Source organism: Esox lucius, chromosome 13 (genome assembly GCF_011004845.1).
Source record: "Esox lucius isolate fEsoLuc1 chromosome 13, fEsoLuc1.pri, whole genome shotgun sequence".
Classification (NCBI taxonomy): Eukaryota; Metazoa; Chordata; class Actinopteri; order Esociformes; family Esocidae; genus Esox; species Esox lucius.
In genome coordinates, this window is record NC_047581.1 from 26,759,163 (window position 1) to 26,817,031 (window position 57,869).

The 57,869-nt window shown below is 43.5% G+C and overlaps 5 protein-coding genes across 6 annotated transcripts; 3 read left to right on the forward strand and 2 right to left on the reverse strand.

Moving 5' to 3' along the window:
• The first annotated feature begins 1,469 nt into the window (after window positions 1-1,469).
• On the forward strand, window positions 1,470-17,718 carry myo1ha (myosin IHa). The gene is made up of 33 exons (XM_029124564.2): window positions 1,470-1,495; window positions 1,696-1,856; window positions 5,240-5,401; window positions 6,047-6,162; window positions 6,479-6,677; window positions 6,867-6,947; window positions 7,173-7,352; window positions 7,459-7,557; window positions 7,712-7,825; window positions 8,069-8,140; window positions 8,340-8,459; window positions 8,558-8,625; window positions 8,735-8,840; window positions 9,282-9,362; window positions 11,072-11,163; window positions 11,436-11,530; window positions 11,622-11,668; window positions 11,875-11,955; window positions 12,982-13,087; window positions 13,224-13,341; window positions 13,531-13,644; window positions 13,721-13,797; window positions 13,877-13,945; window positions 14,311-14,395; window positions 14,520-14,682; window positions 14,782-14,865; window positions 15,001-15,094; window positions 15,178-15,233; window positions 15,708-15,843; window positions 16,058-16,128; window positions 16,313-16,410; window positions 16,670-16,769; window positions 17,078-17,718. Exons 2-33 carry the CDS (start codon window positions 1,851-1,853, stop codon window positions 17,102-17,104), a joined length of 3,117 nt encoding a protein of 1,038 aa, XP_028980397.2. The 5' UTR covers window positions 1,470-1,495; window positions 1,696-1,850; the 3' UTR covers window positions 17,105-17,718.
• Window positions 17,719-17,729: 11 nt separating this feature from the next.
• On the reverse strand, window positions 17,730-22,592 carry kctd10 (potassium channel tetramerization domain containing 10). The gene is made up of 7 exons (XM_010876749.5): window positions 22,389-22,592; window positions 21,043-21,256; window positions 20,631-20,800; window positions 20,239-20,325; window positions 19,856-19,908; window positions 19,520-19,715; window positions 17,730-19,290 (listed from the first exon to the last, which is right to left on the reverse strand). Exons 1-7 carry the CDS (start codon window positions 22,389-22,391, stop codon window positions 19,078-19,080), a joined length of 936 nt encoding a protein of 311 aa, XP_010875051.1. The 5' UTR covers window positions 22,392-22,592; the 3' UTR covers window positions 17,730-19,077.
• Window positions 22,593-22,851: 259 nt separating this feature from the next.
• Window positions 22,852-34,047, forward strand: ube3b (ubiquitin protein ligase E3B). Its single transcript, XM_010876750.5, has 28 exons — window positions 22,852-23,117; window positions 23,597-23,748; window positions 23,958-24,127; window positions 24,236-24,347; window positions 24,547-24,606; window positions 24,690-24,794; window positions 24,895-24,991; window positions 25,900-25,985; window positions 26,123-26,205; window positions 26,420-26,525; window positions 27,319-27,439; window positions 27,650-27,827; window positions 28,034-28,203; window positions 28,569-28,736; window positions 28,888-29,059; window positions 29,255-29,373; window positions 29,522-29,636; window positions 29,933-30,032; window positions 30,150-30,269; window positions 30,425-30,601; window positions 30,801-30,911; window positions 31,109-31,246; window positions 31,514-31,579; window positions 31,777-31,835; window positions 32,089-32,271; window positions 32,481-32,592; window positions 32,777-32,869; window positions 33,821-34,047. Exons 3-28 carry the CDS (start codon window positions 23,967-23,969, stop codon window positions 34,010-34,012), a joined length of 3,204 nt encoding a protein of 1,067 aa, XP_010875052.1. The 5' UTR covers window positions 22,852-23,117; window positions 23,597-23,748; window positions 23,958-23,966; the 3' UTR covers window positions 34,013-34,047.
• Window positions 34,048-38,163: 4,116 nt separating this feature from the next.
• On the reverse strand, window positions 38,164-40,428 carry mmab (metabolism of cobalamin associated B). Of its 2 annotated transcripts, none has more exon segments than NM_001304040.1 (9): window positions 38,164-38,600; window positions 38,698-38,757; window positions 38,854-38,918; window positions 39,309-39,406; window positions 39,512-39,584; window positions 39,666-39,723; window positions 39,798-39,891; window positions 39,975-40,039; window positions 40,264-40,428. In NM_001304040.1, coding segments are annotated over 9 exon segments (702 nt in total). In that variant the 5' UTR covers window positions 40,368-40,428; the 3' UTR covers window positions 38,164-38,515.
• Window positions 40,429-40,541: 113 nt separating this feature from the next.
• Window positions 40,542-55,243, forward strand: mvk (mevalonate kinase). The gene is made up of 10 exons (XM_010876753.4): window positions 40,542-40,918; window positions 41,220-41,367; window positions 41,582-41,729; window positions 43,209-43,364; window positions 44,055-44,158; window positions 44,981-45,026; window positions 47,286-47,376; window positions 51,497-51,616; window positions 51,787-51,940; window positions 54,343-55,243. Exons 1-10 carry the CDS (start codon window positions 40,841-40,843, stop codon window positions 54,492-54,494), a joined length of 1,197 nt encoding a protein of 398 aa, XP_010875055.1. The 5' UTR covers window positions 40,542-40,840; the 3' UTR covers window positions 54,495-55,243.
• Window positions 55,244-57,869: the final 2,626 nt, after the last annotated feature.

The following is a 57,869-nucleotide window of genomic DNA, read 5'->3' on the forward strand; positions in this document are numbered from 1 at the left end:
TGAACAAATCCTAATATAAACCAGAACCGTTTTATTTTAGGCTTCCTATTACGTAGCTACATAAAGTAGTAGCCAGCGAAGTTTTTTCTGTCCTGAACCTCAGGCATATGGCAAGACGTTTTAATATTTATTCGCTATATACTTGACTATCCGGAATTAACATGACAGATATCAACACCGTAATTCTGACTGGTCACAATGTAATTAGGACTAGATTGATTCAAGATATCTGTTATTCAAAGATATCAGCAATGACCTCGCTCAAAATGACACTCGACACGTTACACATCCCAAATGGAAATCGAAGATATCTGTAATTTAGTTTTGACTAGTCAAAATAATAGTTGCAGATATCTCAAACTTCATTATGACTATTTCGAATTGTTTTGCATGACGTTTCTCATGCGAGTCATGAGATCATATTGGCCCAGCAACGCATTTCGGTGTTAGCAGGAATGTTGGTTTCAGTTGTGGATAGAATAGTTTAAAAATGTCATAAATAAAACAAACTTATCATCTGGGATTATAGTTTTTTGTATTTCTTTTATAATCGACATTTTAAAGAAAGTACATTTTCTGTATTACTTGCTAAAAGTGCCTGTCATTCACTCCCTGCAGCCTTAAAAATTCTGTCAAAAACTAGAACTGACATGGCGGCTAATGCTTGGAAGAGTAATAACGTGTTTAAATACAAGCAAGCCATCACTCCCGCCCCTGACTCATGCACTCCAACTACAGATATCCGCAACGTAATTTGCTTAACAAAAACCAAGATATATGTAATTACATTTTGACTAGGCAGAATGAAAGTTAAAGATATCTCCAATTTGAGATCTCCAATCAAAATTCTAAGTTCAGAAGTAGCTCCAAAACCCGCTACCTGCGACCAATAATTTCTCACCCGCGACACTTGGAAAAGTAGCCCAATTTTGGTGAAAACCGCAGATATGGCAACCCTGCTGTTGCACTGAAGGCATTATTCTGGTGAGCACCTGCTAAGCGATCCCAAGCAATGAATTTGACTGGGTTTACGTGTTTTGAGACGTTACTGAAAAAAAGTTCTTCCCATCCCTTTGCTACAGAAATCCTATAGGTATTCCCCCGGACTAACGACAATCCAGGTCTGGTTTAATAGGCTGCCTAAAATTAGTTTAAGGTTTCTGTTGCGGTACACTGTTGAACGGATACGACCTGACTTGGTCATGTGAGAAGTGCATTAAGTACCACCGTTTTTGCTGCAGCAGACATACCCCTGTGAGACAGGTGGCAGTGTAGAACTATAAGTAGTTTATATGAGTAGTTTATAATTAGCCTGAAATGCATCTGCATAATCAAAGATCAGTTACGGGACTTATGCTATGGCAGTGAAATTCAGAGTGGTAGTGGTGATGCTGTTGCGATGACACACACACACTAGATGACAGAGACTTTGAGGAGGGTTGGATTGTGTTTCTGAATCTTTGTGTTACAACCCTTCTAGCTGGTAGACACTCAAGTAAGTACTGAATAAGATCTCTCTGTTCCTCTACCACCACCCCACCACATTAAAGATACATTAGGCAGCAAAGGCCGCAGTGCCCCGAGCCGGCCAGGACAATCCAGTGGTGGAAGAGTGGAGCACACAGGTAGGCAGGACACCTCCACTCAGCAGACACCAATAACCCCGGTGCTACATCATCTCTGATGTTTCTATAGTGGCTACAGAGGACTTCACTGTCAGTGATCCACAGTGACGACCTGGGGGTGGGAGTATAGGAGAGGCTGCACACTAGTGACATAGCCCTGGTCCAGCAAGAGGGAAGGAAGTTGGCTACTGGAGTTTGACTAACTGACCAATACAGATTTTGAGAATGCAGGTATGGTTCCAATTTACTGAAACTTACCATTTTGTCTTTTCAGAGCAAGTATGGCAGTCTTTTATCTTTTTGTATATGACAGACAGCTGTTAATATATGATTTTCTTCTTTTGACCCCAAAAGAGAGTTACCCAACCTTAACAGTAGAAAGTGTGTACTTCTATTCCTGCAAAAACATTAATTGACCAATATAGTCACTTTTGGGGCTCACTGTTTTACTGTGTTTTGTCAGTAGCGTGCCCTGGGTGGAGGCTCGCCTTGTGTTAATGGGGTGTAACAGGATCGTACCGGTCAGGTGAAGAGATTGTCCGCCACGCCGCTGCGTCAGAATAGAAGAAGGGATGCAGACTCATTCCATCCTTAGGAGACAGATAGGTTTTCCTGGTTCATTAGAGCATGCATAGGAAAACTCTTTAACACATGCTGCTACCGACAACAGGCATGTACATTTTTCACACGCAGTGTTGGGGAACGTTACTTTTAAAAGTAGCTAGTTACATTTCCCATAAAATAACTAGTTTTGTTACTTTGTTACTTGCTGTAGTACGTAAGGCATTAAGTTACTTAATGACTTTAAGATTGCTATATTCACGTGTTGGTCACTTATGCCCAGAAGCACACATTTAATAATTACGTAGTCAGGTATTGTGCAGTCAGTGTCAGACACCAGCATACGACATTATCAGTCATTAATCATTATACAGCAAGGGTGACCAATCCTATCATCTCAAGTATTCATATACCACACTGAGAAACAATATTTGCATCTAGTTCTTTAATTAAAAATCTCTTAAATCGACACATTATTTTGTTGTGCAAGTGCCACCACATTTTCAGGACAGGCTTATTCCACAGCCTATATGTACAGACTTCAATACTAGATAGGTCAATTGCAGTGAGCAATGAAGAACAAACAAAAAAACGCTGTGGCCTTGTACACTGATTAACATACATTCTCCAAAAAGAAAACCTTCGGCACATTGCTGTTTGAAAAGGTAGGTGTATCACGGACTTCAGCAGGAAGTGCTGGTGCTGCCATCTTTGCATCCTTTTGTTGCCACTTGCTACTGGAGAAAATAAACGCTACGTAAAGCTACGTTGGTTGCGCTGAGGGAAATTGAGTACCGTGTAATTTATTAGAAAAATTAACTAGTAAGGTATTACTTAAATTAAATAAAACATTATGTTACTCGTTACGGTTTAAGAAGTAATCTGACTACTGTGTTACTTTGCACGCATTACAGCCAACACTGCTCACTTGACATTTCTCACTTAAGTTCAGTAAAGAAAATCTAACTGGTACCTAGATTGGGTCTTGCCAGTCAGTTTGGCTCTTTCATCCATCCAGGCAGCATTGGTTGACACTCTAGACTGAGATGAAAGGGCATCTCTTAATTAAAAGACAATTGGTCATCTGATCTGACAATGAATGGCTGATTAGTTTGCTGACGTAATCCATTTTTCCCCTATTATTTATGGGCTTTGTATCCCTTGACACAATGTTTGAGTCGTGTTTATCTTCTGTTGAATATAGCCCAGATGGAAAAACATTGTTCATTAGAAACACGAGCCTGTCTCCAGTCCACCCAGCTGCATTCCAATTACCTCAGAGATTCAGTGTCTCCTACATAATACAAAAACAGTGAATTAAACAGCAACAGGTAGTTGTAAACTTTTCTGTTAGCGACTTTGTACTATAGCATACATAGGCTCTGTTACGGCGCTGTACTGTAGACTCACATGTCCCCCCTGTCCATGAGTGCACATAGTCTGCCTGCCGCTGCGTTGAGAGATGTTTGTTCCCATGAAAGTAGGGATGTCACAAAAACGCCACAGTACCAACACTACTACCATCACATTGCCAGATTGAATTTGACATCTCAAATGGGGTGCCTTCAATGATATTGTTCACCTGTCTTATTGGCTTAGAGTGGGGCGATACTGCGTTGGTGAGGGTTATTGAGGGGGACACGGGGTGAGGGGTGTTGTTAGGGAGAGAGGTTGAGATGGGGGTTCTGGTTGGGAGGGGGGGGGGCCCTGACAGGTGGAAAGAAATCCTCTCCTCCAACCAGCCCCCACCCCTCATCCATCCAAGGGGCCCGTGTGAGGAGAGTAATGAAGTCCAAATTACAGCACAGGATTGCTTGGAACAAGCCCCTATTGTTCGCCCCCGGGGCACACTAAATGAGTGTCACAGCAAGCAGCGGGACTCAGACCGTTACTGCACTGTTTAGTCTGCCGCGTTGTCTCAAGGCGGCCCCCGTTTCAGAGGGTTCTCAGATCAGACAAATACTGCCCCCGTCACCTCCCTCCCCTGCCCTCATCCTTCCTCTGTCCAACCGCCCCCCCCCCCCCCCCAGTCCCCACTGCCCCCCTCCACCCTTCCTCACCTCAAAATAGGGCAAATCTCCTCCATTGTGTTGCGACTGGCCAGTGTGAAATTGACTATGACGTTAAATGTTTTCTAATGAATAATTACTGAATGGATATGCAGAGGGAATATATGTAATGGATTGTAGACTGCATTTTAAAAACCTTTTTTGTCTCTGCTCCGTGGTATTTACAGGACAAAAACACTTGGCCTTTCTCAGAAGTAACAAGGTCTATGGAATGGGAGGGGGAGTGTGTTGGGGGTGGGGTGGGGAACTAAGGCCTTTGTGTCAATTAGATCCAATGGATTATCTTTTTTAAATGTTTTTAGAGAGTTGAGAATCAAAGGATTTCTGCCTTCCAAAGAAGGAGAAAAAATACGAAACCAACAAAAGCTCTGAAAAAACCTTTGGTCCAAGTGTTGATGTTGAGAATGCAAAACAGATTAATGGAATTTTTCCCAGTCTGCTTACTCAAATGTGCTGCTGTTTTTCGGGTTTCCCGGGTTCCATTTGCACAGGATGAGGAGAGTGTGTTTGGTTGGTGTGTGACCTGTGGTGGCCCATTGGCTACTGGCCAACACCTTCATATATGCTTAGTATCTGTCATTAGCTTCTGTCTGTTGACTATATCTGAGGACAATCCGAGGGCTTTTCTTCAAAGCCCCTGAGACTAACAGATCCCTCATCGCCTCAGAGCTTACATGGTTTGTGGTTTTCTCCTGCTTCCAAGTTGAAGTGACTTGACTCAAAAACCTGTTTACGTCAGATGTTATCTTGAATGTTGGCTGTGAGGTTGATATACAGTTAATATGATGTCATATAAATCATATTTATTCCATTGCATTAATACTTACATGATCCTAGGAGCCAAGGTTATGTATCTTGGAGATCTCTCATGCATCCATCCCTTTTGTTAAGATAAATGTCTGTAAATGATGAAAACACTAGTCTTCTTCTTCAAGTCCTTGTGTAAGGATCCTGTAAATGTTATTTCTGTGTTCTTGGCTGTAGGGACGTAAGGCTCGCGGGGGGAGGGGTTTGCTGGACATGGAGGGGGCTCTGACTGCCCGGGACCGTGTGGGAATCCAAGACTTTGTCCTGCTGGACACCCACACCAGCGAGAATGCCTTCCTAGACAACCTGAAGAAACGCTTCAACGAGGACCTTATCTATGTGAGTTCATAAGTGGCCAACTTAGAACTACCATTTTTCATGGTAGATAGCACAATGTGTCTAGTGAAGTTTTTAAAGACCCTTTTTGTTATTATAGTTAAACGAAAAACGTGCATGCGGTGGACAAAATAACGTAAACAGCTAACAACGTTCCAATCATTGGGCTAATAAGTAATAGGCCTTTCGTTTGCCTTCAGAACAGCTCTAATCGTTCTTCGAATGCGATCTTACAAGTCTGGAACTGTGGTGATATTGCATTCCCTACACAAAGGTGGAAATCTACTTCACACTAAAAAGTTCAATCATAATGTAAACAAGCCTGGATGTATGAAATAGTGAAAGATGATTCATCAGACCATATTACTATTTTCCATTGTACTTTTGAGACTTTGAGCAACAATCCGGTTAATCGCCAGCTTCAACTTGCGACAAAGTCCTCTTGCCGATGCAATATGTCCAGGTTCAGCATATCCTGTCATATTTTTAGAGACTGTGATATGTGTCACCTCAGAGAAAATAGTCCTTTACCACGTGGTGTTTCTGTTATTTTGTCCACCCCCAAATCTGGCAACACTAGAAAACATTTGGCATGTTCTGAAAAGCTATCACCTTAATGAAATAGAAACAACTAATCTCTGAACGCAGACATACATAGGCACCCTGCTAGTGTCAGTCAACCCCTACAAACAGCTGGATATCTACAGTAAAAAACAGATGGACATCTACATGGGCGTCAACTTCTTTGAGCTTCCGCCACACATGTGAGTGTGTCTTTTAGCTGGCCAATGTGTGTGTTTGTGCGGGTCTATATGCAGGTTGTAGTGTTTTTGGGGAAAGAGAGTGTGACAATTCATGGGGTAAGCTCACAAATTCTACATTGATCATTAAGTGTTGACTCTTCTGTCTGACCTCTGTCTGGGGTTCATGAATACCCGGAGTAACGTTCTGTACCATGCAGCATGTACTTCCTTTCTTTCAAACTGTAATGATTTTTTGGGCCTGGCATCGTTGAAGACATAATTAACTGCAGAATGTGAACCCGCACATCACCTTTATACACCCTTTGCATTCCTGTAGTTATGCCCTGGCGGACAACGCCTATCACACCATGTTGGCTGAGGCCAATAACCACTTCATCCTCATCTCTGGTGAGAGTGGTGCCGGCAAGACCGAGGCTTCCAAGAAGATCCTGCAGTACTACGCTGTGAGCTGCCCCAGTGTCTCCCCAATGGACCGTGTCAGGGACCGAATGCTGCTGTCCAACCCCGTGCTCGAGGTCTGATCCGGTTGTTCCCATCACTCTCTGTTGTCACATAACCTGGTCAAGGCTGAACCATTATGCTGGGCCGTGGTCACTGTTCTCATAACTATTAGGTCCCAACAAATCCGGGAACAGGCTGTCTCACATGCTGGATCTCATAGTGGTAAATCACTCAGAGATCCACACCTCTGTGTTTCCCAACAGGCTTTCGGCAACGCCAAAACACTGAAAAATGATAACTCTAGCCGCTTTGGAAAGTACATGGATATCCAGTTTGATATCCAGGTAAGGATGGTTTGAATCTATTTGAATCTATTATAGTAAACAGTCGGCTTGCATATTGTTTATTCTTTTTTTATACTTTTGCTCCACTAGGATTTCTTTTCAGTTGACCAATTCAACTGGGGGCCATATAAAGCTGCTATAGGAATCAGTTTTGTGAATATGGGTCCAGGTCTGGCCTTAGTTCATTTAGACTGATTGATTGTTGGTGACATGCCTGCTCTCCAGGGGGAGGCCGTGGGAGGACACATTCTAAGCTACCTGCTGGAGAAGTCCCGAGTGGTCCACCAGAACCAAGGCGAAAGGAACTTCCACATCTTTTACCAGCTGGTGGAAGGAGGGGAGGAGGATCTGTTGCGTCAGCTGGGCCTTGAGAGCAACAGCCAGCACTACAGCTACCTGGTGAAAGTATGGGCAACCACTGTGTCCACTGATTGGCTAGCTAGAGCTAAGCCAATGGCTGGCTGCCCTGCATCTGCACCTCAGTACAATGTTGACTCACTCTCTCCATCAGGGCCAGTGTGCCAACATGACCTCAGTCAATGACCAGAATGACTGGAGGACGGTGAGAAACGCCCTGTCTTCAATCGAGTTTGACAATGGTGATATACAAGTAAGTTGCTGTCGTATCTTATTACACTAGGCTTTACATTATACTTTTAGTGAGTGAGTGTGTGTGAGTTTGTGTGGGTATGTGTATGTGTCTCTCCAGGCAACTGCTTACAGATACGTGGGTTCCACTTTAACTCTAACTCCATTCCCTTCAGGACCTGTTTGGGGTCATAGCAAGCGTCCTCCACTTAGGGAACGTTCAGTTTGAGAGTGACAACAAAGGCAACGCCAAGCTGAACAACAGCGCAGAGCTACGCTGGGTGTCAACTGTAAGCTCTGTTAGTCCTTAGTCTCCCATCACGTTGTCCTTATTCTCCCTTCATGTTGTCCTTCGTCTCCTTTCATGTTGTCCTTAGTCTCCCTTCATGTTGTCCTCCGTCTCCCTTCATGTTGTCCTCCGTCTCCCTTCATGTTGTCCTCCGTCTCCCTTCATGTTGTCCTCTGTCTCCCTTCATGTTGTCTTCCGTCTCCCTTCATGTTGTTGACTTTGTTTTCTGTGTGATCATCTGTAGTTGTTGGGTGTCAGTGTTCAAGTACTGCAGGAGGGGCTGACATACAGGAAGATAGAAGCCAACACAGATGAGGTGAGAAGGAGTAATGATAGGCTCACTGACTGACTGGATGACTAGCTGATTGGCTGGCTGACTGCTTAACAGTTCATTAATGTGAAGATAAATAATTTATATAACTTATAATGATAAGCCCAGAAACTGTTTTCATTAATGATTTTCAATCTTTCAAGCATGTTCCTATGTTTTGTTGTCTAATATTTTCACCATCCAGGTACTCAGCCCATTCACAGTGGACTATGCCACTTATGCTAGAGATGCCTTGGCTAAAGCTATCTATGGACGCGCCTTTACATGGCTGGTCAATAAAATCAATGAGTCCATGGAGAACAAGGTTAGCAGACACAGTAAGTGAACAACACCTGTCAAGATGAAACAGGAGCACTGGGGGACTGTGTGGCTCACTACTGTTCCCTGGAATCTTTTTGACAGGACTTGTCAAGGAAGACAGTTATTGGGCTTCTGGACATATACGGCTTTGAGGTTTTCTATGTAAACAGGTGGGTGGAACTAAGTTGTGGTGGAACTACGGTAAGTTTTGCAGTAGAAGATAACTAGGCTAGAGTTTAATGAGCACCTTGATTGACATCTTTTGAATGTGTATTGTAGTTTTGAGCAGTTCTGCATTAACTACTGCAATGAGAAACTGCAGCAGCTTTTTATCCAGCTGACGTTGAAGTCGGAGCAGGAAGAATACGAGGCAGAAGGCATTGGGGTACACTGAACCTTTCCTAATATTTTGTTGTTTTCTATTGGATATGTTCTGTCTGGTTCTGTTGTCTTCTATTTGGTCACATGTGTAACTTGGTCATGGTATCAATTTGGTGTTATTGATGTTGTTGCATTCTGCTTACCTGACTACCCAAACTCCTTGCTCCAGCCACACTTCGCCATGCCCACAGCCACACTTCTCCACAAGGAGAACAGGCGCTCAGGTAGAAAAATGGCTGACCTGACTGATCCCAGAAAACTGATGGTTTCTATCTGAAAAAAAGTTGAAATCTTAATTGCTGCTAAAGACAAAGCGCAGACAGACAGATATCTAGTGAGCGATGATGAAGCTGAAGAGTTCAGAGTCGTCAGGTAAGTGTGTGTTCCTGCTGAGAACCCCTCACTCACACAGACCTTCCCATTACTCACTTCCTGTCATCTTCAGTGGGAGCCTGTCCAGTTCTTCAACAACAAGATTATCTGTGACCTAGTGGAGGAGAAACACAGAGGCATCATTTCACTACTGGTGAGGAAAACAAAGGGTACCTCATTCCTATATGGAGTATTATCTAGAGACCATAGAGCTCTGGTCAGTAGTGGTGTATCATGGCTCTGGTCAGTAGTGGTGTATCAGGGCTCTGGTCAGTAGTAGTGTATCAGGGCTCTGGTCAGTAGTGGTGTATCAGGGCTCTGGTCAGTAGTGCTGTATCAGGGCTCTGGTCAGTAGTGGTGTATCAGGGCTCTGGTCAGTAGTGGTGTATCAGGGCTCTGGTCAGTAGTGGTGTATCAGGGCTCTGGTCAGTAGTGGTGTAACAGAGCTCTGGTCAGCAGTAGTGTATCAGGGCTCTGGTCAGTAGTGGTGTATCAGGGGTCTGGTCAGTAGTGGTGTATCAGGGCTCTGGTCAGTAGTGGTGTATCAGGGCTCTGGTCAGTAGTGGTGTAACAGAGCTCTGGTCAGCAGTAGTGTATCAGGGCTCTGGTCAGTAGTGGTGTATCAGGGGTCTGGTCAGTAGTGGTGTATCAGGGCTATGGTCAGTAGTGGTGTAACAGGGCTCTGGTCAGTAGTGGTGTATCAGGGCTCTGGTCAGTAGTGGTGTATCAGGGGTCTGGTCAGTAGTGGTGTATCAGGGCTCTGGTCAGTAGTGGTGTAACAGGGCTCTGGTCAGTAGTGGTGTATCAGGGGTCTGGTCAGTAGTGGTGTATCAGGGCTCTGGTCAGTAGTGGTGTATCAGGGCTCTGGTCAGTAGTGCTGTAATCAGGGCTCTGGTCAGTAGTGGTGTATCAGGGCTCTGGTCAGTAGTGGTGTATCAGGGGTCTGGTCAGTAGTGGTGTATCAGGGCTCTGGTCAGTAGTGCTGTAACAGGGCTCTGGTCAGTAGTGGTGTATCAGGGTTCTGGTCAGTAGTGGTGTATCAGGGCTCTGGTCAGTAGTGGTGTATCAGGGCTCTGTTCAGTAGTGGTGTATCAGGTCTCTGGTCAGCAGTAGTGTATCAGGGCTCTGGTCAGTAGTGGTGTATCAGGGCTCTGGTCAGTAGTGGTGTATCAGGGCTCTGGTCAGCAGTAATGTATCAGGGCTCTGGTCAGTAGTGCTGTAATCAGGGCTCTGGTCAGTAGTGCTGTAATCAGGGCTCTGGTCAGTAGTGGTGTATCAGGGGTCTGGTCAGTAGTGGTGTATCAGGGCTCTGGTCAGTAGTAGTGTATCAGGGCTCTGGTCAGCAGTAGTGTATCAGGGCTCTGGTCAGTAGTGCTGTAATCAGGGCTCTGGTCAGTAGTGGTGTATCAGGGGTCTGGTCAGTAGTGGTGTATCAGGGCTCTGGTCAGTAGTGGTGTATCAGGGCTCTGGTCAGTAGTGCTGTAATCAGGGCTCTGGTCAGCAGTAGTGTATCAGGGCTCTGGTCAGTAGTGGTGTATCAGGGCTCTGGTCAGCAGTAGTGTATCAGGTCTCTGGTCAGCAGTAGTGTATCAGGTCTCTGGTCAGCAGTAGTGTATCAGGGCTCTGGTCAGCAGTAGTATATCAGGTCTCTGGTCAGCAGTAGTGTATCAGGTCTCTGGTCAGCAGTAGTGTATCAGGGCTCTGGTCAGCAGTAGTGTATCAGGGCTCTGGTCAGCAGTAGTATATCAGGTCTCTGGTCAGCAGTAGTGTATCAGGGCTCACCCATACAGTAATAACATAACACGTCCCATAGCTCTGAACCACATGACATGACAACCTTTTATGACCTTGTCACATTTTCAGGATGAAGAGTGTCTGAGGCCAGGAGAGGCCACTGACCTCACATTTCTGGAGAGACTTGAGGAGAAAATGGGGAGTCACCCTCATTTCGTCACGTGAGTGCCACTTGGCCCCCTCCTTTGGCCACAGGCCCCCTCAGCCCCCCCAGCGCTGCGTAGGTGCATGTTAACCACACACAAGCCTTCTCAAGGTCAGATAACAGGGGAACCTCAAACCCCCTTCACTTCAGTCCACTTAACATTCTGCTGACAGGCCTTTTGTCGTCGACCCGCCCTCTGAGTTGACACAATAAGAAGGCCAAGGCTCCGTCTTTAATTGCCTCTCACTCGTCATCTTGCTCTCCCTCTCTCCATCCCATTTACTGCAGGCACAAGCTTGCCGACAAGACGACACGAAAGACACTGGAAAGGGGCGACTTCCGCCTTCTGCATTACGCTGGGGAGGTCACCTACTGCGTTGTGGGTAGGAGCACTCCCAGTGTCCGGTGGCGTGTCACCTGGCTGTCGGCCATCCACCCCTGTTCACAGCTCTCTTCCTGTTTCTGTCTACCCAGGGTTCCTGGACAAAAACAATGACCTGTTATACCGAAACATCAAAGATGTGAGTTCTAGGGGAAGGAAGCAAGGCGGCAGGGAGGAGGAGGGACTCTTTCAACCGGTTTCTTAATTATTTACAATCCTGCAGGCTTTTTTTGTGAATAAAACAGGAGGAGGGGAACACCGTGAATCTAGCCAATGAGGATTAAGTCTCCACTTTGATGGGTGACGTGTGGGTGTGTGTTTAACCCCCTCTCTCCCCCCCCACAGGTAATGCGGGAGTCTAAGAATGCCATAGTCAGAGAGTGCTTTGCCTCTATGGAGTCGGATAACAGGCGGCGACCAGAGACAGTGAGAGCCCATCTAGTTTCCCCCCCCACCTTCTTTATCGTCTGACACTGTTTGTTTTCGTTGTAGACTGCTTCAGGTATGAGGCATTGTGTCGCTGTGTATGGACATGCAGTTTTCAGAGTGACTGAACACTGAGAGAAGCAATTGATGTGTTTACAGTTTATAGAACTTGGATGTAATTTACCTCTGTTACTTGTCATTAACTCTGCCACATGTCATTTACCTCTGCCACATGTCATTTACCTCTGCCACATGTCATTTACCTCTGTCACATGTCATTTACCTCTGTCACGTGTCATTTACCTCTGTCACGTGTCATTTACCTCTGCCACGTGTCATTTACCTCTGCCACGTGTCATTTACCTCTGTCACGTGTCATTTACCTCTGTCACATGTCATTTACCTCTGACACATGTCATTTACCTCTGTCACATGTCATTTACCTCTGCCACATGTCATTTACCTCTGTCACATGTCATTTACCTCTGTCACATGTCATTTACCTCTGTCACATGTCATTTACCTCTGACACATGTCATTTACCTCTGTCACATGTCATTTACCTCTGTCACATGTCATTTACCTCTGCCACATGTCATTTACCTCTGCCACATGTCATTTACCTCTGCCACATGTCATTTACCTCTGTCACATGTAATTTACCCCTGTCACATGTCATTTAGCCCTGCCACATGTCATTTACCTCTGCCACATGTCATTTACCTCTGCCACATGTCATTTACCTCTGCCACATGTCATTTACCTCTGCCACATGTCATTTACCTCTGTCACATGTAATTTACCCCTGTCACATGTCATTTAGCCCTGCCACATGTCATTTACCTCTGCCACATGTCATTTACCTCTGCCACATGTCATTTACCTCTGTCACATGACATTTACCCTTTGTCACATGACATTTACCCTTTGTCACATGACATTTACCTCTGTCACTAGCAGGCTATTACGGTCCGGCAGCCATGTGAATTGGACAGCTGAACTGATCCCAGGCCTGTTTCTCTGTAGGTTGCCAGCCAGTTTAAGAGCAGTCTGGTGGGACTGACAGACATCCTGATGTCCAAGGAGCCCTGGTATGTGCGCTGCCTCAAGTCTAACGAGTCGAAACAGCCAGGTGAGAGGCCCTCCAAACACTGCCGTGGCACCAGCTGGTGGCGCCTTGCGCTTCTCAGCCCGTCGACCGTCGACCGCCATCTTTAATAACCTGCGTGTCCTTCTCCCGGCTTGCTTTATGTGCACACACACTCCAGGACGTTTTGACGACTCGCTGGTTCTGCACCAGGTTAAGTACCTGGGGCTGACGGAGCACCTGAGGGTGAGACGGGCAGGTTTCGCGTATCGGCGCCGCTATGAGGTGTTTCTCCAGAGGTACTCATTTGAATGGAACTTGTTGTCCGGGGGAAGATTTTGCCTTTAACTGAGCTCCTGACATTCATTCAAAGTCTTTTTTAGGGATGGTTTTCTTGCGTTGTAACATGAAACAAACGGGCAACACAATGTAGCGCCTTTCGACGCTGTACGTGTAGGACAGTAAGGTGATGTGTGGTCCACCTCCAGGTACAAGCCCCTATGCCCGGCCACCTGGCCCCACTGGAAAGGACTGCCTGCAGATGGAGTGGAGGTTCTGGTGCGCCATCTGGGATATCAGCCGGACGAGTACAAAATGGGCAGGTCAGTGCAGTTCACACGCTTGGGCAACGGACATTCAATCGGTTTAAACCAGAGTCACCTTTCCATTTCACTGTAGAACCAAGATATTCATCCGCCACCCAAGGACGCTTTTTGCAACAGAGGATGCCTTTGAGATCTGCAAAAACGATCTAGGTAAGGACCGGCCAGCGGAGAGAGGTACAGTTTTTATTCATTTCTGGATATATATCAATGTTATCAATTGATTTTACAGCATCGAGGATTCAGGCCCAGTATAAGGGATACAGACAAAAAGGAGAATTCAGAAAACAAAAAGAAGCCGGTAAGTGACTGGGTGGCCCTGTGTCGTTCACAGGGTAGAATAAGGCATTTTCAACTCCATGATATTGGGTTTGACTCCCAGGACCACCTAAACATAAACAATGTTAGTGTACTTGATTTACAGTGTCTGCTAAATGTCTTATACTGTATGTATTACTGCATTTACAGTATAATGAGGTGTGTATAAACATGACTTAGGATGAATGCTGTGATTTTTTGGAGGGGAAAGATATTGTTGGCAAGCTATATTAATTTGGCCACGCAAAACAAGATTGTAGTCATTTGTACTGTATATCTACAGACATTCAATACATTCGCCTTTTTCTTCCTCTCCTTTGAATACCTGGTGTGTAACGTGTTCGTTAGCCACCAAGATTGAGACATGCTGGAGAGGAGTACAGGCCAGGAAGGAGAAGGAGAGGAGACAGTGGGCCGTCAAGGTCATCAAGAAGTAAGAGGGAGGACCAGATCACCTCAGGAAAATATTTTACTTTAGGCGCTTTTGTAGAATGAATATTGTCAGAGGACAGAGAGCAGTAGTTCTTTTAACGGAAGACCAATTTTTCTCCTCCCAGGTTTATTAAAGGATACATGACCAGAGGGGAGGCAAAGACCACTGATAATTCTGAATACCTGGTTTTCGTCCGACAGAGCTACCTAAACAGGCTGAAAAACAATCTTCCTAAGACTGTTCTCGATAAAACCACGTGGCTGAGCCCTCCACCAGTACTGACAGAGGTTTGCATTAACACTGTCCTTCAACAGCATGACACTGACTGCAGTTATTTTGGATGTTTTGAAGGGAGGTCTCGGTGACATCGTGTTTTACTCCAACAGACATCTGCGATCCTGCGTCAGATCCACATGCGTCTCCTGGTTAGGAAGTATGTCAGAGGGATCACTGCTCAGCAGAAAGCACAGGTATCACCGCCTACCTTTCGGGACCTGTCTTTTAGGTCCTACCATGCCTATGCAGTTATTTGTCACCGCAGAGGTCCTTTAAATCAGAGTGGTACATGTCATTCCGTATTCATTTATCATGCAACCCTCCCTCAGCTTCAACTCAAGCAGATCACCAGTGCAATATTCAAGGGCAAGAAGGACAACTATCCCCAGAGCATCCCCCAGCCCTTTGTGGAAACCAGGATTAGTAAGTACAAGTGATGGTTGATAGTGTCTGTTTGTTTCATGTCTTTTTGGGTTCAATGCTTTTTCACTCTTTTATATTTCCAGGTGAAGAGGACATAAATATAAAGGTCCTGCAGATGATTCGCCATGAACGGATCAAGGTAATCCAAATGTTTTCTCAACCTTAAAAACAACCTTTTACAACCTATTGAAACTAGTGATGGCCATTCGAGGCTTCATTAGTGATATTTTAGCAGCAGGATATTATGCTGGCAGCACTCAGATTTTCTTTATCACAATAAAAGCCATCATTGAAATGTATAAGGAAATATAGTTAACAATCTAGTCTGTGAAAAAGAACAGACAAGCATAACATTGGAACGGACATTAAACATAAAATCTACAGACTAGATTGTTAACAATATTACCTTATATATTTCAATGATGGCTTTTATTTTGAAAAAGAAAATCTGAGTTAACACTGCTAGCATAATATCCTGCTGCTAGAAGAACGGTTATGAAGCCTTGAATGGCCGTCACAAATTGAAACAGTATCAACTGTATATTCTCACTCTTTCTATCACTCCCCTCTCTCTAATTAGCTACTTCACCATGTGTTCTCTTTCTTCCTGCAGTACAGTGTTCCAATAGTCAAATATGACAGGAATGGATTCAAACCCCGACCTCGTCAGCTTGTCCTCACGCAAACCGCTGCCTACATGGTGGATGATGCCAAGATCAAGCAGAGAGTGATTTACACTACCCTGAAAAGTGAGCCTCCAGCATGCTATGTATGGAATGGAGGAGTTTGAGCGTGTTTGTTCACTCTGGCCAAATATATTCAATCTTGTGAATTCGAACTTCCATTTAAGTCAAATGTAGTCAGAAAATGCCCCACTGATACTACTGTTATTAAATACTGCTTATAGAATCTAGTGGTTTCAAAGTGAGCTGACCCACGTGAGTGCGGCTTGCTTGATTGCAGGTGTGTCCGTCAGTCCTTTGAGCGACGGTATAATCATCTTCCACGTTGCAAATGAAGACGTTAAGCAAAAGGTAGGATGTCATCGTCTCCTCATCAGGGTAGCGTGACTATTATTCAAATGACTCTAACCCAGGTACGTTCACAGTGTAAATGTAGATGTAGCGTGGCCGGCCTGGTCCACATAGCGTAGTCTGTGGGAATGTGTCGTCACACGCCCCCCTTGTGCAACTCAATGTGTCCTGACCTCTCCGTCAGGGCGACCTGATAATGCAATGTGATCACCTGTTTGAACTGCTGACCAAACTCAGCGTGGTCGCCAACAAGCAGAACGCCATCAAAGTGGTCCAGGGCAGGTGAGGGATGTGGCTGAGAACAGCATGGATTCTGGGAGTTCTAGTCTGATGTATCAAGTGACCAGATGAGCTAGCTATCAATTTCCAGTAGTTGACATTTTAGTCCGTAGCAAATGTGGTTCTTCAAGAGTAAGAAATCAGGGGGTTCACTTTAAAATGTCATTTCATTCATTTTACCGAAACAACGTTAACATTAAGCGACTGTATTTAGTGTGGTTGTCCTGGATGATGATTAATATTACATGTTGTTGTTTAACAGCATCACGTTTCAGATCCAGGCAGGTAAGGAGGGCGTTGTGGACTTCAGCAGTGGCTCTGAGTCCATGGTGTACAAGGACAGGAACGGCCACCTGATGGTGGTGAGTCATGCTACTGTTGCCAGGTAGCTTGGTCCAAGACTTGGTTGTACCTCGCCAACCTCTATGACCACGTCCTTTACCTGAGACAGACACTGCCTTGTCTGATGGAGGTAGTGTCAGAACTCTGTTAATCAGGCATCAAACTACATGTTTTGGACTGAAACAGAGCGAGCACCTGAGTGTCCATTACGAATTTCCCATTTCATCGCTACTGGGTTTTAAATGTTTTCTGTAATCAGTCCCTGATTAACATGCAGCAGGTATTAGGCATGTGGAGACTGAATAAATGACGTTGGTTCTCTCTCCAGGTATCCACACGGACCAGGGTCCGATGACAAGCAGAGGACCCAGTTGAAAAGCACAGAGTTCTAGACCAGACACATTAGAACCTGTGGACTTTGGCATGAGACCTAGAATTTGATCTTATACAGCCTGATTCCAGATCTTTTTTTTTTGCACATATCACAAACAAATCTACGGTCAAGACAACTTTACGAGACGAACCCTAAAACAAACCTAGAACTTTTACTTTCCTGAAACAGCATTGGTTACAAAAACCCACTGACGCAACATCAATATAATTATTGTAATTTTCTAAGCAGAGCTTTTAAGAAACCCTTCTAATGCACGTATCCTGTCTTGAGTGAACTATGACAAGAATTTAGGAGATCCAGAACACTGAAATCAGGTAAATGGATTTCAGGCACACTTGGATTTTTTATGAATACAAGGTTATAAAGACAAACTTATAGTTTAGTATTTCAGTTATAAACAATAGGTTTTCTTGAATGACAGCAGAAAGCGATCCTTTATTAAATAGTAAATTATATATTTTTGTACTATCAAAGCTTCAGGGTAGGAATTGCATAAGAATCATTAATTTTGCAACTATAAGGCCTTATGTACATCATTTTATACTTTGACTAATACAAATTAAATAAGAAACTCAACAATTCTGAATTGTTTTGCTCATCTCTTTTATTTGTGATACAGTATGTATAAATATATGTAAAACATTTAATGTGGTACATCTGTACAGTTGGACCTCAACCTGTATTGTTTGGGGACAAATCTCATGTGGACATATGGTTACATTCCTTAATGAATGCCCTAACGAGGGACAGGTCTAATTTCTGTCTGTTAAAAGCTTGTAGAAGACAGAGCCCTCCTTCTTGGGGGTAGCTCTCCAGTTTCAGCCATTCAATCACCCTGAGTAACACTTAAAACCTCACTCCACAGCTCAAGTTCTCTTTTAAACCATAACTTAAAATGTCATCCAGGGACATTATTGGGTATTAAAGGTAAATTAAAACAAGGTTGGGGGAGAGTGGAGTTTGTCCATTGGTTTAAATCTAGATTCAACCAAATACTGACTCGTACAAACAAAAGGGTGAAAAGATTACTGTTTCACTGGAAATTGATAGAAAACCAAAGGAGGCAAAGAATGATGCAGTCTTGATTAAATACTGCCCTCTGGTGGACTGTTTTTGTAGAACGCCTGATAGATTGCAATCAGTTTCTTCAAATACTTCACAATTACACAACACACACTTTGCTTTGAATGAATATTTATAACATCCAGAAACTCAGCAACCAGTGTCACATGATTATTGTTCTTCCGGCTGTAACATAGCAAGGAAGGAAAAGCATGATGCTGACAATGCAATTCCCTCCAGTTAACCTTCACAATGTTTCCAGGCCACACAATTCCCATTTATAATCCCATTCACATTGTCCTGATAGAGAAACAAAGCACACGTACACACTCGTGTCCATCGGTTTCCGTAGTGGTTGCCAGGTGATTGTTGTGATGGAAAAAAAGAGCGAGAGAGAGGCGTTGGGTGTTGAAATTAAGGCACTGACATGGTTCTCTGAAAGTCCAGGATCAGACACCCAGGGCTGACCATTGGATGGTGACGGTGGGAGGGGGGCGCTCAGTCAGGGCTGACCGTTGGATGGTGACGGTGGGAGGGGGGCGCTCAGTCAGGGCTGACCATTGGATGGTGACGGTGGGAGGGGGGCGGTCAATCAGGGCTGACCGTTGGATGGTGACGGGTGGAGGGGGGGCGGTCAATCAGGGCTGACCGTTGGATGGTGACGGTGGGAGGGGGGCGGTCAATCAGGGCTGACCATTGGATGGTGACGGGTGGAGGGGGGGGCGGTCAATCAGGGCTGACCGTTGGATGGTGACGGTGGGAGGGGGGCACTCAGTCAGGGCTGACCGTTGGATGGTGACGGTGGGAGGGGGGCGGTCAATCAGGGCTGACCGTTGGGTGGTGGCGGGTGGAGGGGGGCGCTCAGTCAGGGGTTACTGGTGGTGATGCGTGCGGTCATCAGGACGCTTGACGTGGATCCGGCGGACCCTGTCGATGCGCTCTTCGTCTTCGTCCAGGTGGTGCGAGCGGCCAGCCGCGCCCCCAGTGGCTTCCAGCAGAGCGTTGTCGGGACCCCTCCCGTCCTGGGACTCGTACAGGAGGATGTTGAGTGTCTCCTCGTAGATTCGTGCCTCTGGGAACTCCACCTGTGGGGGGACGGGGTCATCTCGGCCAGGTCATTTTAGTAACTGGATGCCAAGTAGGCCTGTACTGTGTTGGACTCCCCCCCCCCCCCCCCCCCCACAACAAAGAATAACAGCAGATGAATGAAAAAACTAACAGACATCTCTTCTACTACTGGGTACTTGGGAGCCTGTGCTCATTGAAAACACATCCACACATGCCCGCCCAGGGTGTGACCCCTCGGGCCGTTACCTTGGTTTGCTTCTTCTCTGTGGCGTAGACAATGGAGGTGCAGCACACTTCAGCGATCTTACGGCCCTGTCCGTAAAACGACCAGCAGCAGATCTCGTCTCCGATCACGTCCTTGATGAAGAGGACGCGGTTGTTGAAGCGCAGCGACAGCTTGTCAAACAGCTCAATGTTCTTCAGCATGTTGTCGTCGGAGTTACTGTACGGAAGGAAGGACGGAGAACCCGGGATGCTGATGAGCTCCAACCAGACTATTCTGTGTCTGTGTACTTGCGACCGGCTACGACACGATCAACAGAAAGCATTCTCCTTAACATGTACAGATAATGTGTCTCTGACCTGGTGTAGGAGTATTTGTTGTTGCTTCTATTGTATAAGAGTTTGACAGTGGGCTGCAAAGTGAAAACAAACAGTATGTCAGTCAGACATTTACATAAATACACAAATGACATGACAGTTTCTACAAAATATATATATTTTAATTATACCGATTGGTAATAGAAATGGATTTGCCCAGAGCATGTGCGGGTACCGTGGCTTTTGATAATGTGTTTTTGGCTTTGATACACTCATTGGTTAGAGAGTTGATCTAATCATTGATTACTTTTGCACAACGCTCATTGTTTGGATGTCACCACAAACCACTCCAGCAAAAACAATGTATTAAAGCAAACAACAGAGCAGTTGAATCATTCAATGTTTGTCGCTAAACATGACAATACCTTATTGGAAGTGGCGATGAGTCTCTGCTCTTCTTTCGATGAGGTCACCAGAGGAACTTTACAAAATGGCTCGTATGATTCTTTGTTCTAGAAACACAGATGGGAGAAAAAATATGATTCATACTCAGATGGTAATTACAAATTCTGACAGAAATAGGCCGGCTTACAGTAGGCCCTTTAACAAACGGATGCAGGCCGGTTGAGATGGCAGGCCCTGTAGTGGTACTGGTGTAGTGGACGAGGCCAAGCGTGGGTGGAGGGTTGAGTATTTAACACTACTGTGCCACGGCCAAACCAACCAAGGCTATGTAGCTCAGAGTGGCTCAGCCCAGTAGTTTAAAGGGGGGTAAAGAGGTAGAAAGCACCAGTCCCGTATGTGTGGGTCATGGTACCTGAAGTGCAGCTTGACACTCATCAGCCAGGCCCTGGACCAAATAGTACTTGGCCTCAGCCAGCAGCTCCTCAGTTTCCCGTCGATTGTCTGGAAGTGGGACCGCCCCATCTCTAAGATAGTTCAGAATTGTTCCAAAGTGTTTCCCACACCGGTCAATCAGGATCCAGCCTGGACAGGGACATGCACATGATTTACATTGCTGTAATTGAGCAAACCCTTTTATCAAGAGTGACTAAATCAGAAGCCACACCCCCCACCCATTTGTTTAAAAGGACTAATCTGTGACCATTTAATAGTCCAACCAGACTTGAACCAGGCTAGAAAATATCTTATAAAGCCTCCTCACTAAGACACAGTATCTCCCCCCTAAGGTAACTGCTGTAGGTGATGCAATGCAGGTTTGACAGTACCTTCACTGTCCGTGAGGACCTCCATCCTGCCGCTGAACATAGCCTTGAGCATGGTGTCCTGCTTAGTCAGGGTCTGCATAGTGGTATAGTAAAGTGCACCGCCGACATTTAGCTTAACATACTTGGAGCTGGTAGTGGAGCCCTTGAAAGAGGTGGTCCGGGTTGTAGCCGCAGGCACTGCCGTGCACCCTACACTCTCTCCTGACATCTCTTCCTGTGACAAAACACATCCAAGTCAAGTGTGAACATAGCAAACGGGACCATGAGCCATTTGGACACTTCTTAGGAAAACTACTACATTTAATGCCACACTGACCACATGCCGCTAACGTTCTCCTAATACCCGCCAACCGCTATTATCGGCCGTTTCCAGCAGTCGGGGAACTAAAACGTCTCAAGCTCAATATTTTAAAACTCAGTAAAGACGATAGTGCGTTTTACATAATAAATATAAAATCTTAGTAAATATAGGCATACCACCGATTTGTATAGGAATGTATGCAGGTTAAATTATTTGTTTTGATATTTTAATAAAGTCACGTACGGACTTTGCAAATCGTGAAATGTCCAATGGCCCGACAGGCGAGAAATCCTGCAATGTAAAATTGATTAGTCTTTTATTTCTCAACCAGAAGGTAAGCAACGTAGCGACAAAACATAAGAGAAGACAATGATGAGTCAGTAATTTAAATTAAAATAAAAAGGAAACATAATGTGATTGAAAAAAATATGAAGGTTCACGATAATATGGGATCGTGTTTTTTGTTGTTGACATTTCCACTGGAATTTCAGAAAAGCTTTTCAATGGCACGCTAGCTAACTATTTATGTCACAAACAAAAAACTAAATCACAAAACATTGACGATCTGATAAAATCATTATTCTTTCTCTACAATAATATATTTCAAAACTGCTGTTGGATGTGCCGATAATAAGGGGTTATACGCTAAATATTTGCCCTATACTATATAATTATTAAATGTATTGTAGCCTACTACTAGACGAGCAAGTAAGAGGGACAAATATTTGACCCTTAATTATCACGATAGAGTGAGTTGTCTTCCACTAACTTTTGTTCTGGACGATATTACACGTATATTGACCTAATCATGTCCCAGGTACACATACCATAGGAAACGAAGAAGTACGTATGTACACTAGTACCTAGCTACCGTTTCACGTTAACGCCCAAGTTAGTAGGGCCCCAAGACACAACAACGTCGATATTTCCTCAAGGGATCGTTGAATACGTCGTTTTCTACTCTGAAAGTGTTAGCTAACTACCTAGCAATAATATGGCTTGAAACATTACAGTTAATCAGTCTCAGTTGGTATGTCATATTTACCATAGAACCTCCAAACAGACTTCGGAACTCTAGCACCAGCTACAGTCAGAAATTACCTAGCTAACTACTATGTAGCTACTTCCGGAACAAACAAATGACGAAGTCACTACAGGTAGGAAAGTGCGCACCAATGCAGCGTTAAAAAACTTTGAAAAATGCAAACTCCGACTCGGACTTTCCTCGAAATCTAAATACAAAACCTAAATTCAAGACTTCAGTAGGTTGATGTGTCAATACTACAACCACACAAAAAAGACACACTGATATGTATTCATTTAATGAAAAAAAACAACAACTGTACATGGAAAGTGATTTTTCAGTTCGGCGTTAGATATTTAGCTTCCGCTTGCGCTTCCGTCCAATCAATGAGTGACGAAGAAAAGCTTCCCCCATTTCTTTAACCTTCTTTAACTTAATACATATAGTTCCTATTTCTTTTTATTAAACGTTCCAATTGAAGGAATCGTGTTGAAACAATAGAGCAATTACAACAAACATTGTGCAGATATGTCAGTGTACATAAACGTTTCAATATGGACATTACAATGTAAATGATTTGCCCAGAAAAATATAACCCACTCGGAATATTTTCAGTCCGACAGTGCAAGGATTAATGGCTGTAGTAGTCAATGAAGCTACGGATCTCCTGTTATTGTTTACATTTTTACACAGCATAACGTCTTTACTTCAGTAGTGTGTCATTGCTAATGAACGGCAAATTATTATTGGGTAATATTTTACCTCGTTGTTCATGTTCGTAAAATGCGTTGAAAGTATATAAATCAATTGTTGGCTACGAAATAACATGCTAACCAACAGCTAGCTAGCTAATTAAAATGTACTAACTTAGTGGCTACAGCAAGCTAGCTAGCAAGTTATTTGTCGAGTCTAGTTACTGTAGCTACATTTAGCTATCTAGCTACATTACAGTACGGTTACACTTATTTTGTACCACATCGCCCGTTTTTCAATTAGCTACATTATATGTTCTTAGTATTACTAACCAGGTAACTAAATTAGGAGTGTGTCATCGCTTGAGACCAGGCAACATCCACTGTATAATTTACGTTAGCTAGCTTATCTATCGAAATCTACAGACAATACTCTCGTAGGAGTCACAGTATATTCATGAAACATCTTAAACAGTCTCAAGTTGCATTGAAATGGTATCTTGGTACATATTAGCAATCTTTGTGTTATTTTCCTAGAAATGAAAACGTGAAAAGCTTTTCCTGGGTGAAACAAAGCGCTGCTATACCTTTCTAAGGTGTTCTTTAAAACTTGGATGACGAGGATTTTCCAATGATTGGAAAAACATAGTGAGTTGACAGGTCCAGGCAAGATCACCAGCGGAAAACAGGTACAGTATACACACCGCGGCCTGTTCTTGGACCACTGATTTATTTTTAATACATTCATTTGAATGTATTGTTATTGCAACTCTTGCAGTGTGTATGGCTAGATCTAAGTCATTACAGATACTTATTATTATTTATTATTTCCCCCGTGAATATTTGTCACGATTGTCTTTCTGCAACAACTACATCTGTCAATTTTGCTTGACTTTAGGGGTGCACAATGTTTAGTGCAACTCAAAGTTCGAAGTCCGAGTTCCTGGACAAGGCCAGGCAGGCTCGTGAGGAGAGGAAGGGGTACAAAGAGAGGGAGAGAGCAGCTACCCTGATCCAAGCACTGGTCAGGAGATTCCTCTGTCGCTGCAGACTACAGAAGCAAATAAGGTACCCTGTACATGCAATGGTTGCCGTTATGTATTAGGGCAACATTTATATTATGCCTTTGAATATACCCTTGAAATAATTACTTGAACTCTTTATTTTTCTAACCAGGAAAGAGGTTGATGACTTTTTTCAAGATGTTGGCACAACAAAAAGAAATGCACTATCCATTTTTAAAATTGCACGGAAGTTGTTATTCATTTTTTGCCAAGATGATAAGATGGTGAGTTTCTTAAACACCCACACTTATTCATCGCCCATTTCAGTATCTGTTTTGTATTTTTTTTGATTGTCTCTTACTGAAGGATGTCTCTCACTTACTGAAAGACATTTGAATTACTGTTTGAATATAGTGCTTGCTATTAGTGCAGATTGATTCGTATATGTATAAGTAAAAGGTTATGATGCTTTCCACTACACAGAGGTTTGAGAAGCTATGTCGCTCCATTCTTGGCAGTATGGAGGTTGAAAATGAGCCCAAAGTAAGTGTGATTATAGTTGATAAGCAGCATTTTAATAATCTCATAATGTGACTAAGTCTGTAACTTGTGTTTTGGTGTACAAGGTTTGGTATGTGTCATTGGCCCTTTCCAAAGACCTCACCATCCCTTGGATCAAGCAGATCAAAGATGTTCTATGGGTCTCCTGTCAGTTTCTGAAAAAATTGAAGGTACACCTTAATAGTTTTACGTTCTTTACACAAACAGGTAGATCATTTCAGACGTTAAAACAATACTGGGTTCTTCATCCCTCTTTTCTGTGTCCTGTAGCCTGACATCCTGCAGGACAACAAGCTAGTGACTCTGTACCTCACCATGCTCGTGACCTTCACGGACACATCCAACTGGAAGATAGTCAGGGGGAAAGGTCAGCTTGAGGTTAAACCATTGTTATACTGCAAACCAGTGTTCATTTCGTAAAATATTCGTTAAGTACTTGTTTTTCAGTAGCAGTTGACGAGACGATAACAAACAAATAGAGACAAAAAAAAAACACGAAAGGTATGGCCTACAATTCATCGTGGTCGACTTAACGAGACAAAATTATCCTTGTGACGATAGTCTTATAAGGTACCATAGTTTGATAGGAGGATTTTGGCCAGCAAGATTCTCAGTGTTTTTATCTGAAAGCGCATTGTCCCAATATACTCACGCAGGCAAAGACCATGGTGTGGTGCCTGGAGAAGTGGGTATACCCTGATTTGTTAACTATCTAAACGTTTTTTGATTCTGTTCTCCGCTCGTTCTTTCATTTCAAACTGATTTACCATCCATGTCAATTAAACGGCTCGAACAATAACAGAAGAATCATAACTTTCCACTTGCTAATTACATTTCGGAAATTCCACGTTTATATATACTGTGGACAACGCTGCTTTATATATAATAGTAGGCAATGTCAACATTGTAAGCGAAACATAATGATATGTTTCATTATCCTATTTTATATGGTGATATGTTTACTATAGGTTAATGAGGCAATAACAGTGATAGGACTAAAATGGGACTAAAACATAAAGGCATTTTATTGCCTGAAATGACACACTGTTTTCGTCATTTTGACAATGACAAGACGAAATCATCATTCAATTGATATCAAAATGACTAAAACTGAAAGATATTACGGCCAAAATGACTAAGACGAGACTAAATCCAAAAAAGTGTGCCAAAATTAACACTGCTGCAAACACACGTCTTCTGAAAAAGCTCTTGAAGTTGAAATGAAAAAGGCACCAAATGGAATCCTACATCTTTTCCTTCTCTGCTGTGTTATAGGGGAGGCCCTCAGACCAGCTCTGACCCGGATCTGTGAAAACATTATGGGGCATCTCAATCAGAAAGGTTTTTATTCAATACTCCAGGTAGGACACAACTTCTTTTCCCCAGAGGGTTTTTAGAATGGTTGTGTATCATGTCGCTGAAGTTTGTTTGTTGTTTCTGCTTTTTCTTGCAATATCAATGTGCATATTTGACCTGTCACTTTTGAATTCCCTGGTAGATTCTGCTAACCAATGGCTTGGCCCGCTCCAGGCCCTCTCTGACCAAGGGCACACTCACAGCCATATTCACTCTGGCATTAAGGTGAGCAGTCCATGGAAGGAGTCTGACCCCCATCCAACCACTGAAGATCATTTATGAACTCTTGTAGTCAATTTCCAGGGTTCAACTTGCTCAAGTGTCCTTTTCTGTAACTGGGTTTGTTGTGAGTTCCATGCAAGTCCTCCTATTTGTGTTTGTAATCGGGTCTGGGGGCTGAACGTGCCTGGTATTTTTTGGAACTTGTCTCCTTTTTCAGACCTGTGATTGCTGCTCACTTCTCTGAAAATCTGCTGAGGTCTCTTCTCATCCACATCATGTCTGTTCCAGCTGTTGTCTCCCACATCAACACCATCACCCCAGAGGTAAATATGTAGCACACACACAAAGAAATGCCACCCTATTCTCCAACCCCTGAACCCAGTTCACCCCCCCACTGAACCCAGTTCACCCCCCCACTGAACCCAGTTCACCCCCCCACTGAACCCTGTTCTCTCCCCACTGAACCCTGTTCACCCCCCCACTGAACCCTGTTCACCCCCCCACTGAACCCTGTTCACCCCCCCACTGAACCCAGTTCACCCCCCCACTGAACCCAGTTCACCCCCCCACTGAACCCTGTTCTCTCCCCACTGAACCCTGTTCACCCCCCCACTGAACCCTGTTCACCCCCCCACTGAACCCTGTTCACCCCCCCACTGAACCCTGTTCACCCCCCCACTGAACCCTGTTCACCCCCCCACTGAACCCTGTTCACCCCCCCCACTGAACCCTGTTCACCCCCCCACTGAACCCTGTTCACCCCCCCACTGAACCCTGTTCACCCCCCCACTGAACCCTGTTCACCCCCCCCACTGAACCCTGTTCACCCCCCCCACTGAACCCTGTTCACCCCCCCCACTGAACCCTGTTCACCCCCCCCACTGAACCCTGTTCTCCCCCCACTGAACCCTGTTCTCCACCTACGGAACTGTATTCTCAGCCTAGTGATCCCCCTTCTCCACCCCAGGGGAACCCCACTCTATTCTCTACCTGTGTCACTGTCATGTCCATGTAGTTTAGTGCTGTGTCAACCCATTATTAACTGGTGTGTGGATGTGCTGCATTACAGCCTGTGTGGTGACAGAGCCCTTGGGTGTGCGTTTTGTCTCTCTGCAGTGCATGACCACCATCCAGACCCATGACCTCTTGAGGAAGTTCATCCTCTTCCTGAGCCGTGAGGAACAGTGTGTTGACATCTGTGTCTGCCTGGAGGGGAGCCACACCCTCTGTTTACTGGGTATGCTGTATTTCACTGAACTGCATGTCCATTCTATAGCATTCCTTTATTTCTTGTTTTCCATATGCAGTCGTGTGTGTGTGTGTGTGTGTGTGAAAGAGAGGACGTTTCTGCGTGTTTAAGTTGCCTTTTGGTTTCGCTCTTTCTTCGCAGTGTACTGAATCAGTTGTTTTGGGGCTGCTGTTTTCCTGGTCCCCTGTTACATTTCAGGTAACTTGATTCACCTGGGCTTCCTCAATGAGAAAGTCCTGGAGGAGGAGGCCAACCATTTTGTCAAGGACCTGACGGACATGCTGGCCTACTGCCAGCGATACGTGTCCCAGAAGAAATCCAACCTCACCCACTGGCACCCGGTCCTGGGCTGGTTCTCTCAGACTGTAGACTACGGGTCAGTGAGAAGTCCTCAGAACCTGGACGCTTTAGCCTGATGTCCTTAATTTAGATCAGCTTTTATGATGGTTGACGTGACCAAACATCTGTTAGACCAGGCTATGGAATGGAAGCTTAACCAGTGAATGGCACAGTGTCCACCGCCCTTCTCTCCCTTCCCTGTCTTGCCCTCACCCGAGCCTCTCCCCCTCCCCCTCCTTCCAGGCTGAATGAGTCCATGCCCCTGGTGACCAAGCAGCTGCAGTACCTCTGGGGTGTGCCTGTGATCAGGACGCTCTTCAGTGACGTCCTCAGCAAAAAGCTGGAGATCCAAGAGCCGACTCCGCCCCCCCAGCCCCAGGCCACCACATCGCAGAACAACCTGCCAGTCAAGAGTGAGTCCTGTTGGCCTACCCTCCGCCAGCCACGTCATTGGTCATTCTCATTGGTTGGTCACGTGTTGGGGTGGTGGGTCATGTCAGGGCGCAGACAGACACTCCTCTATTTAGAGTGAGCTCCTCGTAGGCCTTTAAGGTCCAAGTAACCCTGCCAACAAACCTTCATCAGCAGCTAAAGTGCTTAAGCGTATCCAGCTGATTTGTCATTACTGAATAATCTTTCTTACCAGAGATCCTAAACCGAATGGCGGGTCATATAGGTTGTCTTAAAGCGACGGCCTAAGTGTCCAGTTGAATCGACAGCCCTGTCTTTGAACCAACCGTGTTGGATTAGTGTCTGATTGACGTGTGGTTCTTTTCAGGCCTCTTCAAGCGGGCGTTTCAGAAGTCTGCGTCCGTGCGTAACATCCTGAAGCCGGTCGGCGGGAGGCGTGTGGACTCCGTGGAGGTGCAGAAGGTGTGCAGCATCTGTGTACTCTACCAGACAGCCCTCACAACGCTCACCCAGATACGACTGCAGATCCTCACTGGTGAGCCCCTGCCGTTTGATGCTCCGACACACACACCCACCCGCACGCATCCGTTGCCAACCCTAAACCTCTCACACACACACACACACGCACACACACACAGCTCATACGTGTTGTTGTCTCACCTGGGTTTTGACGGTGTCCCACTCAGGCCTGACCTACCTGGATGACCTGCTGCCTAAGCTGTGGGCCTTCATTTGTGAGCTGGGACCCCAGGGAGGCCTCAAGCTGTTCACGGAGTGTCTGAACAACGACACGGAGGAGTCCAAACAGCTGCTGGCCATGCTCATGCTGTTCTGTGACTGCTCCAGGCACCTCATCACGTGAGCACCGCGCATTTTCACCACATACCACACACGGGACGGTCTCCCACACGTCTAGTGGTCGACCGGGAACCGCTGTGCCGGAGCACCTCCGTGGAAGATGTGTTTTTCCGTTCGTTTGATAGTTGTCCCTTAGTAAAACATGACTGAGCCACTGGATCGCCGTTGTGGACCAGATTCTGATGTGTTCCACAGGATCCTGGATGACATCGAGGTTTACGAGGAGCAGATCTCGTTTAAAACAGAGGAGCTCGTCACCATCTCATCGTTCCTGAACACCTTCGTGTACAAGATGGTCTGGGATGGCATCTTAGGTGAGTGGCCTCCTCCCCTTGTGGAGCTCGCTACGAGCTCAGTGGCCAAGACGATTGACAGAGGCAGAATGGCCCATCCCGGTCTCCGCGTCCATTACGTGCAGCTTGGGGAGAGTGGGCATTAAACCAGTGTGATGTTGTCTGACAGAGAATGCCAAGGGGGAGAAGCTGGACCTGTTCCACAGTGTTCACGGCTGGCTGATGGTGCTCTACGAGCGGGACTGCAGGAGGAGATTCTCCCCCGATGACAACTGGTTGCGCAAGTAAGTCCCCCTACGTGAACATACATTCCCCTAAGTTTATACGTATTCATTAGTCTTCTGTAAAGGTGATTCTAGTCATTAGTAGCGATCAAATGCTTTCAAATACTGCCATGACTTGAGGTTGCCTCCCACTACACCAATAACCAAATTAATATTGGTGAGAAAACAATAGCACCCATTTTGTCCGCCCAGTATGCCGGGAAGAGACAGATCTAACTGACTGTAAGTGTTTGAAAGTAATGACTTATGTTTTCTCGATTTTTTTCCCTCCCCTGTCTTTCACTTTTTTCCCACAGGGATCTGAAGCCAAGCCTTTTGTTCCAGGAGCTGGAGAAGGGCAAAAGGAGAGCCCAGTTGTTACTTCAGTACATCCCACACGTCATTCCCCACAAAAATGTGGGTTGGCACATTTAATCATGTTGTCCTGTGGGACATCTGTACTTGTGCTTTCGCATTAGCCATATGCACATACTGTAGTGTCTGAACCTTACCACCGTGTCCTCCCCACTTTAGAGGGTGCTGCTCTTCCGAAACATCGTCACCAAGGAGAAGGAGACCTTGGGATTGGTGGAAACAAGCTCGGCCTCTCCGCATGTCACCCACATCACCATTCGCCGCTCACGGATGTTAGAGGTATAAAGCCAATGTAGCGGTGTTTCTCTCCTAACGCTCGTGTTTGACTAAGAATGCGTGTCCAAGAACACCTTTTGTCACAACGCCCGGATGTTAAATACTGTCAAATATAGTGGCTGTGACTTCCAAACCCTTTGTATCCAAACGCTCTTAAGGACGGTTACGACCAACTCCGCCGGTTGCCCGTCAACTCCATTAAAGGTGTGATCCGTGTGAAGTTTGTCAATGACCTTGGTGTGGACGAGGCCGGCATTGACCAGGACGGTGTCTTCAAGGAGTTCCTGGAAGAGATCATCAAGAAAGTCTTCAATCCAGCACTCAATCTTTTTAAGGTTTGCCCTCCAGGTCTCGGTTCGTTCTGTGCCTGGTCTTTGCCTGAGTGAGCTTGCCTGTGTGCAGACCAACCGGCACTTTTAGCGGGTTCAGGCGAATAATAATGATCTCTGACGTAGTGCGGAAAGGTTTTTCGTTTTCTGTGAGTGAACCGTGTTGTTGGTTCTGGTGCTGACGATGAGGTCTATTCCCCATTAGACCACCAGTGGCAACGAGAGGCTGTACCCTTCCCCAACGTCCTACATCCACGAGAACCACCTGCAGCTCTTTGAGTTTGTGGGGAAAATGCTGGGCAAGGCCATGTACGAGGTGCGTCTGCGCTCAAACAGGACTTCAGTCTTGTGAATATGACACCAGTACAACAAGAACATGGGTTAAGTAGCCCCGTGCTGCCCCCCTCCCACCTTCTGTAAATGGAACCGCAGGTCATTGAGGGAGCTATGGATGGAGTGCCTAGTGCCCGATAGTACATGAAATCAAGGTGTGTGTGTGTGTGTGTGTTTCAGGGCATTGTGGTGGACGTCCCCTTTGCATCATTCTTCCTAAGCCAGGTCATGGGTCACCACCACAGCACCTTCTACAGCTCCATAGATGAGTTGCCCTCCCTCGACTCTGAGTTCTACAAGAACCTTACCTCCATCAAGGTCTGAGAGAAATGCCTTGTTTTTAAACCCATTGCAATTTCACATAAGTTTGCATTGATTCTGGTGGTCCTCTTTCGGGAATCAGTCAGATCCCTTTTTCCTGGTGCTTAATAAACACCCACCTGGGCTCTAGTTATTGCTACGCAGTTTCCGTTTGAGATCTTTTTGCTTTGCTGTTATCATCTGCCACCTTTTGTGAAGTATCACTCCATATTATGAAATGTACCTCAAAATGGCCAGTTGGTGTTCATCACTGTCTCTTTTCAGCGCTACGATGGGGATGTGAGTGATCTGGGACTGACACTCTCATATGATGAGGATGTTATGGGACAGGTAGGGACTATATTGAACTGTTTAGGTGACTTCTGTTTATCCAGGGTCCAGTGTGTTGGATCTGAGCCTAACCACTGTTTCCTGCAATTGCTGTATGAATAAAGGTTTCAATTTGAGTATTCACACTTTTTCCCATAATTTGTGGACATTTCCACAACGGTCTTGTCCCTTTTAATACTGTTCATGTTTCCATGCAGCTGGTCTGTCACGAGTTAATCCCGGGAGGAAAGACCATGCTAGTTACCAACGAAAACAAGTGAGCAAGATGCAGATTTCCACAGAATTTCCACAGCTAAGAGTATTAATGTTCATTCTTTGTTATTTGAGGCTCACATCTTGGTTTACCAAACACAGGATACATTCATAAAGCATGTTTATATCATAACCTATGAAAACATATCAGTTTAGTTGTCCAAGAGTGCCTGGAGGGGAGAGCCAGGGGCTTGTTTCTATGTCCACAGTCTCCTGAGTCTGATTGAACCTCCCTTCTGCCCTTCCCTGTACTGCAGAATCAGCTACATCCACTTGATGGCGCACTTCCGCATGCACACACAGATCAAAGAGCAGACGGCGGCGTTCATCCGAGGGTTCCGCAGCATCATCAACCCCGAGTGGCTGCACATGTTCTCCACCCCCGAGGTCCAGCGCCTCGTCTCCGGGGACAACGCCGAGATTGATCTGGATGACCTCAAGTGTGTGACCTTTGACCCTTGCCTTCCCTCTGTTCACGCCTTCCTCCTCAACAAGTCATTCTGCAGCTCTTTGACACATTTCAGGGGAAGTCCTAGTATCCGTCCCGTCAACATGCTGGTAATGTCCCCTGTCTCCCTCTCTGTCTTTGGATCTTTCTCTTTGTTTCTCTCTGCCTGTCTCTCTCTGGTTCTCTCTATGCTGTTTTCAGAAAACACACTGTGTATTATGGAGGCTTCCACAGCAGCCATCGTGTAATCATCTGGCTGTGGGACATCCTGTCCAGTGACTTCACCGCTGAGGAAAGGGCCATGTTCCTGAAGGTATCAACCACCCTGTAATGTTAATAACATGTTGTTTTGATGTCATGAGCTCCACCATCCAGCTATCTCTGTCACGTTTTCTCAGAGTGGAGCTTGACAGGAAAGCCCATGGCAGGAGTGGATGAAATAAAGGCCCATTTCAATCTCTCACTTTGTCACAGTGGTTGTTCTTCTTGATTTTCAGTTTGTCACAAGCTGTTCAAGACCCCCGCTCCTTGGTTTTGCCTACCTCAAGCCCCCTTTCTCCATCCGCTGTGTGGAGGTGTCCGATGATCAGGTGAGAACATATGGAACATTGACTGGATGTTAAGGATGTGCATCTCTCATTTCAAGTGCAGTTGAATCCCAGTTTTTATTCCTGGGCTTCAATGTGATACACAAACAATCCTTTTAACTCTATGCAGCTCACTTTAAAGGGATTGTTCGAACCTAGATTCATATTTGGGTGAAATTGTGGTTATCCTGAGGCCCAAGGAGTCCTTTTTCACAACAAGGCATTGTTCATCTCTGTCCCAGCCTGGAATTAGCATTATTAGCATTGTACAAAAGCCTGAATTTAAACTTGGCATCCCGAGCCACAAACGCTGCGTTACAAGTGGAAACCTACTCCAAAACACTTCATAGGAAGTGTATTTCCTATGGAATAGATAAAAATATGGCAAAACCAGAGAAATGAAGCATGCCCTTTATGGTCATTAAGATGTAAAGGGGGACACTGCCCTCCCGCCTTTTGGCTCCAAAACCGATCAGTCATAAGTTGGTCAACTATCAAGATGGGCTAGTTCATGGCTCTGAATCACGGCACAAATTGCACTTTTACTTGAGCTCCAAACCCTTTGTTTTTGCATTATTTAAAGCAAATTGAACATGTTTCATTATTTATTTTAGGCTAAATTTATTTTACTTTTCTGTTACGTCAATAAGTTACATTAGAAGTTTTGATTGTTCATTCAGTATTGTGGTAATTTGTATTATTCATGAAAACAACGACGATTGGCTGACTAATCTGTATCGGCTTTTTTGGTCTCAATAATCAGTATCGGTACTGGAGATGGAAAAACAATCATCTGTCGGCCACTACATTTAACTTTTGATCCATACATATTGGTGAATTGTAACATACACAGCGGCCATTCTAAAGCCATTAGGGGTCAGTCCCATGGGATGCCTCTGCTTCTCTGTGTGTCATGTACATGTCTGAGCACTCCTGCTGCCTGTCTCCCTCTAGGACACGGGGGACACCCTGGGCAGCGTCCTGCGCGGTTTCTTCACCATCCGGAAGAAGGAGCCTGGTGGTCGCCTCCCCACCTCATCCACCTGCTTCAACTTGCTCAAGCTGCCTAACTACAGCAAGAAGAGCATCTTGCGTGACAAGCTCCGTTACGCTATCAGCATGAACACAGGTTTTGAGCTCTCCTAAACCCCCCCCCCCCCCCACTCCTGTGGAACTAAAGGGCAGAAGACTAAACAGCGCCCGCCTTACCCAGGCTAGGGGAAGGTAATGGCCAAGTCAGTGGAGCTTCACCAAAGCAGAAGGGAAAACACAGGATATCCCCCATTCATTTATCCTAGCCTTGGAACTCAATCAAAATGTTTTACCCCCCATCAGTATGGGTTCTAGAAACTCTGGGTTCATAGAAAGCAAGTCAGTTTGCTGTCTGTGTAATCACTGTAACTCGTTTTCTGATAGTTAGTTAAAGAAACAAGTGCTGTGGGAGCCGCCCAATTGGGACAATCACTCGCTGCTCCCCACGCTAACACTCCAGAAAACCAAGCCCATGCTAATGACCGTAACGAGGAGGCAAGGAATGTGCAACCTAACACATTGCCAAAATAAAATGGCTGAATTTCTTACTGTTTCTTCTCAGGCTTTAAAATAACAATACTTGGATCCAGCACTCCCACGTCAAACAAACTGGAAAGCAATATAGATTCAACGCAAGCCATTAGACTCCTAATGGAGCCAATCCATAGGAGGCTTTGTTCTATCTCTGTTGGAATACAATAATATCCAAGCAACTTTCAACTGTCGTTTGATGAGTGTTGATAGCCTTGTTGAAGATGACAAAAGCCAGTTTTTTTTTTGTTTTTATAAAGAGCTGACAAATCACTGCCTTGTGTTCAAAGTCAAGGACTGACCACTGAGAGGTGTGGTCACATGGGACACAAGTGTTATATGTGTATATTGGCTCTCATGGATTAATTAAGGAATTAAATCCTGATGATGTGTCTCAGTCCCTCCCCATGCACACACACACTACAATCGGTCGGCCACCTGACAAAAGCTTCAGAGCCTGTTGTCTCTGGTCTAATGTATTTCAATGGTAACTTGTGTTACACAGCAATGCATCTGTAACCCAAAGCGATGCGATCAGTACTTTCACGGATCTTCATGCTGTTGTTTGATACAGACGAAAAGGTCTTTTTTTGCTTTTAGTTGATTTTGGATCAGACGGTGGCCGTGGGAATATCTTTTTATGATTTGCCGGAACAATATTTGGGATATGTTACTACAAAAGACGTTCCCAATCCAATATGTTACGGTTTATTCAGTAATGAGCATTTCTTCTGATTCGCTAGGATTTCACTGTAGGTCTCATTACACCTAAAAAAAAAAAAAATGCGGAGTGCCTCATGTATGTCCCCACCTCACGTCTCAGTGTGGCATTTGATTGGGTGTGTTACTGACCATGTCGCTTGGAAATGGAATCAAGCCATAAACATACAGGGCAAGATATTTGTAAGGACTTGAGCCTGCTTAGAGACAATTGAATTCCATAGGTCCCTCTCATGCCACTGAACAAAATAACCACACCAACCCAGGAAGGTTTGGTGTAATTGATGACTGGCAGTGAATGCCAGCCCTGTACAGACACTTCCTGTGCCTGTGAACCTAGTTACACAGAGGAAACCACACTACAACATGATGTCATGGGCTGGTTGGTCACTGGAATCTACAGACGTTCTCCTTGATACTCTCTATTCCACGGAAATCTCTTTGTGACTGAGGTTAGAAAGAAAATGCAACGAAAAATTCTAAATCATGGAGCTGAAGGAATTATAACATGCAAAATGTTTTACTAACAGGGTGAAATATAATTATTTGGGGCAGTTTTTAGTGATTTGTTGCTCCAACGATCTGGTGGTTGACAAGACAGTGAAGGGTCTTGATTTAAATAATTTGGAAGATAAACAGGCTGATGAAAGTTATTGCCTGTTAGTGGATTCTGTATTTTATGCAAAAATGTTAATGGGTGGTGTCCTGTCTATGTATGTGTGTACTGAGTGACTGAGGCAGAATGATATGGCTCTGGTTGTAGTAATGTTTGGTTAAATGTATAAAGCACCTCAGCATCTCTGATGCCATTAATCATGGCCACCAGTTAGTTAACAAAAAAATATATGAATATGGGCATTTTCTGGCCACTAAACAAGGTTTTATGGTTTTATATTGCTTCGTTACTCTTTCCAAGAACCAAATTGGTGATCTTTTTGTCTGTGTATAGTCATATAAAGAAGTACAACCTACTTGTAAAGGGAATCCCCCCCCCCTCCCCACCCATGTAAGGAATTCCATCAGTTTAAATGACCATTTCAGATAACTACTAGTAAATATATTGGAAGACCATACCTCAGTTTTAATTATTTTTTTAATCAAGACAATATGCTGTTTTATTTGTTCCCAAGGCGTCAGACTGTGGCCTCTGGCCGTCAGTGTTTAATGACTTATGTGGTGTCTGACTAAATGTTACCCATCATTTATTTCAATAGCCTGATGCAGGTTAGAAATTAGGAATGTTTGGAAATAAAGCTGCCGTGAGAGACAGAAATGCTCAGTTTCCCAGAAAGACTGGAAGAGACCTCTCAAGCTGTCTGTGGTGTTTGATGAGGTCAGTCCTCAGTTTTAAATGATGTCATGAAATCTTGCTTTATCCTTTTATGAATTACAAGGAAAAAGAAATCCAGGAAATACAAGAAAGTACTGTCCTTCCTCTTTTTTTAGTGTATTTGAAACTGGTTGCACTATGTGAAATACAGTTGGTTTAAAAGGCAATTTCTATGTTAAACATGTCCATGTGTAAGATAACATTTCTGCTGTAAAACATTAACATAATTCAGTCATGTTAACTATATTACTCAACAAAAAAAACATTACTTAACAACTGAAGTGCGTGTGACTCATTTTTAATTAGTAAGGTCTGTATACACAGCATTATTTTTCTTAAATAATAATTTAATTTCTTTTTGTGTAGAACCGGTCCTGTCACAGTCAGTTATTACATTTCTGTCTCCTGATTTGTTATTGTTTTGCCTCCATGTTGGTCTACTCAGACATAATTGGGACAGATGAATTTAAATGTAAATGTTAACACACTTTATTAAACAGTTTAACAATTAATTTGTCTTTTATACCATGAGTAGTCCTCCGAGACCTTCAACATGCTGGTTTAACTTTTGAGGTAAGTAAAATATTAAGCTGAATCCTTTTATTGACTTTGTTTCTCAAACATAAGGAATGTCAGTCAACCTTGTTTATTTTTGTGGTTGAATGTTTCTTCCATTAATTATTCTTTTTTTACATGGCCTTATTGGGATGCTGGCCTTCTTGGTATAGTTGCAAAAGAAGCCATATCTCAGACTGGCCAATAAAAAGATTAAGATGGACAAAAGAACACAGACACTGGTCAGAGGAAGAACTGCCTAGAAGGCCAGCATCCCAGAGTCACCTCTTCACTGTTGATGTTAAGACTGGTGTTTTGCGGGTACTGTTTAATGAAGCTACCATTGAGGACCTGGGATGGTGTCTGTTTCTCAAACAAGACACTAATGTATTTGTCCTCTTGCTCAGTTCCCCAGAGACATCCACTCTTTCTATTCTGGTTAGAGCCAGGTATGCCCTGTTCTGTGAAGGGAGTAGTAAACAGCGTTTTACGAGATCTTCAGTTTCTTGGGAATTTCTCATTGAATTTTCTTCATTTCTCAGAACAAGAATAGACCGACGAGTTTCAGAAGAAAAATCTTTGTTTCTGGCCATTTTGAACCTGTAATCAAACCCTGTTGCTGAAAATACTGAACTAGCCTAAAGGCCAGTTTTATTGCTTCTTTAACCAGCACAACAGTTTTCAGTGGTGCCAACATAATTGCAAAAGGGTTTTCTAACAGTTAGGTTTTTAAAATGATAAACCTGGATTAGCAAACAATGTGCCACTGGAACACGAGTGATGGTTACTGATAATGGGCCTTCGAACGCCTATGTAGATAATCCATTGAAAATCTGACATTTCCAGCTACAACTGTCATTTTTAACATTAACGTCCACATGGTATTTCTGATGATTTTTTTATTTTTTTTTTAATCAACAAAAAACATGCTTTTCTTTCATAAAAACAAGAACGTCTATGTGACCACAAACCTTCGAAAGGTAGTGTATGTATTTTATATCTGGGCTGTACTGTGTTGACTTGGTTTGTGCATTCACCATAGGGTTTTTTCAATCTTTATTATAATATATATTTTTTTATAGTAGATTTAAACTGTTCTTATTCAGAGTCCATCCTTGCTGCTTATTTTGTAAATTAATGTATATTTATTTATTGGATGTAATATGTGTGCATATGTAATGTGCTGTCATTTTGGCCAGGTCTCTCTTGCAAAAGAGATAATTAATCTCAATGAGACTAACCTAGTTAAATAAAAGGTTAAATGAAAAAGTCTATTCATAGTGTTCCCTGAAGTACTTGATGAAGAAATATGTATTTATGCTTATGGTAACATAACCTGTGACCTAAAACATAGAAACCTAGAAACCGTTCCAATACATTCAAATTTGGACCCATTAAGACTGCTAATTAAATTCAACATTAAACCAAAATACAGGTTGTTCCGAAAGGGACCCAATTCTATCAATTCATGTGTAGATATATCATTCTAGTCTTTTGTAGATTTTCTCCTCATTGCCTTCTTTCAGGGCGGTGTACCTGGCCACTGTAAACAGGTAGTCGCTCAATCTGTGGAAAGACGTGTGAGGTGAATGTTGATCAGCTAAAGCACAATACTTTCTAAAACACAAGGAAACACACACGAACATCTATACAAGGAGTATACCTGTTCAAAAATGTGGCAACATCAGGATCAGCCTCACCTGACCGCACTATTGGGGAGACACTGGGAAAAGAAGAAGTTATGACTAATGATGCCGTTTCTGGGACAATGTTCAGGATACCAATGTTTGGACTGAACAACTGATTTTGTCAAACTGACCTGCGTTCTGCTCTGCGACACACTGTCCTTGCAATGTGGAGGGCTGCACTGCTTTTGCCTCCAGACTAGGTAACCAGATAAGGATGGTTTACAAAGATAAAGTGCATCACACCAATATGCATAGAATGTATTCATCCACAGAAAGACATATCTAACATCACTGCAAGTAGTAATTAAAAAAAAAAGATTTGAAGCCGAAAACCCTGTACCAGATAATTTTCTCAAAAATCCACATACAGCTCTGGAAAGAATTAAGAGACCACTGCACCTTCTTCTTTCCTTTCCAAAAAAAGTATTCAGTTAAGAATGATCTCTTAATTTTAACCCTTCTGTTCCTCTCTCAAAACCTTCCTTTCCAACTTTTCTGGAAATGAAAGAAAAACAAGTGGTCTCTTAATTTTTTTCCAGCACTGTATGTACAAAAAATTAAAAAGCAAATAATGTTAAGTGCCTACAGGTAATATGAAGTTTGTCAGTGGTGGCAGCTCCTCTGTGAACGCGTCAATCCAGCTCTCCAGGTCTGCAACTGGCTGGGGACTGAACTTGGTTTTCTCTGTTAAAAAAAAAAATAGAGTGAGTCAAATGAAAAATGTTAAGACAAACTAAGTGGGGAAATCTGAGCAGGATAATCACAATGTAATGTCATCAAGTAATGTACTTATATGACTTTCTCTTGCTGATGACCGAGGTGTGGCTATGTTCGATCCCACATCCTGCAAGACACACTGAATCTGTGTGGTGAGATTTGTAAGTATTTGTAAGCATTTGTAATTATTAGTCCCAAAATAAACAACATTTGATAAAACTCAGACCTTGTCCAGCTGATCTGTGAACGTGTGGCCTTTATCAATGCAAAACTCTCTGGCCAAGCTGTTGAGGACAACACAAAAAGACAATAAGAACAATGCAAAATACACAATAGTTCAGAATGGACCTCAAATTACCCTATGGCTGATGACAGCTCGTCAGTTGTTCCCAATGCTTCAAACACATGATCTTCCTTAGGTCTTCTTTCTCCAGTGAAAGTGCTGGAGAAACCTTTGGCAATGACAGAAGATGATGAGCAATGTGTTTATTGTTAGAAGACAATATCCCGTGCAATGACTTGATGGCACACTTACCTTTATCACCAGTTTTGGTGTATATTTTGGGGATCCTGCCACCTCCCTCAGTCTGGGAGACATAACTTTGCAGGAGGAAGCGAAATTCATAAGCTGCATGCTTTAATAGTTTAAACGTATGTAAGCATAGCAAGATGTGTATATTTTAGCACATCTTAATTCCCGTTTTAAAAACAGTGTATCTGGCTAGTAAGCACGCAGTGTAAATTAGCTAGACGAACTAGCTAGGTAGTTAATAAGATAACATTTTTACAGCATTATAAGGTCTTCTATACGACTAGATGTTTACCTTCTTTTTAGTCCAAATGATGTCTTTGTCCAATTCACAGTTAAACATGTTCCAATTCTTAGGATACACCGTAGGTTAGATGGTTTGGTAATCGTTGAAGCCATGTTTACATAAAAGCAAAACGCTATTCAAGCGTTCCCTCTTGTCTATCGTTAGTATCCGTATGTGAGTGGGATGGCCATCTAATCACACGACCAATGGCACGAGCGAGAAAGAAGGATGTTGATTGGCTAGGGGGAAAAATCTGTACATCACACCTCCAGCGCTGATTGGACATGAAGTCGGAGGTTCCTGGCGGCGTGCGTTGTGTTGACACTTGACAGAGCAATTGTCCTAGGTTTTCGAGCTAAAAACTAGCAATGTTTATTGCACGTGGCAACAGCTTTATAACGATGTGTTATTCCTTTTGAAAGTACAACGGGACTTTGTAAAGCACTGCGGAGTGTTCTAGAGGTTTTTATTATACTGCTGGAGGACGGTTTCGTGATGAATTAGCTATCGGAAACCAGCTATCTGGCTAACGTTACATTGATAAGAACATAATTTGTCTGTTTTAATTTACTATCTGAGATTGAGAATGCACATCAAGGAATGTATCGTGTCTGCCCCTGGGAAAGCTATCCTCCACGGTGAACACGCTGTGGTGCATGGCAAGGTAAGGGCAATAACGTTAGAGCTGTAGCAAGAAGTTAGTATCTTAGGTATGAGCAACCGACACATTTTAAGTGCGATTACATTATTTATGTTATTATACACTTTTCGTGTTACGTATAGTTGTCTGTCCATCCAATAACTTAACGCGTAAAAATATTTATGTGTTGTTCGCCATATGACCCCAGTAGTCTACAGTGTATTTTATTCAATGTTTGGAGTGAAAGAAGATTGTTTTTATAATTGAATACGCTTGACTGTAACTATAATAAGTCAGAGGCCTTTTTCTCTTCAACCTGTGCTAGATGGCTCTGGCCGTAAGTTTGAACCTGCGCACATACCTGCAGTTGCAGGCCACTTTCACCAGTAAAGTCTGCATTAATCTTCCCAACATCAACGCTTTCCTCAGTTGGGATGTGACGGTGTTGAATCAGCTGGTTCCTGACTCAGAAGGTGAGATTTGTTATTTGGCTGCCATTGGAATTGTAACCAGTGTTTCATTTTTGACGACAGTGTAGCGAATCTGTGAGATGAGTTGGACTTGATCCTGAAAGTAGTTGGGGAAAGTTCTAAAAGGACAGCCGAAAATATCGTTGTGGTCATGTTATCTTGATTTATTTGTTATTATTGTATGCTAATGTTGCCTCTGTTTTCATCATCCTTATAGCTGATCTGCGAAATATGGACGAGCTTGATATTGAGCTAGTCAGGAGGCTGCGAGACTTTGTTGGTATACCAAATGGAGCATTAGATACTCGCAGCATGGCCATTCTTGCCTTTCTCTACATCTACATCTCTATCTTTGCTGGGTCAGGGTAAGATTGATGTCTGATTTAACATATATATTTTTTAATGGTAATCAACCTTTTATATTGAGTAGAGTCATACAGTATGTCATACAGTGTGTCCTGTTGAGTGGCCTAGTGTGACCCAGCGGTCTAAGCTGCTGCCTCCAGTGCAGAGGTCCTCCTAGTGTGACCCAGCGGTCCAAGCTGCTGCCTCCAGTGCAGAGGTCCTCCTAGTGTGACCCAGCGGTCCAAGCTGCTGCCTCCAGTGCAGAGGTTTTCCTAGTGTGACCCAGCGGTCTAAGCTGCTGCCTCCAGTGCAGAGGTCATCTTAGTGTGACCCAGCGGTCCAAGCTGCTGCCTCCAGTGCAGAGGTCTGTAAGATTCAAAAACACTAGTTAGCCTCAGATACAGTATAGCCTTAAAATAAACGAAAAGGTGTCATTGTTTAAAAACAAAGGCTAAAAATGTATTTCTTCTGAGCATTCCTAAGTATTCACAATTTCCGAGGATCTCACATCTCCTGGGGGGCTGTTCCAAAGTGCAAAGGCTGATTGACCGACCCGCACATACTAGTAAGCATACAGTATTTGGATATGAGTTATGTAATGTTGGATGCTAGTCATGTAATGACCAAAAGACATTCTGGTCACAAATAAACATATCCAATCTTGCTAGTAATAAAAGGATGCTTTAATGTCAGGTTTAGCCTGGCAGATAAACAAATCCACTATATAGGCCTGTTAACATAGTGTTGACACACACACACACCAAATCTTTAATAGCCTAATGATCATTGCGGACTTCATCCAAGTGAGAAGGACTTGGGCAACTGGGATCTAGGCAGATGCAATAGGGTCGGCCTAATCAGTGTTGACACAGGAGGCGCTAGGCTAGCGTGTCTGAGAGAGGGGTGGACAGGCTCTGACAGGACGGACAACCACTAATAAGAGGCCGGCATTGGGCCCATGCAGCAGCCTTAACAAGTCTGGATGTGTTTGTCCCTGGGGAGTTATTAGTTTAGTGCATCTTCCTGTCCTGTCTGCTTAAAATGAGCCTGGCTGTCATGGATTTTAACAGCTAGTGTACCAGACCCATGCACAGATTTACTGTACACCATGTTGGTCATTCACAGTGAGAAGGGCTGCTGTGTCTAGGCCTTTAGGCCTGTTTAATTAACATCAAATGAAATCTGCTTTCTGGATATTTTTTTTGCTGTAGGAGCTGTTTCAAAGTGTGATGTTTTTGTGTGCGATCAGTGCCCAGCTGGATCTTTCCAACACTTCTATGTTTAAAAAAAAAAAAAACCACTGTGGTGTTTGATTTGGAGAAAGATTCACAATTTACAAAGATTAAGGAGATAGTTTATTTAATTTGGTTTTTCAGTGTTTCCCCCAGCCTACTCCAATAGGATGAAGATGTCATGCTGCGGGTAGTCACATTTGTAGTTGTAAGCCAGCCAAAAGCTGACCACACTTCAGTTTGGTTTATGGTCCTTGTTCATTTCAGGGAGTTGCCCAGCCTGACTGTGTCTGTGTGGTCAGAGTTACCAACTGGAGCAGGTCTGGGCTCCAGCTCTGCCTACTCTGTGTGCCTGGCTGCCGCTCTGCTCTCCGCCAGTGGAACCATTCCTTCTCCCTTGAGTGACCAAGAAAACACAGCCAGGTAAGAGCCTCACATCAAACCATGAATATATACACACCCTACTTCTGTGGTCTTCAATCTTTTATGGTCCAGCAACCCCTGTTATATGTTGGGCCGTAAAGCTCACGGGCCAACCTCTGGTTTTAACCTCTGGTTTTAACCTCTGGTTTTAACCTCTGGTTTTAACCTCTGGTTTTAACCTCTGGTTTGATTCTCACAGGGGCGGGGTGGTTGGAAAAAGGAAGCCCTCACAAGAGTGTACAAGAGAGTCAACAGAATCCCTTTACATTTGTAAATGCATATTTCAATATAATATATATTTTTAAATATATAGCTATTTGTTATCTTAAAATCCGTTATTTGCATAGAAATGATTTTAAACTAGCTTTCTCACCCTCCCACATTGTAGAATAGTATTGAAGACATTGAAACTACGACATAACACATATGGAATTATGTAGCAATCAAAAAAAGTGTTAAACTGATTAAAATAAATGGAAGGTTTTTCAAAGTAGGCACCCTTTTGTCTCGATGACAGCTTTGCACTTTGCGCACATCAACACAATGTTCCAAAAAGCATATTTCAAATCCTCACTTTTGGGAGAACCCTAGTTGGAACCGGAAATATGAGACTTCTTATGTCCCTGTATTGCAGTATTGTTCTGGAACAAACCAGTAGTGTTTTAATGCCGGCACATCCCGCGTCGACAGGTGGGGTGTGGCAGAGATGGAGCTGATCAACAGGTTTGCCTTCCAGGGTGAGAGGATCATCCATGGGAACCCGTCCGGGGTGGACAACGCTGTGGGCACGTGGGGTAAGACGGGCCGGCCTGCCTTTTGTTCGGGTGGGCCGTGATGCAGTGGGTGATATAGGGGTTTACACGGAGAATCCAAAGGAAGGCACGATCCATGCTGGCAATATGTTTTGTCTGTCAAAAGGCAAGCTTAGTACTGACACTAGTGTAGGTCTACCTCAAAACTATTCTGGGACGGTCTCATTGATACAGGGGTTTAACAGTGGGGAGTGGTGCTGCACACGACACAGTTGCCAGTGGCGGCATGTTGTGTTGCTGCTTCAGGAAGTTAGAAATGTCTCTGACTCTCTGTCAGGGTCTTAGCTCACCAGCAACTTTATTAGGTACACCTGTTAATTGAGTAGGACACCCTTTACCTCCGTCTGCTTCATGTTTCAGCGTGTGTTTGGAGATGCCCTTTTGCACCCTCCTTACTGTAAAGAGTGTTTTCTTTTTTGTATTTGTGGCCTTTCTGTCAGCTTGAACAAGTCTGGCCCTTCTCTGACATAATATCTTGATTAACCTGTTTTCACTCCCAGAACTGGATGTTTTTGTCTAATTGCACCAGTCTCGGTTACCTCCAGAGACTGCAGTGTGTGAAAATCCCAGGAGGTCAGCTGTTTCTGAGACGCCTGACACCAGCTATAATACTATTGTCAAAGTAGCTTAGCACATACATCTTCCCAATTCTAATGTTCGGTTGAACAACTACACCTCTTGCCCAGGTCTTTATGTTTGGACGTGCAGTTTGGTTATTTGCATAACGAGGTGTGACTGATGAAGGATCCAGTGTATATTTCTTTGATACCCATTGCTTTCATCACTTTACTTTGACTCTTGTAGGTGGCATATTGAGATACCATTCTGGGAAAATAACACCCTTAAGCAGGTACTGTAAAGTGTTTAAATAATCCATGTCTATTTCATTCCTGTGAACTTGGTCAATAGGACTAATTTAACAATGTTGCAGATTGATAGTATGCATTATTTCAGCTGTGGGTTGAACTTTTTCCTTTCTTTCGCTATACTGAAGACCCCGAAACTTCTGTGCATCGCATGACCGTAGTGATGGTGGGGATGGGGGTGACACATTTAGTTGCCGGCCTGAAAACGGAGCCTTTTCCTTTTCAGCTGTTCTATTTCCATGTATAACCCAAACGAACCTTCTCATGGCTCTCTTGTCCCTGTGCAGTACACACGGTGGTATCATCAAATCACAATCAAACCGCTGCATCAGTTTGCAGTACATATAGAATACTGAGAGACAATGTCATTGTGATTCCCAGGGAACCACAATATGGTATTACCGCTGCACTTGTGTGCCAATATGAAAAAGCGTTAATGTCATTGTGAGGATCTCACTTCTCATGCATGTTCTCTACTTTAAAACAACAGGCTACCAGTTGGTCAAAGCTCAATCAATGTCTGCAACTTCAGCTAATGGCATCCCTCGTTGACACCACTTACTGTTGTCGCTCTATAAAATTACAATAACATGACAAGCCTGAACCTTAAAGAAATAGTTTATTATTCAAAAGTGCAGCTTCACTGTGTTGTTTTAACAAGATGACATGTTGTCTCATTCATTGATATTCATAGCACACTATCCTTCTGTCCTGATGGTCAGACTGTGTTTGGCTGTAATAAAGGCTGAAGAGTCATGGGAAATAGGCCTGACATTATTTCTACTGGTTTGCAATGCAGCAGTTGTAATGCGTTCTCTCTCTCTCTCTCTCTCTGTGTATTCCATCCTCCATCACTCAAACATCTTATGTAGGAAATACATTTCCCTAACCTCCATTTAAGCCAAGTTAATGCATTCAATTTAATAAAACAGGATTAATACCTTACACATTGTAATACGTTAAATAAGCTTAGACAAGGGTCTAAAGGTAAATTCACTCTAGGGATTTAGCCTGTGAAATTTTAATAGAAACAACAGTGGCCCAAATATTGTTGTACATTTCCAGTACTTACTGCTCAAACTAGGTGATTGGAGAGTCCTGAGTTACTGTAAAATGATGGAAGGATCCCTGTTTTTAAAATGATGGAAGGATCCCTGTTTTTAAAGTGATGGAAGGATCCCTATTCCTGTTCTTAAAGTGATGGAAGGATCCCTGTTCTTAAAGTGATGGAAGGATCCCTATTCCTGTTCTCAAAGGGATCGAATGATCCCTATTCCTGTTCTTAAAGTGATTGAAGGAACCCTATTCCTGTTCTTAAAGTCATGGAAGGATCCCTATTCCTGTTCTTACCTGGAGAGGAATGGTGGTGCTCAAAGACTGTTAACTAACACTTCATAATTTCGTTGAGGTCAGACCAGTAACAAAGTGACTAAGTGTGAACACACTGTTTATGTGTGCTGTTTATATATAAGATTATGTACTTTTGGGACAATGCATTAAGAACGTGTGTCTTGTAGATTTTATGTTTGCATTGTGTGTTTACCATATATTTTTATATTGCTATGAAGCAGTAGAAGGCTTATTAATATGTATCACACAGTTTTTATTATAATTTTATTTTATCCTATTTCCTCCCTCAAGCTCACGGGAGACCAATCTGCCTGGGCTAGTCTATAAGCTCACGGGAGACCAATCTGCCTGGGCTAGTCTATAAGCTCACAGGAGACCAATCTGCCTGGGCTAGTCTATAAGCTCACAGGAGACCAATCTGCCTGGGCTAGTCTATAAGCTCACAGGAGACCAATCTGCCTGGGCTAGTCTATAAGCTCACAGGAGACCAATCTGCCTGGGCTAGTCTATAAGCTCACAGGAGACCAATCTGCCTGGGCTAGTCTATAAGCACGAATCAAACCCTGATCTTGTGTGTAGAGGTGAAGTAACAGAAGCTTCGGGGTCTTTAGGCATGACTGTCACCCAGGTCACAGGGGGCCAATGAATTTGCATGAATGTCAGGTGGCATTAGATTTCTAAAGGACGTTGACATTGGCTGCTTTACAATTAAGGCTTTCCTCTATGGTGCTGGCCTTGCTGTCACAGAAGTGATCTGTGCTCTGTCTCTCGTTGGACTGTTGGCTCCACTCTGTTGCCAGTCAAATTAGGGAAATGAGGACCATGGGAACACTACTGCAGGTTCACCATGTGCTGGGATCTGGCTAACTTGCCTTTATGATTCTCATTTACAGGGTACCAATGTTGAGGATCCTACTCACAAACACCAAAGTCCCCCGCAGCACCAAAGTACTGGTTGCTGGAGTGAAGGACAAAATGAACAAGGTACTAAATGTCCTCTACAATGTTGTTGTCGCTGCGTTCTTGTTCCCAGTCTCTTAAGTGTATATAGATACAGTTAGGTCCGGAAATAATTGGACACTGACACAAGTTTTGTTATTTTGGCTGTTTACTGAAATATACTCACAGCTACAGTTAAATAATGGATATGGGCTTAAAGTGCAGTCTCTCGGCTTAATTTGAGGGTATTCACATCGAAATTGGTGGAAGGATTTAGGAATTACTGCTCTTTAATATGTAACCCCCACTTTTTCAAGGGACCAAAAGTAATTGGACAATGGACTCAAAAGCTGTTTCACGGACAGGTGTGGACTATTTCTTTATTTATTTTCTATTTCATCAATTAAGCAGGTGAAAGGTCTGGAGTTGATTCCAGGTGTGGCATTCCCATTTGGAAGCCTTTGCTGTGAACCCACAACATGCTGACAAAGGAGCTCTCAATGCAAGTGAAACAGGCCATCCTTAGGCTGCATTTTTTTTTTTAATACATCAGAGAGATAGCAGGAACATTAGGAGTGGACGTCCACGGAAGACAACAGTGGTGGATGATCGTAGGATCCTTTCCATGGTAAAGAAAAATCGCTTCACAACATCCTGCCAAGTGAAGAACACTCTCCAAGAGGAAGGTACATCATTATCCAAGTCTACCATAAAGAGAAGACTTCACGAGAGCAAATACAGAGGGAACGGCATTCTTTGGACAGATGAAACTAAGAATACCGGAATGATGGGAAGAAAAACGTATGGAGACTGCTTGGAACTGCTCATGACCCGAAGCATACCACATCATCTGTAAACCATGGTGGAGGCAGTGTGATGGCATGGACATTCATGGCTTCCAATGGCATTGGGTCACTAGTTTTTATTGATGTGACAGGAGACAGAAGCAGCCGGATGAATTCTGTAGTGTATAGGGATATATTGTCTGCTCAGATTCAGCCAAATTCAGCGAAGTTGATTAGACGGCGCTTCACTTTACAGATGGACAATGACCCAAAAATACTGCGAAAGCAACCCAGGAGTTTAAGGCAAAGAAGTGGAATATTCTGCACTGGCCGAGTCAGTCACCTGATTTCAACACAATTGAGCATGCGTTTCACCTGCTGAGGACAACTTAAGGCTCACGGACAAACAACTGAAGACAGCTGCAGTAAAGGCCTGGCAAAGTATTACAAAGGAGGAAACCCAGCATTTGGTGATGTCCATGCGTTCCAGACTTTAAGCAGTCATTGCCTGCAAAAAAATATTTTTTATTTATGATTGTGTTAATTTGTCCTATTACATTTGAACCCCTGAATTATGGGGTGTATGAAAATGGATACAATTAAACGTTTAATATGATATTTTTGGGCAACCTCTTGAATTAAAACTGAAAGTCTGCAATTAAATTGCATCTCACTTGTTTCATTTCAAATCCATTGTGGTGATGTACCGAACCAAAATTACCAAAATTCTGTCAGTGTCCAAATATTTCCAGACTTGACTGTATAGTGTGGTCTGATCATTCGTTCAATCTAGTCATTCAGCCATTAAAATACATGTATACATGTTTTTCCATTGAAATAACATCAAATTGATCAGAAATACAGTGTAGACATTGTTAATGTTAATCACTATTGTAGCTGGAATCGGCAGATTTTTCTTTTTGATGGCGTATCTGCATAAGCGTAGAGGCCCATTATCAGCAACCAACAGTCCTGTGTTCCAATGGCATGTTGTGTTTGCTTATCCAAGTTTATAATTTTAAAAGGCTAATTGATCATTACAAAACCCTTTTGAAAATCAATCATTCACATTTATTTTATAAAGCCCTTTCTACATCAGCAGTTTTAACTAAGTGCTTTTACAACACACCCAGCTTGAAACCGCAAGGACCAAGCAACAACAGTATTGATGCACAGTGGCTAGGAGAAACTCCCTGAAAGGGACCGAAACTTGAGAGGAACCAGACTCGGAGGGGTGGCCAGTCCTCTTCTGGCTGAAAACTGTATAAAACTGGCCTTCTTTAGGCTAGTTGAGTATGTGGAGAATCTGCAATTGTGTGTTTGATGACAGGCTCAAAATGTCCAGAAACAAATAACTTTCTTTTGAAACTCGACAGTTTTTTCTTGTTCTGAGAAATTAAGGTTTTTCCATGCAAGAAATAGCCAAGTAACTGAATATCTCATACAACGCTGTGAACTACTCCCTTTACAGCTCACAACTGAGCAAAAGGACAAATACATTAGAGTGTCTATTTTGAGAAACAGACACCTCACAGGTCCTCAACTGGCAGCATCATTAAGTAGTACCTGCAAAACACCATTCTCAACGTCAACAATGAAGACGTGGCTCCGGGATGCTGGCCTTCTAGACAGAGTTGCAAAGAAAAAGACATCTCACACTGGGCAATAAAAAGAAAAGATTAAAATGAGCAAAAGAACACAGGCAATGGACAGAGGAAGACTGGAGAAAAGTGTTATAGACAGACTAATCTAAGTTTGAGATGTTTGGATCACAAAGAAGAACATTCGTGACAAGCAGAACAAATGAAAAGATGCTGGAGGAGTGCTTGTCACCATCATGTGATAGTCTGGGGGTGCTTTGGTGGTGGTAAAGTGGGGGATTTGTACAGGGTAAAAGGGATCTTGAAGAAGGCTGGCTATCACTCCACTTTGCAACGGTGCTTGATTGGAGCCAGTTTCATCCTACAACAGGACAATGACAATGGAGTGGCCAGCACAGTCATCGGACCTCAACCCTATTGAGTTGTTGTGGGAGTAGTTTGACCGTATGATACATAAGAAGTCCCCATCAAGCCAATCCAAATTGTGGGAGGTGCTTCAGGAAACATGGGCTCTTCAGATTTCCTCATCAAATTGGCAACTAGAACGCCAAAGGTCTGCAAGGCTGCAAATGGGGGATTATTTAATGAAAGCAAAGCCTGAAGGACACTAATTATTTCAATAAAAAAAATCATTATTTCTAAACTTGTCAAGGTTATAACCCCTAGATCAATCATGACCAATAGATGAGATGATCTGTACATTTGCTTCTTGACTCTGTACTCTTGACTTTTTAAAGAATATTCATTGTCAATTTGATGTTATTTTAATGGACGAAAGGAAATTCTGTGAAGAAAATGTCTAAGTGACCCCCAAACGTTTGAACAGTAGTGTATATGTAGAGCCTGTTTTAATGGATGATATGACTAATAGATGAAACTGATGATCAGACTACTATATAACTTAATATCACCACTAGATATGATAATATGACTACTAGATTAATTGGATATGATCGCTAAATAAGCTGATGAATGATCTGACCACTGGATGAATGATCCGAGCACTGGATGAGTGATCCGAGCACTGGATGAATGATCCGAGCACTGGATGAGTGATCCGAGCACTGGATGAGTGATCCGAGCACTGGATGAGTGATCCGAGCACTGGATGAGTGATCCGAGCACTGGATGAGTGATTCGACCACTGGATGAATGATCTGACCTTTATATGAATGATCTGACTACTACATAACATGATCTGACCAATAGTTAAGAGGATATGACCACTAGATCACATGCTATGCCCACTAGATTAGATGATATGACCACTAGATTAGATGATATGACCGCTAGATCAGATGATATAACCGCTAGATCAGATGATATAACCGCTAGATCAGATGCTATGCCCACTAGATTAGATGAAATGACCACTAGATCAGATGCTATGACCACTAGATTAGATGCTATGATAAGGCCGCTAGTGAGATGTTATAATCAATCATGACCAATAGACGAGAAGATCTGAACATTTATTTATTAGTCTGTACTGTTGACTTAACTTAGGTTGTTGTTTATTTACGTAGTAGTGGTCGTAGGAGAAACAACCCAGTGTTGAGTTGTTAAATGTTTTGCGCTGTACGCAGTGATCTACAGTCACAGTCAGGAAAGTAATTGTTTAATAATGATCCTAGGTCATTTTGGATCAGTTTTAGTGCTGAGTGAGCAGGGTGATGTAGGACATAAGGGAAGACTGAGATCAAATCACACTTCCGTAAGCATATTCATTGTTACATTTTAAAGTAGTATTTTATGTTTATCTGCTGTTGTCCACTCCAGTTTCCCTCCATTATAAACCCTGTGCTGGACTCGGTGGATGCCATCTCCTGCACCTGTGAGCAGACGTTATCAGAGATGACCAGCGACAGTCCCACGCCGGAGCACTACGATATCCTGGAGGTACCGTATGGAATCCCAGTCCTGATAGGACAGACACTGGCAGGGTGGCTTAGTGTGGAAAGATTCCCACGCTCTTAAACATGCTCAAGACAACAGCTGGTATTTTCATGCATGGAAAGCCTTAAATGAAAAGGAAACAAATAACGGAACTGCCATTATGTGTCCCGTAGGAGCTTATTGACATTAACCAGCACCACCTGAATGTGATGGGTGTAGGACATCCAGCACTAGACAACCTCTGTCGGGTCACCCTAGCCAGGGGGCTGCACAGCAAGCTGACGGGTGCCGGGGGAGGGGGCTGTGCCATCACCCTGCTTAGACCCGGTAATGTACTGTCACTGCTCACAGCCCTGCAATGCTGCCTGGACTTGTCATTTCTTGTCCTGCAGTAGTATACCCAAATAAGGGTTCTTTCCAGGTGGATTGTATCCACCATTGTCACCCCCATCTTGCTAATTTAAGTCTCAAATGGGCCAGTTCAGTAAGACAAAAGGGTCTTTCTGGGTTTCACTCTAACTTCCACTCTAACAGAAACAGGCAGAGGACCTGTCTGAATACACCGCCTTGTTTGTTTATGCCTGCAGCTTGTAACACATTGAATTTTAATCAGCTAAAGATCTCCTAAATATAGCCCCAAATGATGTTGATTAGCTTTGTTGTAGTAGAAAGCAAGTGTTGCACTTTTTGTGGTTTGCAGCTATTTTCCATTAAGTTGACTCAAGTGTCTCTGTCAGTTTTTTTCCGTTAGTGCAATCACATCAACTGTGAGCTGAAACCCTTTGATTTGAGCAATCCTGCTGTCAGGTTTAAACAAACTACTGTCTCATGCCGTTCTACCTACTTAGAATTTCTTTTTTTTACTCAAGAACATTTTAGCGGCTCACTATTTGGTCTTCAGCTGAATGAATATGACTGCTTTCATTAATGAAGTACAGGTGCTGGTCATAAAATTAGAATATCATCAAAAGTTGATTTATTTCAGTAATTCCATTCAAAAAGTGAAACTTGTATAATGTATACATTCATTCCACATAGACTGATGTATTTCAAGTGTTTATTTCTTGGAATTTTGATGATTATAACTGACAACTAATGAAAACCCCAAATTCAGTATCTCACAAAATTTAGAATATTGTGAAAAGGTTCAATATTGAAGACACCTGGCGCCACACTCTAATCAGCTAATTAACCCAAAACACCTGCAAAGGCCTTTAAATGGTCTCTCAGTCTAGTTTTGTAGGCTACACAATCATGGGGAAGACTGCTGACTTGACAGCTGTCCAAAAGACGACCATTGACACCTTGCACAAGGAGGGCAAGACACAAAAGGTCATAGCTAAAGAGGCTGGCTGTTCACAGAGCTCTGTGTCCAAGCACATTAATAGAGAGGCGAAGGGAAGGAAAAGATGTGGTAGAAAAAAGTGTACAAGCAATAGGGATAACCGCACCCTGGAGAGGATTGTGAAACAAAACCCATTCAAAAATGTGGGGGAGATTCACAAAGAGTGGACTGCAGCTGGAGTCAGTGCTTCAAGAACCACCACGCACAAACGTATGCAAGACATGGGTATCAGCTGTCGAATTCCTTGTGTCAAGCCACTCTTGAACAAGACACAGCGTCAGAAGCGTCTCGTCTGGGAGAGGACTGGACTGCTGCTGAGTGGTCCAAAGTGATGTTCTCTGCTGAAAGTAAGTTTTGCATTTCCTTTGGAAATCAAGGTCCCAGAGTCTGGAGGAAGAGAGGAGAGGCACAGAATCCACATTGCTTGAAGTCCAGTGTAAAGTTTCCACAGTCAGTGATGGTTTGGGGTGCCATGTCATCTGCTGGTGTTGGTCCACTGTGTTTTCTGAGGTCCAAGGTCAACGCAGCCGTCTACCAGGAAGTTTTAGAGCACTTAATGCTTCCTGCTGCTGACCAACTTTATGGAGATGCAGATTTCATTTTTCAACAGGACTTGGCACCTGCACACAGTGCCAAAGCTACCAGTACCTGGTTTAAGGACCATGGTATCCCTGTTCTTAATTGGCCAGCAATCTCGCCTGACCTTAACCCTATAGAAAATCGATGGGGTATTGTGAAGAGGAAAATGCGATACGCCAGACCCAACAATGCAGAAGAGCTGAAGGCCACTATCAGAACAACCTGGGCTCTCATAACACCTGAGCAGTGCCACAGACTGATCGACTCCATGCCACACCGCATTGCTGCAGTAATTCAGGTGGAGCCCCAACTAAGTATTGAGTGCTGTACATGATCATACTTTTCATGTTCATACTTTTCAGTTGGCCAACATTTCTAAAAATATATTTTTTGTATTGGTCTTAAGTAATATTCAAATTTTCTGAGGTACTGAATTTGGGATTTTCATTAGTTGTCAGTTATAATCATCACATTTAAAAGAAATAAACATTTGAAATATATCAGTCTGTGTGTAATGAATGCATATAATATACAAGTTTCACTTTTTGAATGGAATTACTGAAATAATGTTTATTCTAATTTTATGACCAGCACCTGTATATGCAGTTTCTCTGATGCTTTTATCCAAGGCAACTTACTGTATAGACAGGGAGTAAAGTGAGAACTGAACCCATAATTCTGCCTGTGACAGTGCCAGCCCTATTTATTCTCCAGGGGCTAATGGGTAAAAACCTCTGCAGGTTTTTACCCATTAGCGTCGTTAACTGTTAGGTTTCTTTTTATCTCTGCGATTTTTCTCTGGTAGAAACTGAACACTCTGTGGTCCAGAACACGGTCCAGGACTTGAGAGAGTGTGGCTATGACTGCTGGGAGACCAGGATCGGTGCCGCAGGCGTTCAGGAGCACTCCCCCCTGGCTGTCAAAGAGGAGGTCCTGGAGGTGTTGGCGCGCTACTGAGTGAAGAGTGAAGAGTGGAGGTCAATGAATGTGGTCATACAAGTCTTCCATTATTCAAGCATGCCAGGGAACAATGGAAGAGTACTCGTGGGACCATATGTTAATTCTATGTCCACTCCTGAATTATACTGCCTTTTCCCATCAGTCAAGGCGTGCTTTCTGTTTCAGGAGAGGAGCATGGCTGATCACCTGGTAATCACTTGTTTTTCTCATTTGGTGCAGCCGCAGTACCACGGTTCTAGTGCCACTGGGGGTGGATGATCTCTCACTACATTGAAATTAGTGGTTCGAAATTTTTCTGTTTTTGTTATGTGCCCTCTATTCCCTGGCCCGACCTGAATGTTTCAGAAGTAGTCATGGGCTGTTTTAGGTTTAGCCTGAGCGTATTAAGAGTCCAAAATAAGTTGGTGTGAAAATCTAGAGAAACCCCTCCAATGTTGGTTGCTCTAAAATCTGGTTTTGATGACACAGAGTCTCCCCACAGTAAAACCCGCACAGTGGAAAAACATGGAAAGGACTGTATTTTTTTCGGTGTGCTGGCTGTCAGTACATGACTTGTTCATTCCAAAGGAGACTGCTGTGAGCTGTTTGTCCAATAGATGGCAGCAAAATGTAATAACTGTACTAAGAACTACATACTAGTGACTGGTTCAATGCTTGATTCAGAAGTCAATACCATGCCATGGCAGATGCATCTCTTGTTAAACTGACCATTTTAAAAATGAAAATAAACTGTGCATCTTTCTGTTTCTCATGCTCTGAATACTTATATATACATACATACATACATACATACATACATACAGTGGGGAGAACAAGTATTTGATACACTGCCGATTTTGCAGGTTTTCCTACTTACAAAGCATGTAGAGGTCTGTCATTTTAGGTACACTTCAACTGTGAGAGACGGAATCTAAAACAAAAATCCAGAAAATCACATTGTATGATTTTTAAGTAATGAATTTGCATTTTATTGCATGACATAAGTATTTGATACATCAGAAAAGCAGAACTTAATATTTGGTACAGAAACCTTTGTTTGCAATTACAGAGATCATACGTTTCCTGTTGTTCTTGACCAGGTTTGCACACACTGCAGCAGGGATTTCGGCCCATTCCTCCATACAGACCTTCTCCAGATCCTTCAGGTTTCGGGGCTGTCACTGGGAAATACAGACTTTCAGCTCCCTCCAAAGATTTTCTATTGGGTTCAGGTCTGGAGACTGACTAGGCCACTCCAGGACCTTGAGATTCTTCTTACGGAGCCACTCCGTAGTTGCCCTGGTTGTGTTTCGGGTCATTGTTATGCTGGAAGACCCAGCCACAACCCATCTTCAATGCTCTTACTGAGGGAAGGAGGTTGTTGGCCAAGATCTCGTGATACATGGCCCCATCCATCCTCCCCTCAATACGGTGCAGTCGCCCTGTCCCCTTTGTAGAAAAGCATCCCCAAAGAATGATGTTTCCACCTCCATGCTTCACGATTGGGATGGTGATCTTGGGGTTGTACTCATTCTTCTTCTTCCGCCAAACATGGCGAGTGGAGTTTAGACCAAAAAGCTCAATTTTGTCTCATCAGACCACATGACCTTCTCCCATTCCTCCTCTGGATCATCCAGATGGTCATTGGCAAACTTCAGACAGGCCTGGACATGCGCTGGCTTGAGCAGGGGGACCTTGCGTGCGCTGCAGGATTTTAATCCATGACGGCGTAGTGTGTTACTAATGGTTTTCTTTGAGACTGTGGTCCCAGCTCTCTTCAGGTCATTGACCAGGTCCTGCCGTGAAGTTCTGGGCTGATCCCTCATCATCCTCATGATCATTGATGCCCCACGAAGTGAGATCTTGCATGGAGTCCCAGACCGAGGGAGATTGACCGTCATCTTGAACTTCTTCAATAATATATAATAATAATAATAATTGCGGCAACAGTTGTTGCCTTCTCACCAAGCTGCTTGCCTATTGTCCTGTAGCCCATCCCAGGCTTGTGCAGGTCTACAATTTTTTCCCTGATGTCCTTACACAGCTATCTGGTCTTGGCCATTGTGGAGAGGTTGGAGTCTGTTTGATTGAGTGTGTGGACAGGTGTCTTTTATACAGGTAACGAGTTCAAACAGGTGCAGTTAATACAGGTAATGAGTGGAGAACAGGAGGGCTTCTTAAAGAAAAACTAACAGGTCTGTGAGAGCCGGAATTCTTACTGGCTGGTAGGTGATCAAATACTTATGTCATGCAATAAAATGCAAATTAATTATTTAAAAATCATACAATGTGATTTTCTGGAGTTTTGTTTTAGATTCCGTTTTTCACAGATGAAGTGTACTTATGATTAAAATTACGTGCGTGTGCGTGTGCGTGTGTGTGTGGTGTGTGTTAGGTCTTACTAAACTCATGGGGAACAAATGTCCCAATGCGTATAGTAAAACCAGAGAATTTGACTCATTGGGACCTTTTGCTGGTCCCCGTGAGGCAAAAGTCAATTTCCGGTTTAGGGTCAAACTTACAATTTATTTTAAAGTTAGAATTGGGGTTTCTTTAAGGTCCAGGCGTTGTTTGTTAATTTTAGGGTTAAGGTTAGGCATTACATCTAGGTTAAGTTTAGGCATAAATGTTACTTTATTGGGGTTAGGGTAAGTGTTCATGCAATTTCTATTTTCTGGTCCTCACGAGGGTAGCTGTACAAACTTGTGTGTGTGTGTGTGTGTGTGTGTGTATATGTATGTATATGTGTGCGTATGAGTATGTATGTATATGTGTGTGTGTATATATATATGTGTATATGTTTGTGTCTTAAGTCAAAGGGAGCTATTGAACGCTTGGCTTCAATCCAATACTTTTACTGTGAATTCATGGAATAAAAATACAAAATAGATTTTGTAGATGAATCACATTCTCAAGAAGCATATCACGGTAATTGTTTTCTCAAGGTTTTCTCCGGAGAGAAAAAAAAAAATCTAATTTCTCTATTTTCTTTGGTGATGAAACAGCCCTCAAGCTCTTCTTTCCAAGAGCTGAGTATGAAATTGGAAATGACAGCCTTTCTCTGATTTCTTTGGTCATCAAATATGTCTGACACATCCATATCCCAGCTGCAGACCAAGACATGCAAAGCCTTCAAACTCACTATTGGTTGGTAGGTTACATCTCTGCCTATGCCTTTCACATTGGTTTTCATGGTTGTTATTTATATCAGCCGTGACATGCCAGTGTCTGTGCAAGGCTTCTGTTTGATTTACCTAGTAGTAGTCGTAGGGGAAACAACCCAGTGTTGAGTTGTTAAATGTTTTGCGCTGTACGCAGGGATCTACAGTCACAGTCAGAAAAGTCATTGTTTAATAATGAACCTGGGTCATTTTGGATCAGTTTTAGTGCTGA

What these genes read in the sequence shown, in the direction of transcription:
- myo1ha (XM_029124564.2), top strand. An exon ending in GCCGTCAAGGTCATCAAGAA is followed by an intron (nt 14,396 to 14,519) that starts GTAAGAGGGAGG and finishes TTCTCCTCCCAG; the next exon opens with GTTTATTAAAGGATACATGA. An exon ending in GGAACGGCCACCTGATGGTG is followed by an intron (nt 16,770 to 17,077) that starts GTGAGTCATGCT and finishes TTCTCTCTCCAG; the next exon opens with GTATCCACACGGACCAGGGT.
- kctd10 (XM_010876749.5), bottom strand. An exon ending in GGTCCTCACGGACAGTGAAG is followed by an intron (nt 20,801 to 21,042) that starts GTACTGTCAAAC and finishes GTCCCTGTCCAG; the next exon opens with GCTGGATCCTGATTGACCGG. An exon ending in CAGAGAAGAAGCAAACCAAG is followed by an intron (nt 19,291 to 19,519) that starts GTAACGGCCCGA and finishes GTCCCCCCACAG; the next exon opens with GTGGAGTTCCCAGAGGCACG.
- ube3b (XM_010876750.5), top strand. Translation starts at nt 23,967, where the DNA reads ATGTTTAGTGCAACTCAAAGTTCGAAGTCCGAGTTCCTGGACAAGGCC. An exon ending in AGACTACAGAAGCAAATAAG is followed by an intron (nt 24,128 to 24,235) that starts GTACCCTGTACA and finishes TTTTCTAACCAG; the next exon opens with GAAAGAGGTTGATGACTTTT. An exon ending in ATTGATCTGGATGACCTCAA is followed by an intron (nt 32,272 to 32,480) that starts GTGTGTGACCTT and finishes TGCTGTTTTCAG; the next exon opens with AAAACACACTGTGTATTATG.
- mmab (XM_010876752.3), bottom strand. Translation starts at nt 40,367, where the DNA reads ATGGCTTCAACGATTACCAAACCATCTAACCTACGGTGTATCCTAAGA. An exon ending in GAGCTGTCATCAGCCATAGG is followed by an intron (nt 39,724 to 39,797) that starts GTAATTTGAGGT and finishes TGTCCTCAACAG; the next exon opens with CTTGGCCAGAGAGTTTTGCA. An exon ending in AGCAAGAGAAAGTCATATAA is followed by an intron (nt 39,407 to 39,511) that starts GTACATTACTTG and finishes TTTTTTTAACAG; the next exon opens with AGAAAACCAAGTTCAGTCCC.
- mvk (XM_010876753.4), top strand. Translation starts at nt 40,841, where the DNA reads ATGCACATCAAGGAATGTATCGTGTCTGCCCCTGGGAAAGCTATCCTC. An exon ending in AAAATAACACCCTTAAGCAG is followed by an intron (nt 45,027 to 47,285) that starts GTACTGTAAAGT and finishes TCTCATTTACAG; the next exon opens with GGTACCAATGTTGAGGATCC. An exon ending in TGAAGGACAAAATGAACAAG is followed by an intron (nt 47,377 to 51,496) that starts GTACTAAATGTC and finishes TGTCCACTCCAG; the next exon opens with TTTCCCTCCATTATAAACCC.